The 71813-nt window shown below is 45.6% G+C and overlaps 1 protein-coding gene across 3 annotated transcripts; it reads left to right on the forward strand.

Annotated features, from left to right (window-relative positions):
* Nucleotides 1–13962: 13962 nt before the first annotated feature.
* On the forward strand, nucleotides 13963–41636 carry CSRNP1 (cysteine and serine rich nuclear protein 1). 3 transcript variants are annotated; one of them, XM_029588387.1, is made up of 5 exons: nucleotides 13963–14115; nucleotides 26306–26510; nucleotides 32102–32361; nucleotides 33406–33702; nucleotides 35552–41636. In XM_029588387.1, exons 2-5 carry the CDS (start codon nucleotides 26324–26326, stop codon nucleotides 36542–36544), a joined length of 1737 nt encoding a protein of 578 aa, XP_029444247.1. In that variant the 5' UTR covers nucleotides 13963–14115; nucleotides 26306–26323; the 3' UTR covers nucleotides 36545–41636. The 3 variants fall into 3 exon arrangements, with proteins under 3 accessions (XP_029444247.1, XP_029444248.1, XP_029444249.1); XM_029588388.1 differs by lacking the exon at nucleotides 13963–14115 and adding an exon at nucleotides 25355–25468; XM_029588389.1 differs by lacking the exon at nucleotides 13963–14115 and having other exon boundaries at nucleotides 26395–26510; nucleotides 32106–32361.
* The last annotated feature ends 30177 nt before the right edge of the window (nucleotides 41637–71813 follow it).

Raw genomic sequence — 71813 nt, forward strand, 5'->3', positions numbered from 1 at the left:
TGCTGACTTTCTGTGCACCAACGCATTTATTTCCCCTGTAGACATTTTGGCTGTTGCTTGCTGAATTCTCCCAACTTTACTTGCTTCAGGTGGGGGGGGCTGGCCAGACTACTGTTCCCAGTTCATCTATCATGACACCCAACCGGGACAGACTCTCTCCCTTTATAAACCTCTTGCCACGGTGCCACTATCCAGGTGGGCCTTACTATCAAACGAGGGGCTCCCCCGAGGGCCAGCCAGAAACCCATGCGATAAAAGGTGAGATCTGAGCAAGCTCATAACCAAATTCCTCAGTCGTTTCTTAACACCCTTACCTGGAAGCAGCCAACTCTCAGGCAGTCTACAGTATAGCGTCTCTCATTGCTTAACGCAGGGTGGCACAGCAAGAGCTGGTGTCTATAATGTACAGGGCTTTACTTGTGGGGGAAGGGCCTGGAGTAGAGTTCCACCACTTCTTTTCACACTTAGGGGGCCGATGCAATACAGTGCGCGCAGCCGAGCGCACTGTGTAACCCGCACTCCGACGCGGGTTAAATAGGCACTAATCCACCCCCTAATGCAATAGGGGGATTCACGCCTATTTAACCCGCGTCGGACGCGGAGGGAATGCAATAGCGCTCATCACGTGCAAATGCGTGCGAATGAGGCTATTACTCATTCACTCCGCATGCAAAAAAAAAAAAGCGTGCGTCTCAGACGCACATTTTGCTCTCAGATATTAACGCCTGCCTGGGGCAGGCGTTAATAGCTGAGTGCAGGTAAAAGAAGTACAGAAAAGCAGAAAGAACTGCTTTTCTGTACTTCTTTTCTTGTGAAAAAAAAAAAAAAAACCTCGGCAGTCGGCCGGTTATGAAAACCGTCGCCGAGTTTACCGGCGTCGGTCGTCATAACCAGCAGCCATGGCGGGGTCGCATTAGCAAGGAGACGCTAAGATCGCGCAAGCGACCCTAGCGCCTCCTTGCTAGCGCGACCCCCTAATTTGGGTACTGCATGGCGCCCCCCCCCTTGCGGGCGCCATGCGCACATTTGGAAAGCGGGCGCTGACTTTTCAGCGCCCGCTTTCCGTGCTTTTTATTGCATCGGCCCCTTAAGAGGCAGAGCAGCAGGGGTGTCCTGCTCCAACCCCTCCCCTCCAGGTAGCCTGCAGGGAAGAGGAGAGTGAGGTTGAGCCTGGAACCACTTTGCTTCCTAATTTAGCTCTTCCTCCCCCCCCACTGTTCCACCTTCTCCCCTCCTATCCTGCCCGGAACAGGAGAAGAGGGTGTGATCCTGAAGAAGATACTGCAGCACAAAGAACAGACACAAAAAGTGGATGAATTAGCACAACTTTGAAGCTTGTGAGCAGTTGCGCCAGTCGTCAAAGCTTCAACCCTGGCTGCCACACTACTGCTCTCAAGTTTCAAACTTGTGCTAAATGCAAATACTGTGGTGACCCTCTTCCTCTGAAATCCCACCACATGGATCTGTCTGTGGTTCTGATATGTCACTCAGGGTTATGTGAGCAGGGAGGGCCGAGGGAACAATTGATATGGGCAGTAAGGAAGGAAATAATCTATCTAAGAGCACTGTGTCGCCTATATCCATGATCCTATGGCTTCCATTTAAGGACTCACAAATCAACAGAATGCCTTACACATATGCCACACATCTTCACTGTGTCACATCACAAACATTATCGCTCTGGTTATGGGTACTGGGTTGCTTACCAATATCGTACCGAACATTACAGGATTGCTGCACAGCATTGACTGCACGACATGTTTTGATAATTCATTTAATCTTGTAACCACGTATTTCATTGTAGAGACAGACAACAGTGTCACAATCATCGGGACAGAGCCTATTCGCTGTAGGAGGAGAGAGTATGAACTGGACCGACAGCAGCAGAACCAAGGGCCTGATTTACTAAGACTTTTCTCCCATTCTGTCAGGCCCATGCAATTAGGGTTGCCAAATTTTTCCTCAGACCACAACTGGACACTTGAGTACTCTGGGGGGGGGGGGGGGGGGAGATGGGGAGAGGAATCGCAAGGAGGCATGTTTGTTCCCCCCTCATTTGCATTCATTTGCATACATTTCAGATCATCCACCTTGATCTCGTGGTATCAGGCCTATTGCAACATGCATTGATTGTGGGCTTAGTCCTCAGAAAGCCATGAATAAATTAAATTACTACTACAAAATGGTAAACTTCCCGGACAAAAACAGGATGAACTGCCAGCACTCAAACAATAACAACCTTACTCATAAAAAGGCAACACTGCAAATATTGCACCAGAACCCTAGACCTTAAAACACAAATACACTTCCTATTACGGAAAAAGAACAAACCAAGCTGCAACAGATTCCTACACAGAAGCTTCATGCTAGCATGCTAGTTACCTCATCTTAGTCACACATCCAGAGTCAGACACTTGCCAAAAATAGAATAAGGAGACCGTAGTATAAATAAAAACATATGACAAGAACTGAACTGGAAACGCAACTCTACGTGCAGTGCAATAATGGAAAAACAGAAACATCACAATTTCTCATAAAATAACTACTAAATCAAGAAATATAAAACATCAATTGTAATAGTAAAACCATATTAATAGAGTAAATAATTCAAAACATCTGATGAACAGAACCTCTAACATTTAAAAGCTCATTTAAACGTAAAAACTTTATAAAATTTCCCAACCACCAATAAAATATTTAAAAACAGCAAACTAATCAAATAATATCCAATAGTTAAGGATTTAAAAACCTCCAACTCTCTCTACCTAGGAACTTTTGAGTTTCAATTATTCTGAGATTGTCATGGATTAGTGGGGAATGGAGGGAGGCGAGGGGGATACACAAATCTTCTTCTCTCATCTACACACACTCCCTCTCTCTTAATAGATGCACTGACGCACAGGCTTGCTCTATCACAGTTGGTCACCCTAGCCCTCACAGGCTCCCTCTGTCCTTCTCTCAAACACACACCCTCAGACAGGCTCCATCTCTTTCTGGCAAACATACATTCACACAGGCTCCTTTTCTCTTTTGCGCACTCATACACCCCTGCACATAGGCTCGCTCTCTTACTCATACTCACCCCTTCACATGGGTTCCCATTCACACTCAAACACACACCCTCACAAAATCCCTCACTCACACAACCTCACTCAGGCACAAAGGCTTTAAATCACACACACACACACACACACACACACACACACTTCTGACACTGTGCCTGTCATTTGGCGCATGCACGGACACACAGGCCGTGTCGAGGTCATTAGCTGCTTACTGCTCCTTGGCTGCGGCCCACCGTCACCTTCCTCATCTTCAGCAGTGAGCGGGATGGGCTCCGTTCACGGCCCACTGGGGCTTCCTTCCACTTCGTGTCATTCTGCTCACGGAGCACACGGGGCCTCCTCTGTTTTCAGCCGCGAACAGGATGGGCTCCAATCGCGACCCACTGGAACCTCCCTCATCTTCGGCCGCGAACGGGATGAGCTTGGTTCGCGGCCCACTGAGGCTTCCTCCGTCTTCAGCGACGAATGTCTTCACCCGGTTTGTAACCGGTCACTGTATAGCAGGCTGCAAAACCGGGCTGACCTGTCCAAAACTGGGAAGGTGGTCACCCTAGATGCAATAAGCTGATTGTTAAAAACCTGTGTGCTGGTTTCCAGCGCACATTTTTAATGCTCAGGTTAATTTTTTTTTTTAACTCTTGATGCAGTAAGCTATTATGCAAACTCACTGGGAGTTAAAAAATGAGCAAAAACAGTAAAATGTGCGTTCGGCTGATGCCAAACACACATTTTAACTGAGGAAAGTGGTGGGAGGCATCCTGGTAGCACATTTGCCGGACCCCGCCCACTGGCCGCAGATGCCGCCGGCCTGGAAATGTAACCACCGGGTTTTTGCCTTGCTGCTCAGCTGAACCTTCACTCCCCCTGCTCTGCTCCCTTCGATCAGTATTTATCTGGGTATCTGGAAGAGGTGAGCTGCGATCACTTACGGGCCGATTCAGTTTTGGTGCTAATTTTACCCCTTAAAGAGTAAGGGGTAATAGCGTGTTGAAAATGCGTGGCCAACACCCCTGAAACTAATAGCGCCCGCAACATGCAAATGCATATCGATGGGCCTATTAGTTATTCCCTCGCGATACAGAAAGTAAAATGTGCAGCCAAGCCGCACATTTTACTTTCAGAAATTAACGCCTGCCCAAAAGCAGAAGTTAATTTCGGCTGGCACAGGGAAAGTGTACAGAAAAGCAGAAAAAAACTGCTTTTCTGCACACCCTCTGACTTAATTTCATAGCGATATTAAGTCGGAGGCCCCAAAATTTTAAAAAAATGTAAAATTAAAAAAAAATAAATTTTAAATCTGCCTGAGGCCCGCGGGTTGGAAGACGGATGCTCAATTTAGCCAGCGTCCGTTTTCCGAACCCGTGGCTGTCAGCGGGTTCGAGAACCGATGCCAGTAAAATTGAGCGTCGGCTGTCAAACCCGCTGACAGCCGCCCCTTCTGTCAAAAAGGAGGCGCTAGGGCGCGCTAGTGTTCCTAGCGCCTCCTTTTACCATGGGCCCTCATTTAAATACTCGATCGCGCGCCTAGGAGAGTGGCCTGGGTGCGCGTCGGGAGAGCGGGCGCTCGCCTCGGAGCGCCAGGTCTCCCGCGGTTTTTACTGTATCGGCCCGTTAGCTGGATAAGTCATTACTTATCTGCAAAGTGTATTGGTCAATTTTATAAACATTTTCAGTTTTTTAACCAATTTTAATTGCCAGCGCAGAAGCTTCGGAAACTTAACTCCATCTCTGTCCTGGAGTTCAGTTTCCAGTGCTGAGAAAATGACAGCCAGCCCAACGCACTGCTCTGCATTGGGGAGTAATACTTAATGCCCTCATTTGCATGGGATTTCCATGCGAGGGCACCAAGTATTACTTCCATTTTAGAACGCCCGTTTTGTGAACATAAAACGTCTCATGCATCGGCAGTAACAATTACGCTCACGAAATGAGCGTTGAATTGCGGGCAATGCGGTGCATTTGCCGGAAAGCACCTTTTTTTTGCATCGGCCCCGGTGCCTATGGGAAAAATGCTTGGTAAATGGCCCTAGGTTTGCTGCTCGCGTTTGCCCTGTTAGGCACAAGCTCATCTGCAGATTGAAGGGAGGGCAAGCGGCTGCCTCCATCCAGGAACAACGCTAGAGTGCGGTCTGTTTTGCGTTCTGTTATCGGTTTCCTCTTTTCATTGACCGTTGCTAGACAGAAGAGCACTGTATGTATGTATTAGGGATGTGAATCGTTTTTTGATGATTTAAAATATCGTCCGATATATTTTAAATCGTCAAAAATCGTTAGAGCCGTGATACAATAACAATTCCCCCGATTTATCGTCAAAAAATCGTAAATCGGGGGAAGGGGAGAGGGCGGGAAAACCGGCACACTAAAACAACCCTAAAACCCACCCCGACCCTTTAAAATAAATCCCCCACCCTCCCGAACCCCCCCCCCCCCAAATGCCTTAAATTACCTGGGGTCCAGAGGAAGGGTCCCGGTGTGATCTTTTACTCTCGGACCTCCGGTGCTTGTAGAAATGGCGCCGGCGCTACCTTTGGTTTTTCCATACGGAAAAACGATTCGCGGCAGGAGATCGCTCCCGGACCCCCGCTGGACCCCCAGGGACTTTTGGCCAGCTTGGGGGGGCCTCCTGACCCCCACAAGACTTGCCAAAAGTCCAGCGGGGGTCCGGAACGACCACCTGCAGTCGAATCGTGTTGTCTACGGCCGGCGCCATTTTGCACAAAATGGCGGCGCAAAATGGCGTCGTATGGCCGGCGCCATTTTCCGTACGGAAAAACGATTCGCATGCAGGAAGTCGTTCCCGGACCCCCGCTGGACTTTTGGCAAGTCTTGTGGGGGTCAGGAGGCCCCCCCAAGCTGGCCAAATGTTCCTGGGGGTCCAGCGGGGGTCCGGGAGCGATCTCCTACGCTCCTGACCTCGGGGGACAAAAAACAAAATGGCGCCGGCGCTACCTTTGACCTGTCATATGACAAGGCAAAGGTAGCGCCGGCGCCATTTCTACAAGCAGCGGAGGTCCGAGAGTAAAAGATCACACCGGGACCCTTCCTCTGGACCCCAGGTAATTTAAGGCATTTTGGGGGGGTTCGGGAGGGTGGGGGATTTATTTTAAAGGGTCGGGGTGGGTTTTAGGGTTGTTTTAGTGTGCCGGTTTTCGATTTACATGATTTTCACGATTTTCACGATATTTAAAAAACCCAAACGGCGACGATCCGATTCCCTCCCCCTCCCAGCCGAAATCGATTGTTAAGACGATCGATCACACGATTCACATCTCTAGTATGTATGCATTCTTCAATTGCCTTCCTACCCATCTGCCCCGTGATGAGGCTGAAAACAGCTTATGCTCAATGATCAAGCACATTTAAAAATCAACGCCATTAAAATACTGCTGCTTTGTTTGGTTAGTTAAACACAGTGGCGTAGCCACAGGTGGGCCTGGGTGGGCAGGTGCCCACCCAACTTAGACCCAGGCCCACCCAACTGGCACCGGAACTGCAAGGCTGTCGCGGGATCCCATCCCCGCGACAGCGAACAAGAGAACCCACGCCTCGCGCGCCATCACGGCACACATGGGGAAGCGCTGCTGCGGCCGTATGGCCAACCGGTCTTCCTGTTGAGGGGGGGGGGGGGAGCGGAAGCGCCGCGCGCAGCTTCCGCTTCCTCCCCCCAATGCAGGAAGATCAGCTGCCTCTCCTGCTGCCACCCGTTCTCCTGCTATCTTCGGGCGTCGGGCCGATCTTCCTGCTTGGGGGGGGGGGAGGGAGGAAGCGGGCATTGTGCGCTGCGCTTCTGCTTCCCCCCCCCCGACAGGAAGTTCGGCCCGACGCACGAAGATAGCAGGAGAACGGGTGGCAGCAGGAGAGGCAGCTGATCTTCCTGCTCTGGGGGAGAAAGCGGAAGCTGTGCACGTGCTTGAATGTGTATGTGTGGATGAAAACTGGAGCCTGGGTGTGTATGTGGGTGAGAATGGAAGCTTGAATATGTGGGTGAATGGGAGCTCGAATGTGTGTATGTGTGGTTGAGAATGGGAGCCTGGGTTTGTGGGTGGGTGAGAATGGGAGCTTGAATGTGTGTATATATGGGTGAGAACGAGAGCCTGGGTTTGTGTGGGTGGGTGAGAATGGAAGCTTGAATATGTGGATAAGAATGGGTGCTTGAATGTGTGTATGTGTGGGTGAGAATAGGACCTTAAATGTGTATATGTATGGATGAGAATGGGAGCTTGAATATGTGTGGGTGAGACTGGGAGCATGGGTTTGTGGGTGAGAATGTGAGTCTGGGTTTATGTGTGTGGGTGAGAATGGGTGCCTGGATGTGCGTCTGTGTGTGCATAAGAATATAAGCCTGGGGAGGGGTGAGAAAGTGAGAACTTGTATGTGTGTCTGCAGAGAATGTGAGCTTGTGGGGGGGGGGGGGGGGAGAGCATATGAGAGTGAGAGCTTGAGTGTGTGAGAGGGAGTCTGTGAGAGAAAGCGTGTATGTGTGTGTGTGTGTGTGTGTGGAAGGGAAGAAGACAGTAATAGAAGAAAGACACTGAAAAGGAATTAGGAAATGAGCTATAAGGGAAAAAATGGGAAAAAGAGACCAGGACCAACTGATTAGAAAAATACAAAGATCAGACAACAAAGGTAAAAATATATATCTATATTTTGAGATGTTAGCAATTTAAATATAAGCAACACAACCGCTCTCTCAAAATTTATGGACAGGTAGGAGCCGTGTATAAAATCGTAATAATAAGAAGGCTAAAGTACCACAAATCACCGTGAATTATGTTTGTATCATTAAGTAAACCTCATACTTAGGCGAAGATGTGAATGCTATGCTGCATAATTTGGCATTATTTATCAGTAAAAAAACAACTAGTAGACCTGCATGCCTACAGCCCATCCATGTTAACCTTGTGCCCACCCAAAAAATCAATTCTGGCTACGCCACTGGTTAAACAGCAGCCGAAATGCAAGTGCTAACTCCATTCAAGAGATTTTTATTTTAATCTTGTCTAAATATTTCATGTGCAAAACCTACTGGGTTGTGCTGGGGTGGAGGAGGAAGGGGGAGGGAGGGGGAGCAAAAGAAAGCAAACTCATGGCAAGACTACAGATAATTTGTCAGCAATCACAGCACAAGTCCTGCACTTTGCATTCTTCATTGCGAGAGAAAAATCCTGTGGCTCGTTTGCACTGATTGCAGCCAGAGCTGGCTGGGCTGGCCGCAGCAGTGGCCCGCCAGCTGGCACCTCTTCCAGTCTTCTGTTTGATTTCACTTGCTTCTACAATCTTGATACCGTAAATCACAGAGGCACCGCACGCTCACAGCAGGGATGACGAAGGCCCGGCACTGCCGTGGATCAGGCTTCTGCTCCTCAGGCCGCCAGGGGCCGGGGAATGCTGCAGGAACAGCACTCAGAGTCACACCCTCCAGGGGCTGGGAACCTCGACCATTTCACCACAGCGACACAAAAAAAAAAATGGTGGCGAGGAGGCCGATGTTCTGGGCTGTGAAAATATGTTCACTGAAAGGGGCTTTCGGTGAAAAAAAATCGCACAAAATGCTCAGAAACTAGTAAGCATGCTAAAGGATTGGTGCTTTGCGCTATTTTTTGCATGAAGTCTCGTTCTGCCCCCTGCAAAGCTGCTCCTGGTGGGGAGGGGGGGGGGGTGTCAGGTGGCGCCATTTAAATTGCTGATGCTGGTGGCGTAAGAGGGAGGGGGGGGGATCACTTCTGTCCCCGGAAGATGTATCTACGTATTTATTATATTCATATACTGTCATTCTACGACCGATCATAATGGTTTACAAGAAAAATATGATAAAAAGTATCAAAATCAATAAAAAAAAGTAAAATTACATTAAAAATAAGAGAAATAAAACTTTAGCATAATAAGTACAAAATACCAATAATACATTTCCTAAGTAAAAGATGGCCTCTTTGGAAGTAATGGGTCATGCCTCAGATGGCAAGTTGGCTTCCTTTTAGGGCCAAGGGGTGCAGAGCTTTATGGGGACAGGGTTTCTGAAAGGGCTTTTTTTGTTTTACATTTATGGCCTGTGAGGAGCTCGTGGTTTGACCGTCGGAAGTCCACATGGCCCACCAGTGAATTTTTGATACATAGGGTGGGGGGTGGGGGATATCTGGAGCTGTTGCACACTAAGCGTTGCCCCCCCCCCCCCCCCTGGTCAGCATCGTGTATTGCCAAGGCCAGGAACATGCATCGTTTCTGGCCGTTGCGACATGTGGAAAGTTTCACGTCAAAGAATAATACAGATGCAAAGGAACTTGAAGCTCGGCAGCATCCATAGCTAGGGATGTGCAGCCAAAAAGTTTTCGTTGCATTTGTGATACGTATTCGTGGGGGGTCAATTCCGTTTCATGCGGAAGTATGGAGAATTCCATAAGTTGTCGATCTGTCAATACGTTACTACGGCGAGTTAAATTCCTGTCCCAGCTAAAATTAAAATTAACTACAACCCCCCACCCTCCTGACCCCCCCAAGACTTACCAAAACTCCCTGGTGGTCCAGCGGCGAGTCCAGAAGCCATCCCTGCATTCTCACACCCACGTTTGCCGGTTTCATCATGACGCCGATAGCCTGTGTCACAGGGGCTATGTCACACATAGTGTCACATGCCTTTGCCCTCACTATGTCACACATAGTGAGGGCAAAGGCGATCGGCGCCATTTTGAGTATTGGCATCTGACGGCCGGCGTGCAGGAGGTCGCTCCCGGACCTCCGCTGGACTTTTAGCAAGTCTCGTGGGGGGGTCAGGAGGCCCCCCCAAGCTGGCCAAAAGTCCCTGTGGGTCCAACGGGGGTCCCGGAGCGACCTGCCCTCCGATGCCAGGACACAAAATGGCACCGATAGCCTTTGCCCATACTATGTCACAGGGGCTACCGGTGCCATTGGTCAGCCCCTGTCACATGGTAGGAGCACACGATGGCGCCGGTGACCATGTGACAGGGACTGACCAATGGCACCAGTAGCCCCTGTGACACAGGCTATCGGCGCCATGATGAAACCGGCAAACGTGGGTGTGAGAATGCAGGGATGGCTTCTGGACTCACCGCTTTACCACCAGGGAGTTTTGGTAAGTCTTGGGGGGGTCAGGAGGGTGGGGGGTTTACATTTTTATTTAGGAGGCCGAATAAAACAGAAATCTGTTTAATACGTGGGGAGTCGCGATGTGTTTCACCTCCCCACGTATTTAACAGATAGGACAAAATAAGTTGCGGATTTCAAATACGTGGAAAACGGATGCACACCTCTATCCATAGCTGACTTTCTCAAAATGGGCCTCTAACCCATGGAAAACAGCGCGGTTTAGTACGTCAGCCCTTTAGGGGACAAGTGTGCCAGGTTCTGACAGGAGTAGCAGTGTGTGACCTCTAACAAGGACCTTCTCTGCAAGGGCCTGGGTTACAGAAGAGAGAAAGAATAAACGTGGAGAAAAATTCCAGGCTACCTCTTATAGAGCCATAGACTTCACAGGTGAAGGTTTCTAATGAGTTGGAAGCCCAAAAGAGCAGAAGGAAAATACCCTGCATGGAGTGGCAGTTACTAGGGATGTGCATCGGGTGCCCGATCGTTTGCGCTTTCGGGTTCGTGTGGCTGCGGGAAAATCTCGTTTTTCCGCGGATCGGCATTTTTTTTTTTTTTTTAGTAAAAAAATTGTTTTTCGGCTTAGTGCGCGCTAATGGGAGTTAGCACACACTAACTCATGTTTTTGTTAGCGCGCGCTAACAAAAAGTAACAAAAAATAACACAAATAAACATTTTGTTAGCGCGCACTAAGCCGAAAAACGATTTTTCACGAAAAATCAGGGAAAATGTGATCGTTTTTCGATTTAACCGATATATAAAGAATTAAGAAATATCGTACGATATTTTAATTCGTTATAAAAACCATTCACATCCTTAGCAGTTAGTTACTACCATAAGCAAATTGCTGGGCAGACTAGATAGGACAATTTGGTCTTTATCTGCCATCATTACTATGTTACTATGAAAAATCCATGCAAGTTCTAATTTGCAAAAGACCTTCCCCTCTCACGTTACAAGGTGACATCTGCCTTTGAGAATTAGTTCTACCATCCTAAATCATCCCATAAACTTTAATAGAACCACCCTCATAAATGTCACCAACAGTCCACTGTGCTTCTGAAATGTAATTGTTCTTTTTGGAATAAAAAGCAAATTCGCAAAAGCCCACTAGAATTAGCAGGTTAAAAAGCTGTCACTCATTGGACCGGTGCTTCCATTACAAAGAGACATCCTGGATGGAAATATATAGTCTCACTATCTGATGTTGCTGAAATCTAAGCAAAGTGCCTGGATACCAGTCCTGTGTGCATAGAGGTAGTTTGGGGGGAACACATGAGGGGGGGCAGTGCCCCTCAAATGCTCGGGGCTAATGCTGAGTTGAACCTCCTTCCCCCCTACCAGTATGACCTCCCTAGCCCTTGCCCACCACCCCAAACTAAGCAGTATATTCTAATCACTCTAGAATAAAAAAAACAACTATTTGTCTGATAAGGTATAAGCTCCCTCCTTTGCATGCCACAATCTGTAGGAAATTTGTACTTATACGGGGAGTCTAGAGTTGTTGAAACGCCACCATTACGAATCATGTCACTGTAGGAACCTACTGTTCATGATTGTCAGGCTCTTTTAATTTTAGTCTCCCATCACAGTGGTTAAAGCAGAGAACACTGGAAATAATATGGGCATGCCAGTTTTCCTTTTTGATTCAGAATATTATATTGGGAAAATGTTTCCACGTTAACTCATGAATACAGTAGTGAAAATTGCTGGCATTTTGTTGTAGCCTATTTGCTGGTAGCACTGTGTATGCCTAGTAGTGCTTTAAAAGTGATAGCACTACTAGTTTTTAAGTATATATTGCCAGTGTACAAAGTTTTGCAACACAAATTTCCTCCCCTGCCCCCTCCGTACTACATATGTCAAATGACATGAATTTTCCAGAATGCTGCTACACAATATCATGGCATTGCATGATGCACTAGTGAGTGAATCAGGAATGCACAATTGCATCAGGTGCCTTATCCAAGTTTTATTTTTGGCTTTTTCATTTTTCATTAATAATACAATTGCTAGTTGTGATTTTTATCGAGGCCCCCCAACCTTTTTCTAGCACCTGCTAGCTTAAAACTATGGTGATCCACTATTTGCATTGCCTTATGTCTCTGATCAACATGTACTGGAGAAAAACTGACATGGAAACTCCTCAGACAAGCAACGTGCTTCGCATATTTGTCTTTTAATGGTTTCACTCTCAAACAAGGCAGCCAGCTCTAAATTGATCCTAGCTCATGTTTCCCAGTGAAGTCAAGTAGTTCGCATTGCAACATATTAGTCACAGTATTGTTACACAATCACATCTCCATCATGCCTGTAAAGATCAAACACAGCAAGATACTAGCTACAAAGATGGAGAAATGTCTAGATAAAGTACAGATAAGCAAGGGTTTAAGACCCCCTCCGCCCACCCTCCAAAAAAATCTTAAGAGCTAAAGTCTAATGAAGAACGGGTCCATCAAACTTTAAAAATGCATAGAATACTTCAATATGTTTATAATGTAGTTCAGAAATTAAGTACCAAAAAAACATATAAAAGTGCCATGCTGTTAATTCAGAAACAGAGATAACAAGCAAGTGTGGGAGAGAGACGTGATAAGGCCACCCATCTGTCCAAACAATTTGACTGTATCAAGTTGACTGAGTTAATTTTCAAAGGAATTATGCAACTAAAATTAGCATATACAAGTGTAATAATTTATATTTTTATACCTGCTATTTTTAAACATCAAAAGTATGCGTGCATTTAAGGTTTTGAGGGCAAATTTACCTGCACAAAAACCAGAGGCAGTCTAGGGGCATTCTGTATAAATGGCTATTTTATCAGAGATTTACATAAGTACGTTAGGCAACTTAGTCATACAATTTTACACAGATATCAGACTCATCTGCTATTGTTGAGTGGGAGGTCTGGGTGAACTGAGAGTTTAGGGTGAAGAACTAGGAGGGTCTTAATGAACTGGGGCCAGACTGGATGAACTGGTGGAGATATTAGCAAACTGATTTCAGTTGCACCCAGTTTTTTTTTTTTTTAAATATATCTACTTCCACGTATAAATCAGGATTTTAAGCAAACAAGTTCTATTTTTTTTTCGTGCTCAAAATATATGCACAGATATTTTTAAAATAGAAAAAGTACCTGCTTTCAATCCATTGCTAATAGTTGCATGTAATTAAACATGCGTGCCTATGTTTGGGAGGGTACCATATGCATATTTTATAAACTGCGCAGACCAGATACATGCAGGTTATAAAATACTATACAACCGGGCAGAGTTATTTGCAAGTTATCCTCAAAAGAGTTTTCATGCTTTGCGCAGATACAGCCCTTTTTTCACATATTTGGAAGGATGAACAAAAACACATCTAGAAAAAAAAAAAAAGAAGTGATATTGATTGTGCACGGGAGAGGAGAAAAGGATAGAATAAAGCAGTCCTACACCGGTTGCCATACGCTCAGTCCCAGATACATTCCTAATCTCCCTCCTCCTCCTCCTCCTCCTTTCCCTTCTTGCATTCGGGGTTGTAAAACCAAAACTGTCCTGTGGGGCTCTGGTGAATACGTAAACATAAATAAATAAATAAATAAATAAATACATGGCAAGCCAGCCCAACCCCCCGATCCGCCTGACGTCTGCGAAGCGTCAGAGCGAGGGGAGGCGCAGGAAGGAGGTGCGTGGACTGGAAGGGAAGCAGGAAGCGCGCGCGCGCGCGAGCGAGCGGAGGGGGCGGGGCGTGCCGGGCTGTCGCCTGCGTCAGAGGCTCCGGAGTTTTCCACTGACGGAAAAGGCAGCGGCGGCGAGCCTGCGGCTCCAGAGCCAGGGGGAGGGGGGGCGAGAGAGAGAGACTGTGCCTGCTGCTGCTGCGCTCCGGGCAAACATGCGGGGCTGAAAGCAGGCACTCGGCGGAGGCAGGGAACAGCACCGGCTCCCGGGGGAGATTCGTACAGGGCCAGGTAAGTGCTGCGGCTGGGCTGGCGGGGGGGGAGGAGGCAGACGCGGCTGCGATCCGCTGAACTTTGCCGGCGGCCGGGCTCCCGGAGCGGCTGCGCGCACCTGTGCGGGAGGAGGACGAGTGCTGCCGCTGTGAGTCGCCTCTCCCCGCCCTCTCTTTGCATCTTCCGGCGCCCCTGTGGCATCTGCGATCCTGGGATCCGCCCGTCCGTCCGTGTCCGAGAGCCGCCGAGGCCCCGAGCTGCTCGGGAGCCACTGGCGACGGCGCGTGCCAGGGGGGGCTGATCCGGACAGGAGCAGCGAGCAGATAGTGCGAGGAAATGAAAGAGGAGTAAAGGCCGAGGCTGCCGTCGCTGGCTCCACGCACAGACGGCAGCTGAATGAAGGACGTGGCTGCCGCTATTCGGCCCTGTTCCCTGCTTGCTTTTTTTTTTTTTTTTTTTTTTTTTTTAAGTTTAAGTTTCTGCAACAACTAGCTCGATGGTGCGTAACTTTTTGGGATTTTCTTGGAAGGGGGCAAAAAAACCCAACCTTTTTCCCCTTTCGCTGTTGGGGAGATCTTTTTAATGAAAACCGGATTTTGAATTGTCATTTTTTTATGGTGTCTTGTAGGTCTGGGGATAGTTCAAATCAGATTTCTTGGTTACTTTCCAAGTTTGCGATTGTTCACCGTTCACTTGTGCTATAGGCGCAGAAACTTATGCGAAAGGGGCTGATCTCGAATGGCTTTCTCTGACACTTGTCTGTAACTCCCTTCTTTAACAATGAGTGCTGTTAGCAAATTATATTCTTCGGGGTTTTTTGTCTTGCCGTGATGGGCTGCAAACTGTTCTCAAGAGGTTAATTAAGCCGGGGGGTCCCGAAGTCCGGGAGATAATGATCTCGTTTCGTGCTGGGGGCTCTCTTGTGAAGTGAGTGCGAAGCGTCCCCTCTGGGGCGCGTTAACCAGACCGGGGAGGCTCTTTAAGCAATCTGATGCCTTAGTCTTGGCCGAGAGCTGCCAGGAGGAGACAACCCCCGCCCCGGTCACTTTTTTTTTTTTATTAAACAACCTTGTTGGAGAGAAAACTAGTCTTGCATTTGTTTTCCTGCTCCCGTACAAATCTTCCCACATCTTTAGATATGTTGGGAGTTGTTTTTTGTCATTTTTTTAATTTTCATAGTGTGAGTAGTTTGCCAGTGACTCAGGGAGGCACACCTCTCTCGCCTTCATTCAAAGACGACTGAGGAAAATATTATTTGGTCTCATATCGAATAAAGAACCACCTAAGGGGGAGGGGGGGGGGCAGTCACATTCCAGTTGTTTTAGTTTTACTTTTTTATTCTTTTCCATTCGCGGATACTTTTCTCCCTGGTCTCCAAGCCTGTGGAAACATTTGTCTAACGGAGAGGCATTTCTTTTCCATGGCAATGCGCAAATAAATATGTCGGGAGGAGTTGAAGCAGGTTTTTCCTTATTTCATTTTTGTAAAGGAACTCTTGATAAAAGGAGGCGTGTGAAGTTAGAAGTTTTTGATGTATGTATATCTCCCTCCGGGCATTTGCAGAACATCCAGATCAGTTTTTTTTTATTGTTAGAGCGGCACCTGCTGGCCGAAGCCTGATCCGCCGAGGGTTTGGGCTGCCAGATCCTCGTAAGATATTGATGATGGATTGGAGCCTGGATTGCAGCCAGTGGCTGTGAGAACTGTACAAACCAGATTTTTCTCACCATTCCCCTGGATTCATTTTTGAAGCTTTTAAAAGAGAGTTTTTGTTTAATGAGATGCAATTTAAGTTTTCATTGCTCAACAAGTTGCCGTTTTTACATAATCTTGGTATAAAAAAGATGACATGAATACTGTCTTACAGTATTCCACCACTGAGCTTTTCCAAAGGCATACAGGATTTCATCAGCAATTAGGAATCTGTGTTACATTTTGAAAGTGAGTGATTTTAATCATGCTGTTCATGTCATTTTTGAAGAAACACTGTAAACATGAATGCATGGGACATGCTAAGATATATATAAAAAAAAAATATAATGCAGAACTTTTTCATTGAACAAACTAGTGTAGCAAAACTTGCTTCATTTATTTTGGCAATCATGTTTTTGTGGGTTTTTAACAATTTTTTTTTTTTTTTTTGTATTCTACAGATGGAGTGGAGGAATAGCCAAGTGCAAGGATGGCGAACGCTATTCCTTGAGTCCCACAAACAGGCCAGATTTTCAGGATATCCACAATGAATATGCATGAGAGAAATTTACATGCACTGCCTCCATTGTCTGCAAAATATCTCATGCAGATCCACAGTGAAAATGCAATGCAGAAAACCCGGCCTGTTTGTGGCACTCGAGGACTGGAGTTCACTGTCCGTGGCTTTGTGGTTAGGGGATCAGGCTTTACATTATGGAAGCCAGGGTTCAGATCCCACTGCTAGTACTTATGTCCTTGGGCAATTCACGTCGCCTTCCATTGCCTCTGGTACAAACAGGTTGCAAGCCCTCTGGGAAAAGGGAAATTTACAGTACCTGGTTGTAATCTGCTTTGAAATGCCTGAAAGGTAATATATATCAGATAAATGCAGCTGGCCAGGATGCCATGATTGTTTACAATGTCTGCTTTAGTTATGACATATAGTAGATAGCTACTGGCAAGAGGTTTTTATATAATTTGTCTGGAGATGTGTGCAATGAGAGGAGGAGGAGGTAACTTCCTGTATATCCACGCCTCCAGAGGAACATGAGGCCTGTGGCGAATTCATAGCATGCCATCAAAAACAGAATTCACCTAGTCAGAAGTGGACTTTGTGTTTTTTCCTATTTGTTTGCCAGTGGCCCTGAGCCTTAACTCCTTGGAGGCAGAGAATTCACTGTACCTCTTTCAGTGAAAGTGCTGGCTTGCCTGATGAAGCTATTCTGAGGGAGAATGGTTAGGGGCAAAAGTGAATCTCTTCCTCCGGAGTCTTTGCAGAGTTGTATCATTGCTTGTACTTCTTCTGTCTGTGGGATCCATTGTGTAGGTTGAGTATTTTACTTAAGTGTGTATATATCTATATAGTGACAGCTCCCCCAGTTATGGTGTAGAAATAGAACGCCTTCAGTATGTAGGTTGTACGTCTTTAGTTCAGTGACTTGCAGTTTGATTCTTTGAGGAAGGAGGGCAGTCCGTTTTAATCTTGAATGAGTATAGTTATGAAATTTACAAACCAGGTGGATTAAAAATTACCTTTCATTAGCAAGAAAACTTGGATTTTTCAGCTTTTTGAGAGGGCTGGTATTGCTGCTTCTGACTCTTAATATTTGCATCAGGAATAATTAACACTATAGTAGTACTGAATTACGCAGTGTGAGAGTTCCTGGAGAGTGTTTTCCAAGACTACACGTAAGACCATTGTAGATGCTGGTGCATTAATCATGCGATAGTGTAAACCAACAGAAACCATTTAATAAAAGCTTCTAATAGAGGTGAAAGTGTCACGGAGCCGGTATTGAATGCTAGAAAATAGCTTTATGGTATGCATTTGGTAAAGCTCCCAAGTATTGATTTTGAGGGCCTTGCATTATGTTGCGTTTCAGGTAGAAGTCGTGCAACTTTGACAGCAGTAAAATAAAAATCACTACCCCTTGCACCTGTACTTACATGATAGCAAATGCTCGGTTAGGTTTCTTTTTTTTTTTTTTTTTCTTATGTAGTTATTATACTAGCATTGACGTTTGTTAAATACCCACCTGCCATGTCATGCAGAAATACAAGTTTGGTAGTCGGATAATAAATCTGCTCTCTCCCTTCCCCGGTGAGTGTGTCCCCCCCCCCCCCCCCCATTTCTGTTAGCAGAATTCTGAGGTACTGATGTAGTGCAATAGGTTTCAAAAGTCAGTTTCCAGTGCTCGTAATCCTGGCCCAGTGATCCCCACAACCAGATGGTGGCTTTTCAGGATAGCTACAATGAATATATAGGAGATACGTTTGCATGCTCGGAGTTCCAATACATATGGACTTATCTCATGCATATTCATTATGGATATCCTGGAAATCCAGTTGGCTGTTTGGGGAGGGGCGGCCTCTGGCAGTTTTGAGGAGACCTGCTGTGAAACGGTTAGGTCTTCCCAATGGCAGACTCCCCATTTTCGAGTGGATTTTATATATCATATAAAATTTAGGAAAGAGTGTCTCTCTTAAATTTTAGACATTGCCTGCTGGCAGGAGGAAGTGAGCAAACATTCCTACTGCTGCATCGGAAGAAATCTCCTGCGTGGTCATGCAACGTCAAGAACTGCCTGGCTTTCTTTGGTGTTGGTCCAGTAGAATATGTCGCAGCCTGCAGAGATTTATCTGACCCATTGGTTGGGAGGTGGGTGCATGGGGCTTGCTTTGCCTTTCACATGCTTGATGCTGAGGTCACCACCTCAAGAGAGGTCTTCAGTGAATAATGCAAAAAAAGGATGGGGCCTGAAGAGAGGCATGTCGACTTCATGGTGTTACGCTGCTGATTGAAACCCTCGGAAGATGCATTCTGCCTTCTGTACGCACCGTGGCAGAAAGGTGCAGGGAGGGAATGGACCACATGGAGCGATGAATTCAGTTTGTGATGCTGCGAGTGTGATCAGGGCAGGTCTGCCCTCTTAATATGCTGTGGGGCTCATGCAGTTAGATGTGCATTAAAACGGTGCTCGTATTGAGCGTCCATTTTCCTAATGAGCGCACAGCACAGCCCTGTCTCCTGGGCGCCCGGTGCTGTATTTTAATGAGCTGCATTAAAAAGGACGCGCTAGGGAAGAATTGTGGGTCCCTAGCGCCCAGGAGACATGGCTGTGCATCCACAATTGCAATGGGCGCTCAATGCGAGTGTCCGTTTTATCCCGCTTCAGGACGATTTTGTCCAATATACATGCACGACAGAAAGGGGTGAAACTGGCCTGGGGAGCGTGTCTATTGTGCATTCACATTATGCGTCTGGAATTTTTTTTTCATCAAGGCATCACATTATACCTTTTAGTCTTAAACACCGCAAGCAGTAAGTATTTAAGAATAAAGGTAGTAACCACACAGGACAGTTATTTTATAAATTTCCCTGAACCCTTGACTCGAGAATTGATTTAATGCTAGGCTGAGCGCGCTTTATCGCATCAACCTTTGAGAGAAAGGTGATGTTTTATTGCATCAAATTGTCCACATCCCTTTTGATAACATTTTGTTAAAAATGATCCAGCTGGGCCATGTTTTTGGGTTCGTGTAACATAGTGGAAAGATTACCACCGTAGAGGTCATGGCCTACAGAATCTGAAGCTCAGCTGTAAATGTTCTCCAAGTAAATAGCTGAACTGGAGGAATCTGAGCTTGATAAATAACTTTTTTTTTTTTTACTAACTAAATAAAAGCTGAGCTTTTTCTTTTAAATCTGAAAATATTTACTGTTTCTACATGGGATTAAAGCACAGATTCCTTAGATTCCACCACACTAGGGTAATACCTGGAAAATTGTGGCATAATTCCCTACTTTTTCCCCCCGAGCTTCTATACAATTTTTTTTTCTTTGTTTTGATGCTCAGGGAGTAGGAAGAATGCACATCTGTGCTAAATAGTTGTTCTGAACCCTTCCCAAAGATAGTGGGAGTCATGGTGCCAGAGCAAATTCCTGCGGGTTTGATCCATGGTGTTCAGAAAACTGTTTTCAGTAAAATAGATGAGTAAGCTGCTCGAGCCAAGAACAGAATGTCTCTTCTGGCAGCCAGAAGCTGGACGAGATCGTTTTATTTCAGGTTGTTAAAAAGGTATTTTAAGAAAACAACCACTCCTCATCTGTGTGCATTAGTAGCTGGGGCCCTGTTTTAAATGATGTGGCAGACTTCTGTTGTGTGCTAGTTCCGTATCGTTTTGAGATCTGCGTATCAGAAAATTAAAAAAAAACTACGTTAAGACAAAGAGGTGCCATAATTGTATCCAGGTTAAACTGAAGGCAGTTTACCTGCTTGCGCACGCAGTTTAATGTTGCCCGCGGGAGCTCTAGCGGCGTTGCTCCTCCTCTGCAGGTGTTGAAGACGGGCAGGCTCGGGCTGCTTTGATGCACAGGCGTTGCAGGATGGCAGGCGCCGAACGCAGGTACCACCTTTCCCCCTGCTCGTGGCGTGTCTGCATTGTCCACGCAGCTCGAAGAGCCGGGGCACGTAATAGCCCGGGTTCCCCTCTCCAAGCCTGGGAGAGACGGCTTTTTCATGTTGGTGGGACCCATCCTCATTATTTATTTTTTTTTGTTTGCTTTTTCCCTAACCACGTGGATTTTTGGCCGTGACATAACTCTTTCTTTCATTCCGAGCCCTGAGCCCTGTGCCAGCTTGCAGTGGTGAGTAATGGTGCAGGTGCGGTGGAGGGCATTTGTTTCTCCAGGGGCACGAATGCCTGAATCTTCCACCTTGTAGATTTGTAGACTTTCACCATCGGCCGCCAGCAGAATGAACCGTGCGGTCTCCAGTTTGTTTTAAGGTTGATGGGGGGGGCTGGAGCTTGGGGGCAGCGTTTCACATCCAGACCAGGGCCATTCCAGTGCTGACCTACTGCCTTGTAGCTCATCTGTTCTGCAAACTTCTTCCAGAATACAACAAGTAGCCTCCAAAAGAGAGTTTAAAGTTGCAGATTTTATCTAAATTCTTCAGAATGACACTTGTGTATTGGCTTTCTTGCTTTTTGGTTTTTTGTCTGTGTTCCTAGTAGTCCTTGTTCTTTTTGTCCTACTTTATTATTTATTTTTTTAAAATAAAAATGATGTGTACATTTTTTTGTTTAAATTGCCCCGACTACCATTTATGGAGTAATCTCATTTTACGTGCATCCATGCGATTCCTGCCAGGATTTCTGATAAAGGCTCGACAGAACGGTGATGTGATTCGCTTTTCACTCTCGTCTGCTTGCCTTCCAGCTCCTGTGCAGAGCTTGTTCCATATTTTCCTCTTGCCTGTGATTAGGGGGTGCCTTCCGAGAATTTTGTGTCGGGAAGGAGTTTTGTTTTTCGATCTGTGTCGACCTAGGTCGGCTGAAGCTCCCCCATGCACCTTGTTTCAGGCAGCTTGAGAGTGGCAGATTCCGCTAGACGTCTACGGTTCTTCGATTGAAAAACCAGTTTTCGCTCCAAATCAAAGATCGGCTCCAGAGTTGTGCGTGCAGCATTGAAAGGCCTTCCGTCACTGCCGGGCCGAAGCAAGAGCTGTGTTTCAAGCAAGACAGTTGGTGCCCCCTGTCTGCTGCCACTGATGCAGTGTTTTTTGAAGTGCAGCAGCCTCCCTGGCAGAGCCAGAGCTAGCACGTTACCAAACTTGGCAGGAGGAGCCTGGAGCCACCTGCAGTCCGGATGGATGCGGTGGGCGGAGCGATGGGAGAAAAAAAAGGGGCCTGCGAGTCAGAGAATGGGGGTGTAGAGAGAGGCAGGAGAATCTGCTTAATATTCTTTTACTGTCCTGGCTTCTGTCCACCCAAAAAAAACTCTACCAGGAAAAATGAAGTTTTGTGGGGGTTTTTTTTCCTTCCACCAATTTTTCTCTCCTATTTTTTTTGTGCTCTTTTCATAATAGATCTGATAAATCCCTGGAAAAAGTAAAAAAAAAAAAAAAATATATATATATATATCTCTGAAAATGAAGGTCCTTTACAGATGTGTGATACACCAGCTGCGTGGTTATTGTTTTGCAAATTGGCTTCCTGCACCTGAGGTGACAATGACAGTGAAGTGTGACTGTCTCAGTGCCATTAGGGCACCAAAACACACCTGCATGCAGTTCCTGCTCCGAGACAGAATTGCTTTGGGTGGGTGTTGTGACAATTTTTGGGTGGCAATGTCCTATCTGACCTGCTCATCCTGTTTGAAAGGGAGCTAGTCAGGAAATATAGTAAATTGCTCCAATCGGAAGGCGTTCTGATTTTTTTTTGTTAGCTAACTTCTGTCTGTGCATGCCAAATTGAAACTCTAGAGCAAATGCTGGCACACTTCTGTGTTAGAGGGGCAGGCTAAAAAGTAATTGGTTACCTATGGTCTGACTTTTTTTTTGTAGAGAATGCCTTCCAGTTCAGCTGATTTATAGGCCTTAGAGGCACTAAACACATACGCACTTGTTTTTGTTTATCTGACACTGGTACATGACAACTTGGATTTGTATTTTCTATTTATCTGGCTTGCTTTGTTTATTTTTTACTTATTTTTATTTATATTCACTTTGAAGTGCCAAAAAAGCAAGATTACATTTGGTACTGTAGGTATTTCCCTGTCCTGAGAGAGTTTACAGACTTAAGGGAATGGCAAATAAAATGGAGGATGCCCTAATGCCTCTGTATCGCACCTTGAATACTGTGTGCAATTCTGGTCACTGCATCTCAAAAAAGATATAGTTGCACTAGAGAAAGTGCAGAGCAGTGCACCCAAAATGATAAAGGGCATGGGATGACTCCCCTATGAGGAAAGGCTAAAGAGGTTAGGGCTTTTCAGTTTGGAGAAGAGACAGCTGAAGGGGAATGTGATAGAGGTCTATAAAATCATGAAAGGACTTTACTCTTTCACATAATAGGACTGGGGGGCACTCTATGAGGATAGCAAGTAGCACATTTAAAACAAACCAAAGAAAATTATTTTTCACTCCATGCATAAATAAACTCTGGAATCGTTGCCAGAAGCTGTGGTTACAGCAATTAGTGTAACTGGGTTTAAAAAAGGTTTGGATAAGTTCCTAGACTTGCTAATAACAGCCAGTGGCTATTCCTTATTGATTAATAGCTTGGGATCTATTTAATGTTTGGGTACTTACCAAGACTGGCCACTGTTGGAGACAGGATACTGAGTTTGATGGACCCTTGGTCTCACCCAATATGGCATATTTTATGTTCCCGAGGCAGTGGGATTTGAGCCCTGGTTTGTAGCCTGCTGCTCTAACCTCTAGGCTACTCCTCCTTCCACTTTGTTCTTTTTGTAAAACCCCCAACGTGATCTGAATGTCAAAGGCATAACTTGATAAGAAAAGATTCCAGAGTTGTGTACCTGTGCAGCCTTGTGTCACCCTCCCCATGTCCTACTGTGAAGCAAACAAAAAAGTGACAAACCAGGTATGGGGTACTTGCATGCAGTGTGATCCAATGGAAGAGATCCGAAGCCATCACTGTCTCCTGCAGTCTGCTCTATCTGAAGGCCTAAAAACCAGCAGCTGAGCCAGCAGTGCTGTGGGAACCATTCTGTGGGTGGAGCTGCTGTTGGGGTCTGTGTCCCCATTTCTCACACATGAGGGATAAGCAAGGCCCTTAATTTTGGTATCTTTCCGATTTTTCGGAGATGCTGATGGTGACACTTAAGGTTATTTTAACCCAAGGCTCATAGCATTTAAACAGGACTTTTTAACTTTCTTTTTTTTTTTTAAGGCCCATGTATATTTTTGCTTAACCAGCCAAGTACAAAAAGTCTTGTTTTGAGCAACTGTTAAGCAAACATGTTCGGGAGGTTTGAGGGCATTATGCACGACTGTGGGATTGAAATAAAAGCCCTGCAGAGGCCGGGCCCAGCCGGCTCTGGCCAGCTCAGCTGTCACTTGAGGTCACGCATGCCGCAGTTCGCCGACCTCCCACAGGCACCCTGACTCCCACCCTGAAATCTCAGCAGCCAAAATTAGCAACATTACCACTCTTGAACTGACGGCACAGATACCGCAGTAAGGGGATGGCTTTAGCTTCTCTGTTTTAGTGCGTTTTAAATAGTTGTAAGACCTGAAATAAAAAAAAATAATTTTGTTTTTTCTCTCATTTTGAAATCAACGCAAAAAGCATTATCCATTTTCAAGGAAAAGCACCCTCCTAGTAGTCTGAGCTTTCTGTATCGTGCAGAGAGAGAGGCGTTAGTTAAGTTGTCACCGGTTCTTCAGCTTGTGGCCTCACAGCTGTAGTTGCCAGTTCATCCTGTGTCATCTGGGCGGGCTGTGCCAGCTCTGGTTTTGTCTCATCCCAGCTAAAGCCCGGTAGTTTTGATTTCTCTAAGAAAAGAATGGCAAGTTTTTAAGAGGCGGTGGGGGGATTTGATCAGGGCGGTGCTAACCCTCTTCATTGCCCCCCAGTCAACGTGCAAGAGTAAAAAAAAGCCCTGGGCCTCGAGGGGCCATGGACAAAACATGTAAGCTGGGTGCATCTTGGGCCGTGTGTATACGCAGATCTGATGCATGTTTGCGGATCTCCTGGAAACCAGAGCGCTAGCAGCGTGCACTTTCTGTTTCTGGAGCTGTCAAATGCTCCAGGGCGGGGAGGGAGATTTTGGGGCGCTCCTGAGTTTTGGACGCCCCCAGCCCGCTGCATTCTTTGACCGACTGCACGGATATTTAAAAAAAATGGGTAAGACCGAGAGACTACAAACAACCACCATGTACTGCAAAACCAGGACTGGGTGCAAAATCCCCCCACCTCCCACCAGGATCCGGGTCACTTGACAGCTCTGTCAGGGAGTGAAGTGGCAGCGTGCCGTGCTATTAAAATGTATTCAAAACTTCCTCCTCCCGAGGACATGTTTACGGGAAGGCTCCGCTTTTGAGTGCGGCAGCCCCCCTCTGTCGTGGGCTATTTCTTTTCTCTCTCCTCGCCCCTTCTCTCACCCACCCCGAACATCCTTGGGGGGGGCGGGGAGTCGGAGAAGCAGGTCACCTGGATCTGCATGGTCCAAAATAAAGATATATTTAAAGATTTTTAAACAACAAAGTGGATCGAACATTTTTTTTTAACAGGTCGCCGCCCTGGGCAGGGGAAACCGGGCACGTTCTGTTGAGACAAGATCCATAGGGTGGACAATAAAAACTCCATTTAAATGGATCGACTCTTGCTCCAATTTGTTGCCTGCCGCGTGAATTTGAGCCTCCTAAATGTTACCCCCTCCCCCCTTTCAGAGCTGACATCCTGCACCCCTTGTGTTTCGAAATGGAGAATATCTGGAGGCTCCCCCGGGATCCCTGTTTTTGTTTCAGTGCGCCCCCCCCCCCCGGGTGGCATCGTGCAGTGTCGGCCGCCTTATCCTAGCACAACAATTTACTGCCTGGTACAGTCACCGGCCTCGTCACCTCGGCGTCAGCGGCGCCCCCCCCCCGCGGGCAGGTCAGTTCTGCTAACTTACACCCACGGGAAGGGAAGTTTCCAAACTTCCAGTGGAAAAGCTTTCTGCCGTCATGAGTCGCGGCGGTAAGGTTTCTTGTAGCCTCTCTCTCTCTCTCTCACTCTCTTTCCCCCGCACACACACTACACACAGACACACGTACTGGGACTGAGTCATGCTTGATTCATTCTTCCAGTAATGCCTGCGCTGTGTCGTCTTTCTGGATAATCTGCGCCGGGCACCCACTGGGAGGAGACGCGAGCGGCTGCGCTGCTGGTAAACGGCACGTTTCGTTTCGTTTCGTTTCTTTTCCTGGAAATGGGCAGGGAGCGAGAAGCTCGGCCTCGGCGGCGGCGGCGGCGGAAATGTTCGCCCTCCAGCCGAGAGAGAGCGGCTGGGCACTTGCAGCGCCGGTGATGCAAGCGGCAGAAAATGTTGTAGACACAGGGGGCCGGGCTTCTCCAAGGCGAGGGAAGGCGTCCTTATTCCGGAGGGGGGAGGCGGGCGGGTTCTCGGCGAAAACGGGACTTGCGCTCCCGCTGGCGGCGGCGGCGGCAGCCCCACCTCGGTCTGCCGCTGTGCTCGCTTGTACCGCGCCTCAAGCACCGGCGGCTTAGGTGAGGTTAGTTGGTGGGGAGAGTTGGCCGCACGGGGCGGATTTCTTGCAGGGCTTGCGCTGCATGTAAATCGTACCCGGCCGATCCCTCTCTGTGGACCGGCTTGCTAGCTTGTTTTCTAATTAGAGAGAGGCGAGGAAAGATGCGCAAGGAAGCTTCATTGTTGAATCTTAAAGAGTTATGTCTCTGTATCACTCTCTGGTCTCTCTCTTTTGTGTGTATGTATAAGATTTATTTGAAAAAATCTATTGTAAATGTAATTTAGCTAATACAATGCTTAAAAATTAAATAATAGCCATAAAGTATATTTTCCATTTTGTGTTTTATTTAGACATGTTTGCTGCTACATGTATTGGAAGGCTGTCAAGACTATTATTAATACATAAACTTAAGAGTGTTGGTTGCATTCTGCATAGGTGATCTGTGGTCACAGGGTAATGCTCAGTCATGCCCAGTATTCATCCCCCCTCCCTTTTTTTATTCCCCCTCTTGACAGGTCTGTGAAGATCCAACCATGAGTGGGATGTTGAAAAGGAAATATGATGTACTGGAGGATGATTCCACCTACTCTAGTTCCTCCTCCTCCTCCTCCTCCTCCCCTTTCTCCTCCTTGGTGGCCTCCTCTGGCTGGGAATCTGATGAGGAAAACTCTAGAGAAGAAACCAAGCCCCGTGCTGCCTTAATATCCAGCGATTTCATCCGTAAGTATTTTAATTGTGGTGTGTCCAGCATCTCTGCCACTTGGCCCCGTGCATTATCTTCACATGCATTAAAGGATAAAAAAAAAAAAATTCTAATCTTATGGTGATCATGGGTGGCTGTTTTTAATAATTCCTAAAATCCCCACCATAACTGCTGTCCCTCGTATGTGCCTGGGATTGACTTCAAGCCTAATAGACAGAACTCTTTTTTAAACAATGCATTTATCCCACAGAAAAGTGTCTGCCTTTATTTTAAGGATGCTTTCTGGCCTCCTAATAGTAAAGAGCAAAGCTGGCATCACGTTGAGAGACTGGGTTGGGAAAACTGAGTGTTCTGATCTTACATGCCTTAGCGACTTTTGCTAAAAGAATTAACACGGGCAGCTTCAGAAGCACGGTCTCCCAAGGAAACGGAGCAAAGCAGGCAGCCAGCATGAGGAATCCAATCACCCCCCTGGCCGCTGCCAGCATATAGACAGCACCATGGGCTGTTGTAGCAGCTGCCCGCGTTGCATGCTTTAGGGAGAGGGTGAAATCAGTTCGGAGGCTATCCAGCAGCTCCAAGCGTGGTGGCACAAGAAGCCATCTTGTTTGGACTGCATGAGTTGTTCGGCAAGTTGGGCCGCCCCTAAACGTCAGAAGCTGGGCCACAAAGAAATATGTCTTATTAATGGCCGCCTTCTGGGTAGCATGAAAAAATGATGTCCCCTTAGGTTATGCACCATTAACTTGTTGTAGGTCCTTTTGACTTCAGTCAGATTTGCCGCTTTCCAGGAATCTTAAAACTTGTCCAAATGAAAGTAGTGTGTTGTTTTGACCCAAAGTGTGTAGTAGAAAGTTTATATAGGCCTATGAATAAGTGGAGAAGTTCTGAAGAACATATTTAGTCGATGTCTAGTGCCATGGCTGTGCTGTTGGGTAGACACTGGTTCAGGAAAAGATATGGCAATTGCAGTGGAATAATGGGATAGTGGCTCTATACACCAGGGTGTATTGGATACAGTCTCAAAGGTCCATATTGAGGATCATTTGTCTGGCTAAATGTAGATATAGCTGGCCAGATGGTGCTGTTTGAAATCTGGCTGAGCTCACCGCCTGGCATTTGGCTAGCTAAGTTTATCAGACAAAAGTTAACCAGATAAGAAACCTAGAGACACAAAAACATGATGGCAGAAAAAGACTGTGTGGCCCATCCGTCCAATCAATTTAGCATTATAATTCTCATCACTTCCTTAGAGATCCTCTGTATTTATCACACGCTTTCTTGAATTCATATACTGATGTTAGGATTGGGGATGTTCTGGGGCAGAGTCAGCTATTGGCTAAGGGCCAAATTCATTCAGGCTTTTTTCCTGTTTTGTGTCTATGGGGAAAAACCCCTAGTGAATCAGATACTAAGTTAAGCCAGATAACTTTTAAGACTGCATGAAAGCATCCTAAAGTTAGTTGGATATATTTAGCTCTTAGCCGGATAAGTATGAACCTCTCAGACTTACTGCTTGTGCTCACCTCAGTACTTGCATTATGCCAAAAACAGCTTCCTTTTGGAGTTCCTAGAATGTAGTGTGTGTGTGTGTGTGTATACATATACATACATACATACATACATACATACAACATATCGGGGTGCTCTTGGAAGCTGTTTTTAATGAGACCAGTGACACAAAATCTGAGGCAGTTTTCTGTATAATTGCCATACTGGGTCAGACCAAGGGACTATCAAGCCCAGTATCCTGTTTCCAACAGTGGCCAATCCAGGCTGCAAGTACCTGGCAAGTACCCAAAAACTAAGTCGATCCCATGCCAGTAATAGCAGTGGCTATTCCCTAAGACAAGTTGATTAATAGCAGGTAATAGACTTGTCCTCCAAGACTTTATTCCAGTGTTTTTTTTTAAACCCAGCTACACTGGTCTCTTGATTTGCATCTCTTGCTTGTTCAGGATCTTGCTTCTTTCCCTATGGCTTGTACTGATACTTCTATTAGCAATGCCATTCTTTTTTTTTCTTTTTCACCACAGTGTCCAGTCTTAGGTACTGAGTTCATTTTTTTTTTTTTAATCAGTTGGAATGGGAAAGTTCCAGGTGGTCATTTCATTCTCTACAATTTCTGTCGGGGTCATGATCCCAGTATTTTTTTGGTACAGTGATGTTATAGCACCTACCCAGATTTCCAGTGGATAAGCTGTGCCACATTATTGTGCCTTTCTGTAGAAATAGGTGGCAAGGCTTATCCACTGGAAACTGCGTAACGGCAGCACCTGAATGTGATCCGCTGTGAAGTGCCTGAATGGCAGAATATAAATAAATAATTTTTAAAAAGTGGAATGTGTGGCTCTGGAAGCAGTGATTCAGCCGTGAGGACAATCTCAGCTCCTCCTGCTAAATTTTCACAATGCACAGATGTAAATTTAGATGCGCACACACAGCCATAGTGGGCACGCACTTTGAGAGGTTTTAAACATTAGTTTAAATTTGGGGGGGGAGGGGGAAGCGTGTGCTGTCAGGGGATACTCGCTATTTCATAAAGGCTTTGCTTTCCATGCAGGAAGGAGCTTTGCATTCAAAAAAAGTACGTACGAACCGGTGTAAAATTGTGCACAAAAATTAACGTACATTAATGCCTCCGTTAACATGGGATGTCAGTGAGATTTACTCCCCAGTGCAGACAGATGCGAAGGTGTAACTGTTCCCTAGTGCTGGAAATTTTAACTCCTGGTCAGAGCTGGAGTGGAGTTACTCCGGCTAATGTTTGTCTCTGGAACAGAACCCAGAGTTGTACACAGATCAAGGCTTCTGTGCAGTAAAACATGTTTTTTGTGCAGAGAAATTGCTTTGCATGCAGACTTTTATTATCCGCACACATTGTTTTGTGCGCAACAATCTTGTTTTATGTGCAGAAGATGCTTTGGAGGTAACTTTTCAAATTACCTTCTTTGTGCACACTACATATGTTTTCTGTGCAGAAACATGTTTTCTGCACGTAAATTGGATTTTATGTGCACGAAGCATGTTTTCTACACACATTTTCAGGTTAGCGTGCCTTCCCCCCCACCCCCTTGAATTAGATAGTATTCATTTTTACTGTGCTGAGTAAAGAAAATGTGATCTAAATTTTAGCTAGCGTTTTTTAATTTCACATTTTATTATATCCGGTCCCAAACAAGGTTGTAACAAACCGTTCCTGCCGGCTCACCTGAGTAAACACTTGGGGAGGGTGGAATCCTTCCCTGGGCGTCTGCCAGACCTTCCCCCGTCTTGCAAACAGATGTGCATTTCAGCAGTTTTGCTTTAGAGGATAAAAGGTCACTTGAAGGCCCGACCTCCCTGGGATAGTTTTAGTCCGGACAGATGAAAGGCTGATTGAAGCTCAACCATTCATTTCACCCCAGTGCTGGATGATTTATTGTTTCTGCTTGGATGTACAGGGCGAGGGATTTTTCTGAAGACGTTTACCGGGGTAAATCGGGCAGGGTATAGGTATACGTGTTATTGCACAGCCCGGCTCCCGCACACTTTCCTTGAGCAGTTTTCAAAGGGAAGATACATGGCTACTTCCTCTTTTGAAAAGTGGTGCAAAATCCCAGGATAAAAGTTCCCACGGGCTTTCTGCCTGCCTGCTCAGTTTGAGAATTGCTCCATAATCTATCTGTATATGGGGAGAGAGGGATCCTTTTGAATTGATTATGATGTGTGTGTGTGTGAGTTGGGGGGGGAGGGGGATAATAATGTGAGTAGTAATATTTGATAAAAGAATAATTGAACTGTGAGGTTTAAATTACGGTAAGGAGCAAGAGATGTGATCTCCTTACCTGATCCTGGAATAGCCACTTAGAAATGAGCAGTGTTTTTATAGCATTTTAGGATTTTTTTTCCCCTCTAATTTCTTATCCTGCCCCCATTGTATGCTGAGATTGCTTGTTGCAAGCTGAATTGCCTTCCAAAGCTTAAGACTCTCTCTGAGAAATAAAAAAAAAAAAAAAAAAAAGAGTGGATCTGTGGTTCCTCCCAGTGGACAATATAAGGAAGTGCTAGGAAACATGATTGGGCTAGCATACATTTTCAGAACAGTGTGTTCGGGAGGCGCTCACTAAACTTAAAAGTAGAAGAGGCGATGGGGCACATCTGAGAGTACTAAGATGTATCCTGGCAGCTCCACTGGCTGATCTTTCACTTCTTTAGAGTCTGGAGTAGTTCAGGACGTTCCTTTTCATAAAAGTGGAAGTAAGGAGGAGACTGGGAACTACAGGCCAGTTAGTCTGACCTCTGTGGTGAACAAACTAATGGAATCGCTGCTAAAACAGAGGATAGTGGCAATTTTTAGAATCCATTAGATTGCAAGATCCGAGGCAGCATGGCTTTACCAAAGGTAAATCTTACCAGGCGAATTTGATCAGTTTCTTTGATTGGATGACCAGAGAGTTGGATTAAGGGAGAGCGCTAGACGTAATGTATTTGGATTTCAGCAAGGCCTTTGACATGGCTTCGCACAGAAGACTTCTAAATAAATTCTGAGCCTTTGGTATGGATCCTAGAGCGTCTTGAGTGGGAGATGACAAAGGGTAGTGGGAAATGGAGTTTTCTCTGAGGGAGGGGATTGTTACTAGCGGTGTTCCTCAGGGGTTGAGCCTTGGACTGATTCTTTTCAACACTTTTGTGAACGGCGTAATGGAAGGATTGTCCGGAAAGGTTTCTTTTTGCCAATACCAAAATCTGAAATAGGGTGGACAACCAGGAAGGAGTGGAAAACATGAGGCGGGATCTAGTGAAGCTCGAGGAATGGTCTGAGGTCTAGCAGTTAAGATTTAATGCTAAAAAAAAATGCAGAGTAATACATTTAGGATGCAAAAACCCAAGGGTGAAACTGGAGGTGAAATTCTTCAAAGCACAAAGGAAGAGCGAGATCTGGGGGTAATTGCTTCTGATCTTATAGTTGCCAAACAGGTGAACAAAGCAACGATAAAAGCCAGAATAGGGAGAGGAATAGTGAACAGAAAAAAGAAATATTCCCCTTATAGGACTCTGGTGAGACCTCACTTGGAATACTGGGGCAGATTTTAAGAGCCCTGCTCGCGTAAATCCGTCCGGATTTATGCGAGCAGGGCCTTGCGCGCCGGTGCACCTATTTTTACGCGAGCAGGGCCTTGCGCGCCGGTGCACCTATTTTACATATATTTTACATATATTGAAAAGCACCGGTCCAGAATAAGCATCAAACGAGGTGGGAGTGGGTGGGAGGGAAAGCCAGAACGTTACGCCGTTTCCAGTGGATAAGCCGTGCCACCTATTTCTACAGAAAGGCACAGTAAGGTGGCACGGCTTATCCACTGGAAATCTGGGTAGGTGCTATAACATCACTGTACCAGAAAAATACTGGGATCATGACCCCGACAGAAATTGTAGAGAATGAAATGACCACCTGGGACATTCCCATTCCAACTGATAAAAAAAAAAAAAGAAACTCAGTGCCTGAAGACTGGACACTGTGGTGAGAAAGAAAAACGATTTTAAATAGAATGGCATTGCTAAAGAAAAACGATTTTGAACCGTTGCTTATATATGCTCTCTTTTTTTTTTTTTTTTGGTTCCTCAGCCAGGTCCATCCTGAAGAAGGTGAAACGGCTCAGGAGGAATCCGGTGGGGTTTGACCGGGTCACTGTGTTCTACTTCCCCCGCTGCCAGGGCTTCACCAGCGTGCCCAGCCGCGGGGGCTGCACCCTGGGCATGGTGAGCAGGCACAGCTCCCACCGGGAGTTCACGCTGGAGGAGTACGCCAAGGAGCAGGAGCGCGCCCACAGGGAGAAGCTCAAGGAGCGGATAAAGGAGGGGAAGCTGGAGGCGCTGAAGTGGAAGGTGGGTTTTTTTTTTTCTTTTAAGACCTGCCGCTGCTGCCAAACGCACTGGCACGTGTGTGAGACTGAGATGGGGGAGGGGGTGGTTACCTCCGAAGTCCATGGGTGGTGTTGATGGCAAGTGCTTGATTTCAAAATCTGTTTGCTTGTGGTGGGGGGTTCTCCCCTTTCCCCCGTGTGTGTGTTTTTCTGTGCTTTGTAACTTGTAAAGCCTGGTGCAAAGCTATGGCTGAAGATTTTGAGGTTATCTGAAATAGAGTTGACCGAAAACAGTGTCTTAATTGCCTCAGTGTGTGGTATACCATTGGCACGCGTTTGTACACTGAAGTGTAATAATAGCTAACGGCACTTAACAGTGCGCTGTGCCGAGATGTAATTATGGACAGAGTATTGTCGAGTGCCTTTCTGCCCTTGTGCAGGGCTCAGCAGAACAGTCTTGTATTGCAGAATTACTGTACGTGACCCTAATGTTGCACAAGAGCCTCCCAACCCTGTGGGGGGGGGGGGGGGGGGTAATATCCAGTCACTGTCCAACTAACTGTGGAGGGATATTCAGCAGTGCAGCCGCACTATTGAATATAGCCGGTTATCTGAAAGATAGATAACCTTATCTAGCTAACTTTAGCTCAACTCTTTTTGGCACGACCAGAGTTAGCCGGATAACTTGGCTCCCTAATGTAACTCCTCCCTGGAACGCCTCGGGTATCCAGCTAAATTTTAGCCAGATAATGAGAGATTTAGCTGAATAAGTACCCATTCCTAGGGTGTGGTTTTACTGTGTCCGGCCATCGCTGATATTCAGTTCTGGGCAGGCAGAGATACCTGGATAAATATCTGTCCTACAGTTACGTGAGTTGGGCCGAACACCCAGATAGAGTTAAGCAGACTAACCAGCCGAATATGGACCTTTGCAGTGTAAATTTTAGGACTCTTGACATCCTTGGATCTACCAGTGGTTCTCAATAGCGTGTTAACTGAATATGCCTCCGTTTTTTTTAAGGCCGCGTGTCAGCTTCCGTTTTTTCTCCCGTTCTTTTCTGTACAGTTAACCATGAACGGTACGAGAGAGTGTGAAGAGGCCGAGCGACTCACCACCGATGACATCTCCGACGAAGATATCGACGTGAGCAGCGTTGACGTCGAGGATGGCTTCTTTCTCCAGCCCTACCCTGCCAAGAAGAGACGCGCCTTGCTGAGGGCAGTAGGCGTGAAGAAGATAGACAAGGAGGAGAAGCGGGAGCTGAACACCATCCGTCTGTCCCGAGAGGACTGCGGCTGCAGCTGCCAGGAGTTCTGCGAGCCGGAGACGTGCAGCTGCAGCCTGGCAGGCATCAAGTGCCAGGTACGTGCGGGGCACCCACCCCCCCCCCCCCCCCCCCCCCCCCCCCCCAGCCATCTGCATGGCAAAGAAACAGACAACATTGCACGGTAACGCCTCAAGCAGGGACGATGAAATGCAGCACCGTCTTCGTTTGTAGAAGATCGATTAACACTGCCCACTCTAGAAATGCCCTTAGGCTGGGGTTGTCAGCGTTGCACGTGGCTTGCACAGTAAGAACAGCGGCGGATGATCCTCGATCCTCCATCAGAAGAGTTTGTGAAAGGGCTTTATTTAATGTGCCACACTTCCGTTGGGTTTTGAGGGGGGAGGGGATTGGGGGTTGTATTTTTTTTTACCTTTAGAATCTAAAGAACTCCCATACGTTCTTTGAAGTAGAAAACTGGTGGTGAAACTTTCATTTAAAAAAAAAAGAGAAGCGAAAAAATGCATTAAAGCCTAATCCATTCAAAAGGCAGGAAACCGTTGATGGAACAATATTTGTGGTGTATATAAACGAATGCAAGAGGTCAAAACACGGTGTGTGTGTGTCCATAGGTGTGTTAAAAAAAAAAAAAAAAAAAAAAACCAAAACCACAAACCTATGGTGGCTCCTGCAGCAGGTACAGGAGACCTGGTTCCCCAGTCATGGGCCAGGTTTCCGCTGTCTGGTTCCGGTGCTGCAGAGAGAGAGCATTCACAGCACCTGGGTTGAGGGAATCTTGGTTGTTGCTCACTGGTAACCACTGGGTGACGTCAGAGTTCTGGAGGGAACCTTGGTTTTGAGGCCCCTCCCCCCACCCTAAGCCTAGAACCATTATGGCTGCTGCACGGAGTTGGGAGAAGGGCTGTAAAAATCAGTGGGGGAAAAGTCCCCCTAAGCTGTGAGCAAAATTTGTGCCCTCATTTGAACCCCTGAAGGGCAGTAGTGTCTGCCACAATGCAACCCGGGCACAAACGCCGCCTACCCCATGGCAGCTTTTGATGGTGCCTCAAACTTCAAAATGTTGTGGTTTTTTTCTTGTGGTTTGCTGGGCTGTGCTTGACCCCTACTCGGGAGTCTCTCTCAGCGCGGAAGGCCTCCTCCCCTTTCCCACCGAGGCAGCTCGCTTCAGCCTTGCCCCCCTGCTTGACGTGAAGGTCTCGCTCTTCGCATAACCTGTGGTGTTTTGTTGCTGCAAAATAATCAAATGCTGGGACCGGTGTGAAGTGTGGGGGGTTTTTTTGTTTGTTTTTTTTATATTTCCTAGAGAAGGGGGAGGTGATTTGTAAATTTTTTTTTTTCATACCCTGCCCGTAATCTGGGTGTTTGTTTACTGGTGGCATTTATTACCTCACAAGCACACCTTGAGGTAATAAGGTTATCAGAAGAGTTGGGAAAAACTGCACAGAGGGGTAATTGCGAGAAGCCTGAGGGTAACCTGCACGGTGCGCAGAGGATACCATAAGAAGCTTGCTGGGCAGACCAGCTGGACCATTTGGTCCTCTTCTGCCGTCATTACTATGTTACTATGTAATAGGTGAAGCAATATAGAGGGAAGGGGGGGACATTGTTTTTTTTTTCCCCCCAGTTTCTTGATGACTTACCTAGTAAATCCCATCTATGGGCAAAACATCTAGACTGGGTGGGATTTGGAGCTGCAGTCACAGGTTGGGATTCAGTGATTCATCTCAGTCACGAGTTGTGACCCATCCTGGTGTGTTCTTGACTTAACTCTTTTTGGGCACCTGCCATTTTTGAGCTTCATTACCTCCAAGACGTTCTTTGGTATTGTGACTTTTCTGGTTTAGTTATCGGCCACAAACCCTGTGTGATTCATCGGTAAATTTAATAGACTTAGCTTTTCATGTAGTTTTTTCCTACTCTTTTCAGATGGATCACACATCATTCCCCTGCGGCTGCACAAAGGACGGTTGTGGAAACACAGAGGGGAGGATCGAATTCAACCAAGCCCGGGTACAGACTCACCACATCCACACGATTATGAAGCTGGAGTTGGAGGAGAAGCAGCAGAGCAGCGAGAGGGAGATGGGAGTCGCTGAGCCGGAGGTGCTCTCCCAGGAGCAGCTCCAGCCCTTCGGGTGCCCGGTGGGGAAGGGGGCGTTGGAAGAGAGGGCGGCTACGCTCGCGCCGGCCTTCCAATTCAGCATGGACCTGGAGACCAGCGGGGAGAACAGCTGCAGCAGCGACATGACTGACTCCTCTGCATCCTCCGGCCAGAGCGAGGACTCTGAAGAGCAGGACGAGGCCGTCCTCTCGGACAAGTCGCAGTCCGACATCGACGACGATGGCCTGGCTAGAATCCTTCACTTCAATGACTCCGAGAACGAGGAGAGCAGCAGCGACTGCCAGGACAACCTCAGCTACTTCCATCCTGAGGACTTCTTCTGCGACAACCTGGGTAGCCAGTGCATTTCCAGCGTGGGAAGACTAGGCCTGGACAGCTACTCCAGCCACCTGTCAAACATTTCCGAGTGCCTGGATGAGAACGCAAACCAGGATGCCAGCTGCTTCCTAGACGGGCTGACTACCTACATGTCCTCCTCAACAGATCTGTATTCCAAGAGCTACACAGACCTTGGCCTTTCTGCGGACTCGCTGGATTTCTTTCAGTCCTTTTCCGACTATAACTTGGGACCCCTGTACAACTCCCTGAAGGAATATGAGAACCTGGACAACTTGGCATTACATTTTCAGTTGCCCAATCTTCCCGGCTTCTCTCCGGTGGGAGATCCGGGCTCCTGTTTTCTGGAGTCCCTGATGGGCCTGTCGGAATCTGTTCCAGAGACCCCGGCTCCTTTTACGGACAATCAACTCCTAGAAGATGCCATCAAGTCATCTCTAATAGAAACTGTGAAGGTCTAGAAAGAAGGGGGCATATTTTGGGTGGGGTGAGGGAAAGGGTGGGGGGGGGGGGGGTTGGGGAATTAACAAAAAAAAAACTTTATTAAAATTTGCTTCTTCAGCAAGGAAGCGGATACTACAAAGAAAAGGTTTTTTTGTTTTATGTTTTTTTTTATATGCAAGGTTTACACGGACATCTTATTCTCAGTCTTTTTATAGTATATGGATTAGAGGTAACTGCCGCTGCAACTGGAGGTTTTGGCGTCGGCAAAATCACTTCTGAGGATTTCTTAAAGCAACAGGGCCTCCTTCCTAGTCTTGTTGATCGCGAGGCGGATGGGAAACGTTTTTTAAATTTTTATTTTTATTAGTGAAGTGCCGAGGGAGAGGGAGGTTGCATTTTATTATTTTTTTTTTATCGCGCCCCCCTCCCCCTTTCAAAAGCAAGGTCTTCATCCATTTTTTAACAAAACCGCAGGCTGGAACTTCACTGGGAGCTACTGTGATTTAAAAAAAAAAAAAATGATGCCTTTTCGCACAAGATGGGCCTAGCTGCCGCTGTGCCAAAAAAACACTGCACAAACTACTGCTGCCACGAGTCACTACCACCACAGCCAGTCTCCCTCCTCATCTCCGACCAGGTGGTGGTCAAGGGCCACGATGATAAGAGAAAGCAGGAGCTGGGGGAGTTCACATGGGCTGTTTAACCTTTTTTTTTTTGTTGTTTTCTCTGCTTCCAGTTAACCTTCAGACCTGCCTTGGGTAGGAGGTGCTGTTGCTGCCTCTTTTAACACTTACACAAAGACGATACTAGCGCATATTGTGTGTTTGTGTGTCTTCATTAAGTGGGGGAGACTCAACCCCACCAACTCTGTTCATAGTAAGAAAGCCCGAGAAACGTATAAAAAAAAAATTGTGAAGCTTTTAACGATCTTTTTTTTTTTTTTTGAAAAAAAAAAACAAAAACTTGTATTTATTGTGGAAGCAGGGAGGGGTGGGAAAGGAAAAAAAATCTGCATAAGAGTTGGGGGCACCTTTACTCTTATGGTTTTAAGCCAGCAAAGGTTTACAGACCGATCCATACACTATTCAGTCACCTTCACCTATTTATTACAAAATCCAGAACCCAGGTACTTTCAGAAGCTTGAACTAGAATGAATTGTATTTAAATTGGGAATACCTCAGATGTATTATGTGTACAATCAGTTATTTTTTTTTCCTTTTACATAATATATCTGTTTATTTATTTTTTTATGCTCAGTACATTTAAAAGATAAAAGCACCAGGGTATCTTTCATGGACCCGAAAGTGCGCTTAAGTCCTGGGTGCACCAATCTGAAAGACAAAATCACAATTTTCAGACCAGGGGCACGTGCAGGCTTAAAATGGTAGCTTCTTTTTTTTTTTTTTTTTTAACACAACACACACATTGGTAGCTGAAATCTTTAATGTATGGACTGATAAGTAATGACCATAGTGTTTTTGCTATGGAAGTGAACCCTAAACTATATGATATGAGTGTGAAGTAGCTGTATTTAAAAAAAAAAAAAAAAAAAATTCATAAATTATTTTATAATTTATTTAATTTCTTAAGGATTTGGCCATGAGATCGTGAGCGATCTGATATGGTGCCTGAATACGCAGAGGAGCAGCAGAAGGTGTAGTACAGCAGCCTTCCCGATCCATGGGACTTTCTCATTTTAAACTAAATAAGTGGAACAGCGTAAAGCACCAGTGTCCTTGTTCCCTATCTAAACTAAGTGTTCCTTACTATTAAGTGCAAAGGTTTGAAAAGTGTGCATCCGGTGACATGCCACTGTTTTGGTGTTGCATGGACAGCTTCCCTCCATGGCTTCCCAGGGCCCTGTTTTTTTAATTGCTTGGGTCACTAGTCAAGGTAATGTTGCCCCGTCTCAGATACTGTAAAGTCAACCAGGCTGACAATGATGAAGCTGCACTTTTGAGAGGATTCCAAAACTGGGATGGCTTTTGTTGGCACCTGCTGCCAAAAGAGGAACGCAGCTTCTGCGTCTTTTTTTTTTTTCTCCTCCGTATTGTGTCTGCAGTAACTGAGTGTATTATTAAATATGCTTAAGAACATAAACTGAGCCAGAGCTTGATGTAAAAGTCATGGAGGGAAGTCAAGGATGTCTCATTTTGGTGTGATTTGACTTTTCTTTTTTTTTTTACACACAGGATAACATTATGCCAAATGGATACTTTAATTTAATAATTAAAAAAAATATATATACCAGACTATTTATACTGTTTTTATAAGTACATTAATTTAGGTAAAATAATACACATGAAGGCATTGAATTATTTCTTGCTTTTTATACTTTTTTTTTTTCTTTCGATTAATAGAAAGCAATTTGAAAAATATTTCAGTATATCATTTGGGTACACACACAAAAGCTTTTCTGTTTTGAAAACAAACCAAAACCATTTGTACAAGGTAATGTTGGTGGAATGGGAAGGTTCTATCAGTTGTCAGATTAGTGCAGGAGGCTCTTTGTGGGGAAAACTAGTTAGCTGGAGATACCAAAACTGTCACCCTTCAAACCTGGAGAACAGTATCCATTCTGCTGACATTATTCATTCTGATACCAAAAGATTTCTTATAAAAATGTGACATGAACCTATCAGAGTTCTAATTGCCAGTCTCCAAACAGCTCTGAAGTTGGTCGGCTAATTTTAGTTGGATATATTGTGTTTCTTTTTTTTTTTTTTTTTTTTTACCACTGATGTCTATAAATTGGCTGTTTTCTGATGGGCTGACCTGTTTTGTTTTTCCCCCAAGTGCTATCAGCCAGTTATAGCAGTCTGATTGGGATACAGAAATAAAATGTAGTGTGTTTGCACTTTTGTTGACTGATTACTAATGATCGGATGTGATCCTGTATTGTAGTGGTACACTCAAGTGCCTATACCAGCGCTACAGATGGATGTTAGCCTGGTTTGTGTATGTAGACCCGATCTAAACTTGGTGTAAATAAGTCTATAAAAATGTGTGTTCTGTAATGTTCATGTCTCGAATTCAAGGAGCCACAGGGGCAGAAGTCTCCATGCCAGTCTCCATACCCGTACAGTTCTTGTTGGTTCCGCATGTAGCATCTTACATACGGGAATGAAATGTATTCTGTTGGCTTCCCATGTTCAGTGGTATGCGGTCAGTGGTCCAGAAGAGGCCAAAGGGGGGGGGGGGGTCACTGTCAGGCTTACTGGCCCAGAGAAAAGAGCACCCAGCTTCCCAGTGTATGTACGCACCTGCATTTAGTTCACATCTGTAAAGGATGCAGCCATGACACTCACATGTATTTGCAAAGGCTATGCTTATTTTCCATATAGGCCTGTCTTTCTTAACGTCACCTGGTTTGAGTATGTCTGACTTCAGGCCATGCCTACCTCACATACCTTTTGTAAATGTGACATACAAGAAAACACAATCTCAAGGAGTTGTTGGATGTATGTTTTTTATTTCAACAGCCATGAAAGGGTAAATCACTGAATTGTGCCACTTAGGAAGGCAACATGACCCAGAATAGTACGGCTTGGGAATACTTTATTTTCCTGGCTAATTTTGCATATGTCGATTATACCACCATTGCAGAAAATCATTTTCCCAGAGGCTGATATTCTTGTGCTGATGACAATGCAATTAAATATTGTCTTGTCTGCTCCGTCCTTCATGTATATGAAATAGAGCAATTTTCTGTTTTTTTTTTTTATTTCAAGTTCTCTGAGGCAAGGCCGTGCCAATTTGTAAGTGCTTCTTATGCCAAGCAATGAAACTGGCATGTAACTCATTCAGTGCCACGATGTAGTTCACACCGACCGCACACGTGTTTCCACGCACATATAAGAGTTCTGTTCACCCCCGCTTCGCAGTACTCTAGCTGTTCTCTTTGGATAAACGATCGTGGCAGGAGCACACCCATTTTCCAGCCGCACAGATCTTCAAACAGTTGCCCGGCGTCCCGGTGCTCGCAGCCCAGGCTTGTCCTTGGCCCATCAGTATTCCAGGTGTTCATGAAAATGCCATTCAGCAGTCTCGAAACTGGTCAAAATTGATTGTCCAATTTCTGCTTCTCATGAGGGGTTTTTACCAGCTGGCTTTAAGGACAAGAAAAAAAAATGTATCCCCTGTGTGTGTGTGTACTGCAGGGCTATTTATATTTACTTTAACAAACAAACAAAAAAAAAAGACCAATTTTCCAGAACCCTTTCTTTGCAACAGTTCATGGTCAGTAACTGGAAACTGCTTGTAAAGTACAGATGACACCAGAGAGCAGAAATGAGATTTCTTTCATCCTGGGCATACCCTGCTAAGTGTGGGTTTTTTGTTCTTGCATCTTGCCACCTGAAAAGAAGAAAAACACCAAAATTGCCCTGGCCCTGACCTGCATACTACTGTCCTATGGGGGAGGGGGAATCTGGATTTTTAAATTTGTGTTTTATTATTATTTTTTTTTTAACTGCAGATAGTTGACTAGATTACTAGCTTCTCCTTCATCAGAAGTCTTGAGAGGGCCTGGTACCGTTTCTGTTGTTTTATTGGCACCAACAGCATGGGTTCATTTCCTTGAGAACATTCCTCTGTTTCTCTGCAGAGCTTTCTATTTAATTTAAGGTGAATAAGAGAACAGACTCCAGCAGTTATGATTTTTTTTTGCATCTAATTTATTCAGTAATTTCATATTTGTGCCAAAAGTGGGGTGGGGGAGGGGAAACAAAAGTAAAGATTTTTTTTTCCCCTTCCAGGGCACAAAACTTGTAAATATGTTTCATTATTCATGTAAAAAGTTGGCTATTAAAACAAAAAGTTAAAATTGGCTATTTATTGACCATCTGTAATTATCTAATGTATTAATTGAAATTCTTGTTTTGCCCTGGTTTATTTTAGCTTTGTTTTTTTTTTTGTGTATATAATGTGATTATTTTTGCTTAAAGGTACACATGAAAATGCTTTATTTTTACCTTCTGCATTTCCATTTCTTAAAAAAGGGGAGGGGGTGAGAAAAAGCAGTGTCTGCAGCTGTTTGTCATTTCATCAAAGCAATATGAAGAAATTTGCATTACACTTTAAATAAAAAAAAAAATGGTTTGACAAATGTATGGTTTCTGTAGCATTATATTTTCGGTATATAGTATTATAAACAATTTGGAATGTGTGCCAGCTTGCCTGCCCCTTTTACAGATGGATTGCTCCAGTTCATTGAAAAATAGTATTGATCGCCTTTAGAAAGACAAGACTGCAAGCTCTTGTATGCACAAGGAGCGCTGGGCTGGATCAGCCCGGCCTGGAAGACAGGAGCAAATTTTGGAGGATTACACTGATCACATCTGGCAGGGGCTGCACTGTGGCATCAGGCACTCGTCCAATAAGTGCATGTACAAGCGAAGCCCGCAGCCTCTGTCATTCAGAGCCTGTTGCACACACTCCTGTATCCATAACCCCTCCTGTAGTGCTCAGCTCACTTTCAGTTTAAAGCACTGTGAACTAATTTGGATGAAAGATGGTTTGGAATGTAAGTTCCAGCTGCATTCTGGCCCATGCTGCTTTAAAAAAAAAATTGTAATTAAAAAATGAAGAAAAAAAAAGGGGGCGGAGACCCTTGGGTTTTCTGGAAGGCCTCGTTTGGTTTTACGGTGGCTGCATTAATGGGAGGCAACTCTTCAGACGGGGGATGCTAACCTCAGCACAAGCTGCCTTTCCCTGGAGATAGTGAAGGTGTTTGCTCGCTGGGGGGGGGGGGTGGGGGTGCTCTTCCACCAGTGTTTCTGACCGGCCTTCTGCGTGAAAGCTGAGTTCTTGTGGTTTCAAAGGGTAGAGAGCGGTTGTGCCTTCCCTGTTTCTGAGTCTCGCCCACCAAGCGATGGATGTTCCTCAGGAGATCATAGAAACCATAGAAATGACGGCAGAAGAAGACCAAGAGGCCCATCCAGTCTGCCCAGCAAGCTTTCACGCTTATTTTCTCATGTTACTCCGACCGCTGAGTTCAGGGCCCTTATTGGTAGCTCTTTGATTCTAATTTCCTTCCAGCCCCCACCATTGATGCAGAGAGCGGTGCTGGAGCTGCATCTAAAGTGAAGTATATGGCTTAATGTTTGAGGGTAGCAACCGTGGTATCGAGCAAGTTACCCCCAATGTCTGTATACTCGTACTGCTCAGATCAATGCCTTGTTAGATGTCTGGATGTAAATCCTATTTCTTCCTTCATATCCTAAATTCTCTCTCTTGCCCCTCAGTTTCTTTTGTCATCCTCTGGGCTAGGATGGAGATCCTCCTGCTAATGCTTTTCTTAAAGACAGAGGGGGACCCGGTGCTTGAAAGCCAGCAGAGATGCTGTGTCTGGGCCCAGTCAGCTCTGTTCCTCGTGGGCCAGAAAGGGCTCTGGGTTTCAAGATAACCAAAATATTAAAGTACTCCTGCTGATAAAATGGAAATCACTGCATGTAAATTGTTTCATGAATATGCAATCCAGATAACCAGCTATTCTGATTGCAGCCCTCAGACTGGTTAGCCATTGCTTCTCTATCCACATCACCAGACGTGACTTGGTTTCTAAAAGGGGAGGGGTGATCATTTAAATCTTAATTGTAGCTACAGCATTCCAGAGTTATTGCTATTAAAAAAACAAACAGAAAAAAATTCAACTTCAGATAATTTTGGCACATGCAGTGAAAAGGTTTTGCATACAGCTTGAAGCTATAGGAGTTAATTGTGATTTTAAACACCCATACTTACGGTTTTATGAGTTGTAAAGGACTCCCCATCGTGCCAGACCCTGCATGGGACTTGGTCTGGCCATTACAATCTCTTGAAACACATCCTCTTCATTATAAACCTGTTCGTTTGACCCTCAACCCATTTATAATAAAGATTGACTCTTGTGTACTGTCATCTGAGCTAGCACAGGCATACCCACTCCTCCCCAAGATTATGAGGCAAATTGGTATAATTTTGCTTAAAGTTTCATATTCATCAATATATAAAAAAAAAAAGTCAATTCATGTAAACTATATTACAAATAAATTTTAACAAGTACAAAAATCTATTAGCAAGTAAAGACAAGTTACAAACCGTTCCAGCTGCGAAATGTCACTTTGGTTTGAAATGCAGTGCCGCCATCCTTTTTCTATTTTCTTGAGAAAATCCTTATGGTTTTTCCGCGCATGTGAGTGTATGTATATGAAGCTGCATTCAGCAGCCACAAACTTTATGCTGTTGCTTGCAATTGATGCTGTCTGTCATCCGTGAGACAGAAGCAGCTGCAGAAATCCATAATGCAGGCATCCAGGAGGACATCTCTCGCTCGCATCTGCCCTTTTACACTCCAAATAAATGTCACTGACAACATGCTTTGGGTTAACTGGGCCGCAGCTTTAATAGACCTGGAGGCCCGAGCCTCTGAATTAACATTACAACTTCAAACAGCAAACTCAACCAATCGTCCGCCACTCCTCCACATGGCTCGTCCCTCGGCCCCCGGCCCCCACCGCCTGCCAGCAAGGAGCCAGGCCAGGAGACTCCCGCCGCCTTCCAGCAAGGAGCCCGCAACTGACAACTACCCCAGTTGTCCGCCAATCTCAAATTGCCACATAATTCCATCTTATTAGATACCCCATACATAAGCTGTATCGGCTCAGGCCATCCGCACATCCGCCACTCCCCTCCAGCTGCGACGAACAAGAACAACAATTACAAGCCAACAACAGAAGGGCGGGTGGGAGGGAAAAAACGGCCGGCCAGCGCTCGGGGGGCAGTCGCGGCGAAGTGCGAGGCCGACGACGCGCTGCCCCGAGACTCCGCCTACCCCTCGGCTGTCCTCGTGCTCGCCTGCCAATCCCGGCAGGCCAACACGACAGCCGCTCATCTGCCTGCCAATCCCTGCACTGCGCTCGCAGGGGCAACTTTCCCCTGGCCGAGCCTCTCCCCTTCCTAACCTTAGCCTGACCTAACTGTCTGTCCCCCCCCCCCCCCTCACTCCCTTTCCGAGGCGCCCACCACGGGCCTGGGCCTGCTCCCAGAGCGTGCCCGGGCCCACATTATCCTGGCCAGCCGGACACGGAGTCCGGCTGGCCTCTCAAAACAGCAGTGGCTCTAAAAAAAACAAAAACAACAAAAGGTGCTGATGCTCCCATGCAGGGACTAGGGCCACCCTTGAGAGGTGACACCTCAGAGTGGCCCTTCCTCCTCCTCCTCCTCCTGCCACCAGCCACCAGCCACAGAGCCTATGAAGAGATAGCACTGCATGCAACACCTATTGGGAAAACAGAACAAGCCAGGCTGCTAAAGAGTCCTACACAGAAGCTACACTCTTAGCAGAATACCTCACCTTGCCCGCATATGCAGAACGTGGACAGATACGGAATAAGGGGCCACAACTTAAAAACAGAAATGTGCAGACAAAAACTGAACTGGAAATCCCAGACGTCAGACTCTGCACGCTGGTGAAAAAGAAACAATACGTTTCCTCCTGTACCATGCAAAATATAAAGATACCACAGGTACTGCACATTCCTATTCTCTAAGCTGACGTTTGATAGAAAAACATTTCTTTCTGTATTTTTGTTGTCTATACGTTTTGAGGTCCGTATGCAGTGCATTTGTCCAGCTAAGTCTGGTGCTTTGCCAGCCAGCCGGTAGCTGAATATGGACCTCTTTGGGCCCTGGCAGAACCCCCACTTTCAGAACCTAAAAGCACTCCAGTTTTCCCAGACTGGTACAGCTGCCAGAGCTAATCGCCACTGGTCTAATGAAGAAATCTGTTTAGCAGATCATGTACTATATCAAATGCACGTGTCCAAGAGCTAAGCAAAACCATCTTCCTCCTAGCAAGGGCTTCCTCACCCTGGTACTAGGGGATGGCAAATCAGGTGTCCACCCAGGGCCTCTCACCTCAGATGCCTCCAGAAGTTTGCAGCTGGGTGAAGATTTTGTGAGGAAGTGGTTTTACTTGCTGTTGAAGCTTTCAGGGTAACAACTTTCATTGCAGCTTCATGGGCAGGCGGGGTAAAGTGAAATTCACCCTGACCACAGGACCCAGACCTCCCACCCAAAAACAGCAGACAAAAGGTGAGTGCAGTTTCACTTCCACGACTTAATTGAAAGGTGTAAACGTGTAGGGAGAAAGTTCGGTCACGTGTGCGTCCATTTCCGACCCCTGCCCCTAAAGAGCCCCTCGTTTTCCCTGTTACCGGGTACACGTGACACTGCAGATGCGCGCATACACGCTTCTTATGTGCACTCATGCCTGTTCATGCGTGGAAACTTTATGAAACTTAAGAAAACGAAAACAGAGTTATCTTCTTTTCCTTATTCATTTTTCTACATTTCCTCTCTCCTTTGATTTCTTTGCTGCTTTCTTCTTCTCTTACCCATTCTGTTCTCTCAGACTTTCTTCCAGACGTTTTTGTGCTGCCTCTGCCCATTTACGTCTCTTTGCTGATTTCATTCCTGGATCTCATTTCTCTTGTTTTTTTCCTTCACTTTTGTTTCTCTTTATCCTGCCTCATGGGGTTTATCACTCTCTTCCTTTCTCTGCCTCCCCCTCTTCTTACATCCATGCCCCTTCCTCATGCTCACTTCCCGCTCCTCCTCACACGTACACACCTCACTCTCCTCCTCTCTCTCTCACACCGCTCACTTATTTCTCCCTCACAAATGCACCGCTCTGCCTTCCCTCATCTTTCTTTTCTACCTCTCCTTCCATCACCTCCTTCGTCCCTCCCTCCTCTCTCTCTTCCATCCTACCTCCTTCAATTCTCCCTCTTCTTCACGTCTCCCTTCTTTATCTTTGTTCTATCATTTCTGCCCTCTATCCTGTACTTTCCCCCTTCCTCTCACCTTCAACCCTTTCTACTCTCTCTTGCCCTTGCTTTCTTCTGACATCCCACTCTCTCCCACTCTTCCCACCTTTAACCCTTTTTCCCATCCCTCCCTTCATCACATTTTCCTCCAACTCTCCCTTCCTTCACTCCTCTCATTCCTCTCTCCCACCCTTCCCTCATCCCTTTTTCCCTTCAGCCTTCCTTTCCTCATCCAATGCAAAAAAAATATACAGCAGCAGTCCAGCACTAAAAACTGATTTAAAAGAAAAGAGATATGCAGCATTCACTGAGCGATTTCAGCCAAGGGAAGTCAGCAACATATGTTCTGCACCATAATCCATTCCTTCACTCTCCAGCAAGAATTCGTCCATTTTCGCTGTGCATAAGAGCTCCAGATATTAAAGAGAAGCTGGTTTATTTGAAACGCCTTGAGAGAAAAAAGAAACGGAGCTTCCAGAAAGACCCCCGAGATATTATAGGGGTGAGATTGGCTTATCAAACAGTTATCCACTGACTAGACAAAAGACAAGTTGTAAGGCACATGGCATTCTAAGAATTCGTAATTACCAAATGCATCAGGTGCATTTGCTTGTATTACATATTTTTCGGTTTGTCCCTGTGATTTTGAGCATATAAGGGTGCCCAATGAAAAGCTCGAGAATTGGTATTATGGAGCAGGATTGTCATGGAAACATCAACATTTTTTCATTTCCAGTCATTTTAAATATGAAACAGAGCAAAACAATAATATTTCATTTCATTTTGTGTGGGATTTTGTTTGTTTGTTTGTTTGTTTTAGTGCACATGCAGCATGGGTTATGTGGCTTTAGCATGTGCTCAAACTTTAGTTCATGCTAAAATAAAAAGAAATTAAAAAAAAACACCTAAATGAAATGAAACTGTTTGGACTGGAGACCCCTATTAATATAGAGCACACATGGGTGGTATCAAAAGGAAGAGCCCAACTTAATCAAGCAGCTGGAGGGGGAATTCATCAAACTTTGTTCCCTTTCCTGCTGAGCTCTCTTTCCTCTCGCTCCATTTTCCCCTTCAGGACCCCTTCAAGAAGAGTGACCACTAAACCTCGGGCGGTTTATTAAAGTGTGTTTTACTCCTCTTCAAAGAATTTCTTGAGAGGAAGTAGCGTCACTCGCTGGGATGGCTGCTTACAGGAGCATTTTTCAGCCTGGATCACCCCCGGGCACACCAAACAGGATTCTGCATCTACTGCCGACCCTGCTGCTCCTCTTCCTCCCTTAGCTCGAAAACAACTGCTTTCCTTTTGCATAGCTAAGACTCGCTGAAATGACCAAAGAGCGCCCTGCCGAGCTGCTTCCCTTCCTCATCCGCGGCGGGCCCTGCCTCCTTTCTCTCCCTCAGCAGCGGTTTCCTTTGGGTGCTGTGCGGCGACAACCCACAAACAGGCCGATTCCGTAAAGATCGCGGGAGTATGGGCGCTCCGCGTTGAGCGCCCGCGCTCTCAGTGCGCGCGATCCTATATTTGAACGAGGGGGTTGCGCTTAAAAGGAGGCGCTAGGGGTGATTACGCGCCCCTAACGCCTCCTTGGCCCAGGAGAAGTGGCTCTATCAGTGGGTTCAGGAAACCGACGCTCAGTTTTACGAGAGTTGGTTTTTCCGAAACTGCTGACAGAGATCGGTTAGGAAAACGGACGCCGGCAAAATTGAGCATCTGTTCTCTTAACTGGACCAGCCGGCACATTTTTTTTTTTTTTTTTTTACATTTTTGGTTCCTCCGACTTAATATCGCTAGGATATTGTCAGAGGGTGTACGGAAAAGCAGTATTTTCTGCTTTTCTGTACATGTTTCCAGGTTGCTCATAAATTAACGCCTGGACAGGCATTAATATATGAGCATAAAATATGGGGATTGGCCGCACATTTTACTTTTTGAATCCCGGGTGACTGACTAATAGCCTATTCAGCGTGCATTTGCATGTGATGAGCGCCATTAGTTTTCAGGGGGTTTGGCTGCGTGTTTTCGAGGCGCTAAACCCCTTACAGCATAAGGGGGTAATAGGCGCCCCTCGAAAGCACACGGCCAAACCCGAGTCAAACAGTGCGGAAGGCCGAGCGCCCTTTGCAGAATCGGCCTGCAAAAGCTGCATGGGGCCGGGAGGAAACAGACGAAGAGCTCTTTCTCCATTTCTCTTGGTTGGGTTTGAAGTTCCTACCTCCTTCCCCTTCCCCCACCCCCGGAGTTTCCTCGGAGGATCACCTCCCGCCTGAGGGCTCCTTAACCTGCAAATGATTGCAAAACACTGGCTTAGAGCCTTAGCTAGGAGCGGACTGAGGCATTCCCCCCCCCCCCCCCCCCCCCAAATATCAGTCTGAATCGGGTTTGTGAGGTTTAACTGATACTTAGTCTGTTCTTTGTTTCAGATTGTTTCCCCCTCAGTCTTTCCTGCAGTTGGATAACCACCTCACTGCCAATACTTATCTGAACAGCTTTGGAACGAAAGCCTCCTTCAAGGTGAAACCTTTAAAATCCTGCAGCAGCTGGCTAGGGGGTTCCAAACTGAACATGCTCCCAGCTGTCCAGTGGTGGAGCCAGAACCGGTTTTTTTGGGTGGGCCCAAGGTTAACAAGAGTAGGCTGTGGGCATACAGGTCTGAACCCTACTTTTTGTACTCCAATGGATTCCTAAGCAGTTTGCAATAGCCCCTATGCATCATGAGTGAAACTTTTTAGAATACTTTAATTCTTATTTCAAGCACTTACCAAATTTAAAAATTCCCTTATTAATCTGTATTATTTTATTTTATATTTATTGCAATTTATAAATACACATGAATTTCACGTAAAAAGCAAAGAACGCATGAACAATAGATCCAATCAATCATGTCATAAAACAAATATCAATGTATGCTTTCATGTATCCTATTTCCAGGATAGGAATAATCATAAGAACGGGTGCAGAGCAAAACAACCCAACATGAAAAAAAACAAACTATATTCAAATTCTGGAGTCACCTAAGCGGGGGGGGAAGGCTCCCTCCACTGCTAAACATTTTCAAGTCGATTTTAAAAGACTCACGCATGCAAATACCGAGGGTTACACGCATGGCCGAGCGCATTTTAGAAAAGGCCCGGCCACGTGCGTTACTCCCGATACGCACAGAAGTACTGGGCCTGAAGAAAGGGGCTGGGACAGTGGGACAGTGCCTGTCCCGGGGAAGCGCACGCTGGCAGTCAGCCGGCGCGAGGAATTTACTTCTGCTCCGGAGGTGCAGTAAGTATAAAAAAAAAAAAAAATTGGGGATAGCTAGGGTAGGTTTAGGGGTCAGTGAGGAGAGGGGAAGAGGGAGGAAGGATAGGGTCAGGGTTAGGGAAGTTTCCTCCCAGTCCATTCTTTTATTGGAGTGGACTGGGAGGGAACTGGGCAAAGGCCCAATTGAGTCACCATGCAATTCTTTTAAAATCTCCCATCTCCCCCCCGCCCCCAGGCGTGGAAGAGGCCATGCACCTACACATGCGCGCATGGACATTAAAATCCGGCGTGCATGTGCACGCGGGAATATGCACACGCCGACGCCCGCAAAAAAAAGGCACCTAGAACCTTGCCATACCATATCATAACAGCACTGACCCTCAGGACTCAAATAACAGCAACCTTATGAAAACAAGCAATGCAAATATTACACCAGGCCCTAGAACATTAATATACCACCTACTGGAATAACAGAACAAGCCAGACTGCTACAAATCCCTACAGAGACACCACATGGTAGCAGCAATACTGCACTTCAGTTACACACAGGCAGAACACAGACTGACCCTTACCTAATACAGAAATAAGGGACTACAATTTAGAAATAGAAACATGGAAATAAAACCAAAATAGAAAGCCTGAGAACCCAGACTCTGAACAGTGGAAGGCTAAAGATCTAAATACAAAATTATAAGAAATGCACATACCCAAAGATGGCTTATTCCAATTGCTAAAATCTTAAAATATTTTTTTCTTTTTTTGCCTTTGTTGTCTGATCTTTTTATTTTTCCAATCATTTGGTCCCAGTCTCTTTTTTCCACTTTCCCTTTGACAGACTTTTCATAATTCTTTCTTCAGGGTCACCTTTCTTTTTCTGTTTCTTCTCTCTCCCCTGTCTTCTTCCCTTCCTCTCTCTTACAAAGATACACACATACAAAGGCTCATGCTCTCTCTCAGACTCCCTTATACACACAAGCTCTCACTCTCACATGTACTACCACACACACACACACACACACACACACTCAAGCTCTCATTCTCACATATTCTACCAATCACACAAGCTCTCACTGACACACCCAGGCTTCCATTCTTTCATACACAAACACCCACACTCAGATTCCCATTCTTTCACACACAAACACAAACACCTACACTCAGACTCCCATTCTTTCACACACAAACACCCACACTCAGACTCCCATTCTTTCATACACAAGCACCCACACTCAGATTCCCATTCTTTCACACACAAACACAAACACCTACACTCAGACTCCCATTCTTTCACACACAAACACCCACACTCGATTCCCATTCTTTCACACTCAAACACCCACACTCAGATTCCCATTCTTTCACACACAAACACCCACACTCAGGCTCCCATTCTCATAAGCATGCATCGGGTCTCACCACCAAACCTCTTCTTCCGCCGCCAAGGGGATAAGCTCCTGCTGTGTCTTTACTCCAGCGGGCCTTCTTCTGTGGCAGCCTTGCTTCGGTGGGGTCTTCTTCAGCCACTGTGATGATGGAGTTGGCAGTGACCAGGCCTCATTTGATGTCGGGCAGCCCTGATTGGCTGGGTCTGATCCCAAAGTGGGTTGGTCATGGCCCATCCAGGCCCACCCATAGCTACACCACTATCTACTGAATAGTATCAGCTTCGTGATGTGCCTACTGGGTCCAGGTCATTCATCCACACATCCTCCATTTTTAGAATTACATCAGCAAGTTGTTATTTTTTTTAAAGGAGGTTTGTTTGATTCTCCTGCTTCGACTATAGTCATAAAACTTTCCTCTCCCCATCTGTCAAATCCTAAATCTATCACTTTCCACTGCAGCTGTTCCTTCTGCCTCCAAACATGCTATTGATCACACCGTCAAATACCCCTTACTGACCTCCCTACCTTCCTTGATAACTACTGTGCCATGTCCTTCCACCGCTTCAGATTCAGACTACTCAAACATGGCACTTACCTTTCTGTTCTTTCATCTGAAGCCATTCTCAATCCATCCCAATGTGGTTTTTTGCCCTCTGCATTTCCACAGAAAAATCTCTGGGCAAAGTCTCCAGTGACTTGTTAATGGCTCATCTTCTTTTTTTGTCACCATTGATCACCACCTGCTCCTTAATACTCTGTCCTCACTTGGATTTCAAGACCGCGTGTCCTGTCTTGATTATCCGTTTACCTCTCCCATCAGACTTTTAGTATGTCCTCTGCTGGATCCATATCTGCCATTATCCCACTATCAACAATCAGTGCACTTCAGTGCTCTGTCATGGGCCCTCTTCTCTTTTCCTTTCAAACCTCTCCCCTTGGTGCTCTGATCTCATCCATTGGTTTTCAGGTCCATCTTTACGCGGGCGCCATTTTGTTGTAAAGCTGTACAAAGATGCAGCCGTACAACAAAATGGGTCCGACCTGCCCTGAGACCAGTGCCATTTGAGTAGCACTGTGGTGCCGGTCTGAGGGATGGTAGCCGGCTAGCCGCCATTTTGAAGAGATGTCCGAGGGGCAGGAGCCGAGAAAGCATCTTTCACTAAATGGATCCAGATGGCAGAGGTAAATGGGGGCTGTGGCAGTCCCTGGCCTAGGCAACTGTTTCAGGGGGAGGGAAGAAGGGGCCCGGGGAGCACCCCCCCCCAATGTTGTTTTCTTTTTTTTTTTTTTAAATGTTTATTTATGTTCAACAACTGACCCATGCCAAAACAAACATTAAACAAACCGAAACCTGAAAATCCCCCGCAGAATGAAATTTTGAAATCTTCACACCCCAACTGTACATCACAAATTTCATCAGGAATCCAGTCCCAAATCTCAGCCTGCTGGTCTGACATTGCCACCTGGATATCCCCCTGTCACCTTAAATTTAACATGGCCATGACAAAACTCACTTCCCCCTTTCTCTAGTTTTGTGGATAACACCATCATCCTTCCAGTCTCCTCAGCCGGTAATCTTGGGGTCATTTTTGACTCCTCTTTCCTTCTCTACATGCAACTTAAAACACTGCTAAAATGTGTCATTTCTTTCAGGACAGCATCACCCAAACCCATTCCTTCCTTTCTGAACATACTAACAAACCTCTTATCCTCGCTTTCATAACCTTCTGCTTTAGACCGCTGCAGCCTGCTCTTCATAGGTCTCTCGCAGTGAATCATCTGCTCTTTCCACTACAATCTATTAACAATTCTACTGCATGACTTATCCTCCATCAGTGTCGCTGCACTCATATAAACCTCTTCTCGGGTCACTACATTAGTTCTTTAGCTGCTTCCACATACAGCTGAAGCTTCTCTTAATGACCCACAGTGCATTCACTCTTCTTCCTCATTACTTCTCCTCTGCTCTCTCTCTCCCTACATCCCTCCTTCATCCCCACTGCCAAAGCCCAGTGCTGCAGTTTCTACCTTTTTGCATCAAATGCTTGGGATAGACTTCCTGAGTTGGTGTGTCAAGCTCACTTTCTGGCCTTATTCAAATCCTGCCTAAATCGTCACCTTTTAGGGATATGCATTCATTTAAATCCACCCAAATATATCCAATATTTTTTAATTCATTCTGTTCAGTGCAGTCAAAGTATGCAGAAAGCCAAGCAATAATTTTTTCTTTTTTTTTCCCCACTTCAAGCCAGACAGAGTGCAGTCGGATGATGATTGGTCAGGGAAAATGCAGGACCAATCATGTTGAAGCACTGTTCCAGCTGGCCTATCCTATCTGCATGTCATGACTTCATCCTTTGTTTTAGGTGAAAGTGAAATTATAAGCATTCATATTTTTTTTTCAACCATTCCTCTGCTGAATCTCTGAAAATGAAGCAGATGTTCAGAGTTAAAGAAAAACTTTTAAAATATTAATTTAGATTTAGAGGAGAAAGCAAGGTGTGCTATTGTAGGGCTGTGCATTCATTTAAAACAACTTAGACAATATCAATGGCATTGTCTATGGTGTCAATAGGAAGTGGAGATGATGAGTGGTATACACTAGTGGTGAATAACCATATGAGGAGGTGGTATAGCGCTAAAGAGTTCACGGATCCTTGTGGTGAATTAATCAAGGAAAACTAAGTCTTGGATCAAGCGTTTTCACCTTTTATTCTTTATTTATTTTTATTTATTTAGGGGTTTCTTATATACCGAGGCACGTTTGCAAAACATCACCTCGGTTCACAATGTAACATAACTTAGCAACAGGCTTTACAATAATAACCTTAACAGGTAGGGGTTAACAAGGGCAGGAGATGATAATACGAGAAAAAAAAAAGAGAGATCTCTAGTGAGTAGAGGCTTTTACCTAGCAAGGACAGACATAGACAGTGGACCAGACACACGCGTACCCCCAGAAAACATGCCCCAAGCTCCCCCTGCAATTCTTAAACAGAGGTTTTGTCTATGGTGTTTCATGTTGTTTTCAATACAAAACAATGGAAAGAAACTTGATACTTTATGTTTTTCCTTCTATCATTTTTAGAATGAACTATTAAGAAATGTTTGACTTGTACACCTCTAGCTGTTACAGTCACTGCCATTGTGTTTTGTCTGTGGTTTGGAGAGATATAGCAGGAGTAAATGGGTTAGCGTTGTGCATACCATGACCCGTGTGAACCTCATTTATTAACTAGGACAGGCGTGGCCAACTCCAGTCCTCGAGAGCCACAAACAGGCCAGGTTTTCAGGATATCCACAATAAATATGCACAAGATAGATTTGTATGTAGATATATCTTGCTTTCTCTCCGTAAAATAGTCAGAGACAGTGGTTGTGTGACTCGAACTAAGGGGCAGATTTTAAAAAAGTATGCCTGAGCGTACTTTTGTTTGCGCGACCGGCGCAAAGAAGAGTATGCCGGATTTTAATAGATACGCGCGTAGCTGCGCATATCTTTTAAAATCCGGGGTCAGCGCGCGCAAGGCTGCGCAAAATCGGCAGCCTGCGCGTGCCGAGTCACGCAGCCTGCCTCCGTTCCCTCCGGCCTTGGAGGGAACTTTCCTTCCACCCCCCCCCCCCCCCCCCGCACCTTCCCCTCCTTTCCCCTACCTAACCCACCCCCCTAGCCCTATCTAACCCCCCTATCTTTGTTTGAAAAGTTACGCCTGCCCGAGGCAGGCGTAACTCGCGCACGCCAGTGGGCTGCTGGTGCACCATCACCCGACCTGGGGGCTGGTCCGGAGGCCTCGGCCACGCCCCCAGAATGCCCCCAGGCCAACACCACGCCCCAGGAATGCCCCTGAATGTCGTGCCGCCCCCGACACGCCCCCCTAGCAAAGCCCCCGGACGTATGCGCGTCCCGGGGCTTGCATGCGCCCCGAGCCTATTCAACATAGGCTTGGCGCCTGCAGGGGGAGCTTGGGGCATGTTTTCTGGGGGTACTCGTGTGTCTGGTCCACTGTCTATGTCTGTCCTTGCTAGGTAAAAGCCTCTACTCACTAGAGATCTCTCTTTTTTTTTTAAATAAATTCCGTCATGAAGAAGCAAACATGGCAATGGGAAAACATGAGGGAAAGGTGTTCCTCCAAATAGACCTGGGGTCAGCAGAAGTAGCAGTGGTGATAATGAGAGGCACAGGATCTGGAGACTATGCTGAGAACAAGAGAGATTTTTTTTTTTTTTTAAGAACTGGTAAACCAGCTAGAGATGAGAAGTTGGGTGATAAGCTGGAAAATCATCCCCCTGCTCCCATCTCCACTGCTGGTAATGGTGATGGGGCAGAGGAAGGCAGGCTCAGTGGAGAGTGCCAGCAGCAGCACCGCAGCAGTGAGGCTGAAGCAGGCACGGCACTCCATGTTTCATTCTGAGTCCAGTGACTGCGGCAGATTTTTGCAAAACAAGAACATAACATACCAACTTAGATAAATCAGGTGAGGAATGTGAAGAATTAGAGAAAAGGGATATTGAAAGTCTAATAGTCGAGGAGGGTTTGGAGAATGTAGTGACTAGGGCGATGATATCTGGTGCGCAGCTGCAGGTAGACAGCCATAAGCACAGAGGCAGCATCCCATGGCTAGGAGCATCCTGAAGGAGCAGCAAGTGGTCGAAAGTGTGAGAGATACCCCTGGGCCTTTCACATCCACGTTCACCCTGAACTTTCCAAGTAGCAGCACTAAAGGATCCAAAGAGGGGAGCCTTTCAGACATGACAGATCAGAAGGCACTTTAGAGTATTTTGTGTATTTATTTTTAAAATTTATGGACCGCACTATGGACACTTCTAGGCGATTTACAATTATGGAGAATCAGCATTTTGCAGAATGCATTCATTGTCCAAGGGCCAGCAGTAGAGGGAAGGTAGTGGGGCCATCTTTCGAAGAGTGATAGTGCAGTGTTACCCATCAGAATTGACTTCAGGGGGAGGCTGCTGGTATTCGTCTGGGGAGCTGCCGTCCACTCAAAGCAGCGAGAGCAGCAGGAAAGCCATAGCAAAAAGAGAAGTCCGCCTCCCAAGCTGACCTTCCGGCCCTTTCCGCCAGTGATATGAGGGGGCCAGCAGCGCCCAGCTCCATGTCAGGGACAAGCCACCACAGAGCAGGTTGGGTGGGGCAAGAGGCCGGCGGCAGCCTTCAAGGTACTAACGACATATTGCATCAATGAAATGATTGCCCTGGACGATGAGCCCCTGCAGCTGGTTGAGAACATGGGATTTAAGCAGGTACTGGGCCTCTTAGCCCCCAATTGCAAAGTGCCCTCCAGGACAACATCTAGTAGACAGGTGATTCCCCCCCACCGTGGACTCAGTGCTGTACCTGGATGAAGGAGCAGCAGGCGGCCAAGTAAAAAGGGGAGTAGCCTCCATTTCACCAGTGACATCTGGACCAGCCAGAATGCTATGAGCTCCCGCTTTCGGATGGCACACTGGTGAGAGTGTCAGGCAGCTGCTCCAGCACAGGTGGGCTGTGCTGCACACCCAAACGACGGGATCAGAACCAATCTTTGGTCCAAATCTTAGCAGCATAAGGAGAATGATGGAGGGCTAGTGGCTAGGCTAGGGACACACGACTTTGCCTTTTTTTCTTTTTTAATTAAATTACAGACAGTGGCAGGAACATGATTAGGGCAGTGGGTGATGGTGGCTGCCAGAAGATCTGACACTTTCACATTCTGACAGTATGGAAAGCCCTGGGGCTGTGGACCAGCTTTGTCCTGTGGGAACTGGTAGAGAGGTGTAGGAAATTAAAGCAGGGCATTTTAATCGGAGCGTGAAGGAGGGTGGACACAGCAGCATCAGGAGAAGCAGGAAGCAGTGGGGACGCCTCTGTGCAAGCTTATTCAGGACGTAGGCACCAGGTGGAATTCCACCTATTTGATGAGGCAGAGGTGAGTGGAGCAGCAGACATGCCTTCACGGCTCGTTGTCTGTGGATGCCAAGATTGGTGGGGCTCACCCCCAGGGGCATCAGGATTGCTTGCCCATGACGCTGCCGGTACAAGTCCTGAAGTCCTTCCAGGATGCCACAGAGGATCTGAGTTCAATAATGGCCCCCATTGGCAAGGTGATCCCCCATAAGCAATACCCTGGCGGGGAAGTTGCAGGGTTTCCGGCGGGAACAAGGACTGACACCAGAGGTGGCTTACATATTGGATTTTCAAGTCTACACATTCTTCTTTTCCAACAAAAATCTATCTGCAGAAAAAGCAGGTGCAAAGTCCACAGGTCATTTGTACCCATGAGCAGTCTCAAAGCGAAAGTATGTGTGCTCTTTTGAAAATTACCCCTATAATTTGCGAGGAGATACTATTATTGCACGCTCTTAGTAAACTCCTTCTGGTTCCCAATCCCACTATTCTAAACCTCAGTAAAGCAGGATACCCATGCACAGATTCTTATCAGAGTCCCTCCCACTATCCCGGTGTGTCACACCGACACGTCCAGCAAAAAATGGATTTAAATATTTTCCTATCAGTCAGCGTGTCACTGTGGCTCTGTGTAGGCCATGCAGCAAAACGAGTAACTCAAAGGGAATGCAAAGCACCAGACAACTTTACTGTCAGCAGACAAAAGGATGACAGTCATGATGTCAGATCCTGAGAGAAGCAGCATTAAGTCACGGATGTGTTTCCACTGGCCTGCAAAAGAATGTGCAAAATAAGAAAATAATTCTAAACGGTGCATTGAGCAGAGATGTAGCTTAATCTAAGCTTTTGCAGCCGACTGGAGGCTGCGAGAGCTTTTTTCTTCTTTAATGTTAGTGAAGAGTTTGGGGTGCCTTATGCTCCTCCTGTTTCTCCTGGTGTGTATTTCAGACAAGAATGCCTTGCTTGGATGCAGTCCAATAACTCTAATTATTTCTGGGTGGCCAGTTCCAGAGAACAAGAATTTCTGCTAAGAAAGATTTAATGTATTAGCTTCCTGGCGCCTCCTGAAAAGCAGTGACAGATCACAGTATGCGGCTTCCAGGTCTCTGCAGATTAATGATGTACAGCCATAAACAGTGGCTGTGTTGCTGGTCACATAGTCATGGGGAGATTGACATTTTTCCAGGAAAAAAAAAATGTATGGAAGAAAAAAAAAAGTGCGGGTGCTTGACATATAAAATGTTTACCTCTTGTGTCTCCAGATCAGATTCAGATAACTTTATTGGCATGACAATTTTACATGTTGCCAAAGTAATATGCACAATGATTAAAATAAAAGGGTTTGATAAAAAACAAAAAACAGTGTGAAGTGAATATTCAAAGCCATTTAGATGGATAACTTACAAAGTTATCCATCTATATGGCAAGGTTTTGAATACTGAGCCACTTATCTAGCTACATTTTAGCCAGATAAGTCATTATCTGCTTAAATATAGCCGGATAAAAACAAAAAGAGGCGTTCTGCAGTTGTTTCTGGGAGGTAATAAGTTATCTGGCTGTTTCAGCCAAATTTCAGTTCTATCCAGCTAAGGGGGTCATTTTCCGAGCGGATCGCACGCGATAAGGGACATTCCGCACGCGAAAAGTCCCTTATCACGTGCAATACCAAGATCGGGCGGGGTCGGGCCAGCATCAGCCCCGGAAGAGGAGGAGTCAGGGCGGCACCGGTGCTGACGCTGCAAAGACTCCGCCGACAGCGAAAGGTAGGCCGTGTTTTTGCTTCCAGTTTCGCGCCGAATAACTACACCTTTTATGGTGTAGTTATTTGGCGCGACGCCAAATAACTACACCCTCTGACTTAATATCATAGCGATATTTAGTCGGAGGCCCCCAAAAAAAACTTAATTAAAAAAAAAAATCTGCCCGTGGCCCGCAGGTTGGAAAACAGACACTCAACTTTGCTGGCGTCCATTTTCCGAACCCGTGGCTGTCTGACTGCGGCAGGAAGCAGGAGAAGGGCAGAGCAGCACAGTAGCAGCGGCAGTGACTGAAGGAGGAGCACACGCTCCCTCCCAGCAGGCTTCCAGTAGGGCTCTTGTACATCACGGAGGCCTCTAGTTCTCTGCAGCAGCCCCCATGGGGGGTGTGCGATTTTGTAGAAACATTTCTGTAGTAGGTCTGACACCCCCCCCCCCCCCCCTCCCACGCAGCACAGAAGACTCTGGTTCAAGTTTCCTACTCGGGGTGGGGGATCAGACCGGGAGATGATGTGTGTGAGCTCCAGGGAAAGAAGGAAGACAACCACTGCTGCAGGACCAGCATCTGCTGGCAAAGGAATGTTACTGAGTGGTCCATCCTCAGCCAGCAAGGGAACCCAATTTATAACAGGTCAGCCCTCTATGGGGGGAGGGATCTCTAAATAATTTCTAAATAATCAAAATCATATTCCTATGGAAGGACAGAGTAGTACCATCTGAATTAGGGAGCCATGACTCTGCAAAGCTCAGGTCTAGCTGTCTCTTTATTTATTTGGAAGTATTACCTGCCGTTTTGAAGAAGAAATTCATCCAAGGCAGTGTACAACAAGGAGAGTGGCAACATACAAACAGAGATTAACCGCAGTTTGCCAGAGATTAAGATGCCCTACAGTAACAGCTAGAGTTCACATCAATATTAATGCCTACTTGAGATGAACACGACTAAGCTTATAAATGCAGTAAAACCTAACTTGAAATAAATGCACGAGCATCTCAACCAAATGCTATGCTGTAGCAGAACGATCAGGCACTGAGAATGAAATGGGGCACAGGCAGTTTATTGCAGTTCATTTAGCTCAATGGCGAGCTTGGCTTTAAAGGCCCTGAAACTGGAGAAGTCGTTCATTGGGAGGAGATCTTCTGGAAGGGAGTTCCTTTTGGCTGGTGCTGCTCTGGAGAAAGATTGTTAAAGGCCAGAGTATCTGTTCTTTAGATAAACCCGGGGTTGATCCAGTAAAAGGTATTGCACCCTGCCGCTGCCCTATGAAGCGAAGAGGTTTTCTTTAACTACTTAACTACTTATAGATAATAGAAACCACCAGCCTTTCTGGATATCTTTAAGTGCTATCCTTCGTGTTTGGGACAGTTACTGAAAGTGCTATTTAAGCGTGAATCCCCAATATGGGAAGAAAATAAGATGCATTTTTTTTCATGCTCCATGCATCTTGAGTCTTTGCCCTATCCTAAAAATTCCCCACCATAGTAGAATCTGTTGCCTTTTTGTTTTTTTTTAGTTGCAGCCGATAAGTGGCATGGGGGGGTGGTGGTGCTGGAAAGGGAAGGGGGGAGGGTGAAAACGAATAAACACTGCATTGTTTATCGAAGCAGAGGAAGAAGACCCATGTTCTTTACAAAGTGCTGCTACAGCTGAAGGTGTTCATCTCAAAAGTCCATGTGTGTTAGGGCACATGAGCTTGGCAGGTCTGAGCAATAAAGAAAGAAGAACACGGAATAAGACTAAACGTGGGCAAAACAGTAATCTTCTTCAATCCTCCCTGGAAAAGGAAGCTTGATATTAAAGGGAACTGGTGCTTGAAGAGAGAATTACACCTACAGAATTCTTCACAACCCGAGCACCAAATGTTTTGGGAAGTCAGCTCAGTGTTCTTTTGGCAAATATAAAAATATATTATGCTTCAAGTTTATTTAAAAAGAGCAAAAAAAAAAAAAAAATCCCTATTTAAAAGTAATGTTTTGTTTTACCAGAGTAAAATTTCACCTGTAAGAAAAAAAAATCCTCAGTGTAAATATTATTTTGCTTTGAGTAACCAGGGTCACCATAGCAACCGGCTGTATTTGCTGATCTTGTTGCCCTGCTGGAAGGCTGGAGAAATCTCGCCTGGCTTTGCAGGCAGTGGCACACCCTGCCTTCTGCTGACAGGACTGTGAAGATAAAAAAAACCAAAACAAAACAAGGGAAATAAATGAAAAATAAGTGGGGTTTTTTGTTTTTTAAAGAAATCCAGTAACTGCTTCCATCTGGGCCTCTCTGGTCCTGCCCTTCAGTGTGTGCACCCTGCCAAAGCCCCTGTGGCAGCAAGGTTGTGATGGTGAAGGGAGAGGAACCAGGGCTGCTTTTTCTGCTGCCCTATGCAGCTCCTCCGCCGTTCATTCATTCTCTGTCCCAGGTCCACCAAAAAAACATCCATCTCTCTTCAGAGATACAAACTTTAAAACTGATACCATCCCTCCGCATCCCCCATGGCTAGGGTATTAGGTGCCCTAGCTGAACCTTATAGCTTTTCACAATGCCCCCCACCCCATTCCACACACACAGTTAAGAGTTATGCATTTATATTTTACATGAAACAATATCAAAGTACAGTATTCTATGGTAAAAATATTACTTGCATTATATTTACATGCACTGCTGTGATGCCAACCAGAAATCCCTGCAAAAAAGACACTTGAAACCCACACGGTATTAGGCCTATTGTGATGTATGTTGGGTGTGGACTTGACCCTCCGAAAGCCCTAAAACACTAATACACTTCCTATTAGGAGAATGCCTCAGCTCGGTCACACATGCAGAACATAACGTCAGACTCAGCCCAAGGAATGGGATGTTTACTAATCTCTTAACCCGTCATATATTATTTATATGTTGTTAATTCCGCTCTGTCTACTTCTTGGCTACTATAGCCCCCAAGTTCAATCCCCTTGTTATATGTAACTTTGCTTGTTTCGGCCTTCTTGTTTGGTTACACTTGTTAATCCCCTAAGTTTCATGTAAACCGGCCTGATGTGAATTCCATTCATGAAGTCCGGTATAGAAATATATTAAATAAATAGACCCTCATCAAATATAGAAGAGTGCAACCATAAAGCAGAACTACAAATATGCAGACAAAATCCCCTCCCCCCCAGTTATAATATCAGTTACAATGTAAAGCCCTGTTGGCTGAATTTGCTGTAATCTGGAAACTGATGTGATGTCTCGTGCGAATGTCGGTATAGAAAAATGTTAAATAAATAAATAAATAAAAATAAAATCTGAACTGGAAACCGCAAGAAGCCAGACATTCTATGAAGTGCAACTATGAAGAATCATCACCAATCCTCAACACCAAACAATAAAATCAAGAAATAAAATAAACACATAATCATAATACTAAAAACATTAATAATATTTCAAAAAAAGCTGATGTATAAAAGATCAAATAATTAAAAACTCATATACAAGTTTTTTTAAATGTCCCAAACACCAATAAAATATTTCAAAACAGAAGACACATCAAATAACACCTGAAAAATAAAACTGAAAAGGATTTAAAAAATTTACACTCTCCATACCTGGGAACTTTGATTTTCAGTCACCCTGAAATTGTCATGGATTAGTGGGAGAGGGATGCACAAACTTTCTCCTCTCTTTCTTATATATACACACACATACAAGCTCATACATGCATATGCTCCCTCTCAAACAAACCCACAGGCATCTCCAGCACTTCTTTGGTTAGGATCTACCAGCAGCATCAGGCCCTCATCTTCATTTCAGCTGCTGGCAGGTTGGAATCCACCTGCAACACCTATTCTCACACACACACACACACACACACACACACCTCAAACAAGCTCCCATTTACACCCACACCCCCCAGGCAAGCACCCATTCATTCACATGCACACACTGAAGGCAAACCCGCTCTTTCTTTCTTTTGCCAGCAACCTTGGAGCCTCTCTCATTCCTCTGCTGCCACTATCACTGATGTTGTGTGGCTATTGGGGAGGTGCCGATCACTGCTACTGGCACTGAAGCCCATTCTGTTGCCTCCTCTGTGCAAGGCCCCCAGTATTAAAAATCTGCAGGGTTTCCCACCTAGCCATGCTGATCTCATAAGTTGTGAGATTAGCATGGAGAATGTGCTACTCTTGCACGTTCCCAAAGATAACATATGCCAATCACTAAAAATTAAAATTATTATTATTATTATTTTTTTACCTTTGCTGTCTGATCTTAGTTTTCTAATTGGTTGTCACAGGCTTTTTTTTCAACCTTCTCTTTCTTGGTCTTTGCCAATTCCTTTTATAAGGTTTCCTTTTTTTTTTCTGTTTCTTTTCTATCCACCTGTCTTTTTTTCTTCTTCCCTCCTTCCCTAAAACACACACTCAGGTTCTCATTCTCATACGCTGTCTCTCTCTCTCTCTCTCTCAAATACACATACACTCACAGGAACAGGCTCTCACACTCACTTGCAGTCTCACACACACACACACAGAGGCTCTCACATGCTGTCTCTCTGATCATACAGGATCTCGCTCCCACACCCAGTCTCTCAACTCTCTCTCACTCACAATCTCTTGACTTGCTCTCACACATACACACACACACACACACATACATTCTACAGGGCCTCAGCCTCTCTCTCACCTCTGGGCCTCCACTTCACAGGTCGCCGCGGGGTAGGATCCGTGGTGGCCCTGTTGCTGGGCCTCCTCTTCTCGGGCCACCACGAGGTGGGATTCCACCTCGTGGTGGCCCTGACACAAACGCCACTCCTCTTCAATATGCGGCCAATGCGTCTCCTCTTTCCTGCTTGCGCAGCTCTGGCAACGCTTTTCTTCTGGGGCCGCACAGGCAGGAAAGAGCACCTGGACGTGTCTTTTTCTGCTGCCGGTGGGAACGGGTCCACTGGTGGCAACACGGGCCTCTCTCTGCTCCCGATGCCGCCCCACCGGGTGTGCTTCCCCATGCACTTGCATGGTTTGTACACCCGGTGGCACCGTGCCTGAGTGGAACAGAGCAGGGAGCTGCATGGAAGGGAAGAGCATTGGGGGCACTGGCCATGTTTGTGCTACCAGGAGCCAGCTGAGCTTAGGGGGGGAGTGTCAATAACCCAGGCAAGGTATGTGGCAAAGGACACAACCTCTGCTGGTCCAAGTGGGGAATCAACTGGCAGCTCCACTCTGGCACATAAAAAAAAAAAGAAATAATTTCCTACTTGCGACAATATTTTATTTATGTCAACATACTCTGATCTTCTATAGCAATCCCATCATTGACAGAAACCAAAAGAATAGACACCCGAAACAGATCCTTCTCAGGAGCAGTGTCTGCCCTCTGGAGCTCTCTCTGAGTAAAGCTATGGGAAATTTATTCATTTAAAAAAATGTGTAGTCCGCTAAATCCAAAATCTTAGCGGATAACAATAAACATCCATAACAAAATCAACAGTACAGAAGTACAGGACACAAACAAATTAAACATTACAAAAAACTACATAGGTAGATTCCAAACAATAGGTAAAAAAGAATAGAAACTCACAATACATCTGCAAAGAATCTACCAAACAAAGACAGTAAGACACAGCACCCAGTGCCCAGACCATGCCAGCTCCTAGCCCTAGCAGGTCATTCTCTGATCTTATTGTCAGGACTACTCCCATTTCAGAAAGTAGCTCTTCTGTCAGGCCTTTAGTGTGAAATCTGAAATGAAAGGACACGACATGACACTACCCAGCATACTGCCTCAAATGCAATTGCTGAAAAAGAATATTTTTGCTACAATAGGTATTTCCAATAAATAAAATCATGAGTATTGCCCTCTGTGTTGTTTTGCTAGTGTTGCCTCTATAAAATTTAGTCTTAAGGTGCCCCTTTGATTGTGAAGTAAAATGTGATTTTGCCGCTACTTGAAACTGTTACACGCGTGCTCCTCTGCTGTCATTCTAATGTACTGTAAACTGCTGTGGGTGAATTGTGTATTCAAAAACGGGTAATAAATTCAAATAAAATAAATAAACAAACTGCATCTTCAACTGAACCCGCTGTCCAATGTGGCAAGCATAATACAAATTTCCTAGCATGTAGTAGATAGACCAGCGGGTTATGCACCTCTGCCAGCAGATGGAGACAGAGCAAACTGACATCACAGTATATATATACCTCTGCAGTAACATCAGCCTACCAGTATTCTCTGCCTCTAGCAGATGGTGGACGTGCATTTCCCTACTGGCGATTGCTTCATATTTAGAAGAGAATTAAGGAGATTTGACTTGCCCCTCTCTCCTGCAGTGATACCTAATGATCCCTCCCCAGCTGAGAATTCCTGAGGTGATTTCCTCAGATGAGTGCCTTGGTCTGGTAACTGGTTATAGGCCAGTGTAGACTTAGCTGACTTAAGCAACTGAAAGGCAGCAGGTGCAGGAAGCTAAGCGCAGCGGTGATGGCAGATGTCCTCCCTCCACAGCCAGAGACTGTCTCTGTAGTTGGCTGGGAAGGCTGAGCTCTGGTAAGTTAAAAAAAAAAAAAGAGATTCAGTCAGAGACGGAGTGGAGGGGTTAGTGTAGGACTTCCTCTGGTCTCCGTGCTCGGTGAACCATTCCGTTCCCATGGGGGTTAGGGGAACTGGGCAGCCTGGCGGGTTGAGCAGCCTGGGTGGGCTGCGCCTCACTGTTAGGCTTTCTTTATGTGCGTTGCATGGTAGGCCATGGTGGCATTTTCATGCACTTTTTTCTGCGCATTTGGCTGCCCTTTACAGGATTGTCAGTGCGTGGGAGTGCATCCAGCTGTGCGTCCATATTGTGCGCCAGGTTTATTTTGGGCGCATGGCCTGTGTGCGTATTCTCACACATATCAGTTGTGTGCCCAGGTTTGGCATGGTGATAGTGCGCTTAGTTTTTTGGCAGTCTTGGGACGCTTAAATTTTATGCGCATAAATTTTGTGCACCTAAATTTTTTCTGCGGGAACTTGGCTGGACGCACATCTTCAGTCACCTGTTAAGCGTACTGACAGACACAAGGGCCTCCTGGTTTTGGTATGGATCCTTCTGCCTTTTCTTGGGTAGAATTTCTTCAAGGATTGCAAACCTTTCTTCAGGCGCAGTCCTCAGCCCTGTCCAATCTTGTCAGGTCAGATCCTCAGACAGTGGCCTCTCCCTGTTTCTGACAGGAATCTGGATGGCACTGATGATGGGGCAGATCCTGACTCTCTGGAGGATGGGGAAATTCCTCCAGGACTGGAACCATATAGGATAAAGCGGTTCTTTCATAGAAAAGAACTGCCGGCCCTGATTTCCCAGACATTGAAGATGCTGGGAGTCCCTGGGGCAGATTCCATATCTGAGCCAAAGAAAAATCCCATTTTGTATTCTTTTTGTTTTTTCCCAGTTATGGAGGTCATTCAAGAATTGATTGATCTTTAGTGGGACACCCCGGAGGCAAATTTTAAAGGGGGTCGGACCATGGAAGGCCTGTACCCACTGGATCCAGTAGTGAGAGAGTGTCTGTGTTTTCCGAAAGTGGATGTGCTTGTCAACGCTCTTCCGACCAGGTAAGACAAGATATAGGTGGTCTTGGCATAAGCTGTGGGGAAATGGCTAGGTTGCAGGGAGAAGTGCATGCAACACTGATTAATAAAACCTCTGCATTTCCAAACCTCCCCTGAGAAGCGTGTAGGAGCAGATAGAGGTACAATAGTCTTGACCGTCACTTCTGGTGGTGTAGCTTCTTTACCTGAGGTGGTGGGTAAATTCATCTGTGTGTGCAGCAAGTTGAATGCAGCAGTCAAACTCTCCAGCGCACTCCGTTATTCGGAGATTCGCTGGGCCAGGCCTGAAATGGCCTGCAATGTGGTGAGCTGAGCCGAATCCATGGAGTTAGCAATCTGTTATGAATGAGCGATGTTTGGGTGGATTCTTGGGTACTGTGGCAGATGACCAAGCCCACAGGGAGGAGCCCCATGAGGTGCCACAATACTGGGCTAAACGCAGATGCACAAACACAGAGTTTAGTTCTTTTATTAAACAGCTTGTAGTGTACCACTAGAGGTGGCAGTAGTGAGGTAGTCTGGAAGTAGCAGTCACAGAGATACTTCAGATGGGATAGTTTTCAGAGCGAATTTAACTCCCGCACCCGGTAAGTTTGCTTTGAAAATTGATGTATCTTATGCACATATTTGCCATGAAATGTATGCTGCAGACTGATTCAAAATTAACCCCATAATGTAGAGTCCTTCCTCCTGGGAGCCTACGATCTGTCAAAGACAGATAGACAAGACACCCAATAAATAACAAATAAGAGGTTTTAAGTTAAGGCAGCAAGCCTGTGACTGAGAAGATTTAAAATAGGTGAGAATAAATTGAGGAAGGGCGACTATTAAGAGTATCAAGAAATATAATGTTTGGGATGGGGTGGGGGGAGTCTGGAAATGTTACTAATCTGCCTTTTTCTTCTGTTGTGTGAAGTAGGCATGGGGCATCAGTACCCCTGTTCCAAGAAGCTGAGAAACGCACTCACTGTCAGTCTAGGGCGCAGGATGAGGCCAAATTAGGTTGTAGGCAGGATTAATTAAGGACTTTGGGACAGCTTTAAGACCTAAGTGGTGAATCAGCCCGAAATTAAATCTCTGCTTCAGAAGCCAGCTGTAAAAGAAAGGAAGGGAGAAAAGAGGGTGACTGAGGGGTAGAGTGGGGGGAGGGGTTTCCCGGGGGGGGGGGGGGGGGGTTCCCCAAGCACTTTCTGCAGAGGATCAGAGACTCCAGTCAACTTAAAAAAAAAACCCCCAAACTTTTAAATTCTAAAGCCTTGCCTCTTCCACACTGAGTAACTGACTCATACCTCAGCTAGATTTGTATTTCAAAGGCCTTTTCATAACTGAAACCCAGAAAGTGAGTCAAGCTAGATATGGCAACTCCATTGCAATAGAATAAATCAAAACCTCACACTCAAGCTCGCATGTTTAAATTAAGACTCTTTTTGCTGGGGTTTAAGAGCAGCTCCTATTGTGGTGGCTGCTCCATGACTTCTTTGTGCCAGTCAGGGGTGGAGAAAGGAATTATGCGTTTGGGCTTTGAGGTGAGGGCCCACCAAGTCACGTTGGGTGAGTGAGTGAAGTAACCAGCCACATTTCTACTGGAGGTCCAGTGGATCCATTCTGTCCTCAGCTCTCGAAGTCCTAGCTTGGGAGCCTGTACAGAAAGTTAAATCTCTTCCCTTTTTTTAGCTTCCAAAGTCAGAGAGAGCTCAGATCTTAATACCAAAACATTTACTGAATGATAAACAGTTTGACACCCAGTGCAAATGGCACGGTATTGAAGACAATTGCACAGACAGCAGACCTGATACAGCTGTAATGAGAAACTCTTGAGCGCTCAGTCATAGGCAGACGACGACTGTAGCTGTAGAGGAAACTGTAGCTTTCAGTAAATGGCAGAAACCAGCAGCTGGTGGGAAATAGACGAGAAAGAAGACAAGGAAGCACGGTGAAGAGAGCGAAGCTTCCAAGAGCCTGCAGAGCATTCAGGAGAGCTTCACGCTTGTCAACAGCCAGCTCCAATCTGAACTTTCATCAGGAAGTGAGGTCTCCCAGGGATACCAAGGAGGAAAAGACTAATAGGAAGAAGCGAGAGAACACAGACAGAGGGGGGAAAGGGAGGTGCAAACAGGAACACATCCAATCAGAAGCTCAGCAACATTTAAACTATAATCAATAAGGAGGGTTATCTCTATAACATGTAGAGAACCTAAACTAAGATATGACATAAATTGATGCAGATGACAGAGTAATAAAGAAACATATATACATATTCATTTAAATATACTATGAAGGCAGAACAGGATCTATCCCATGATATTGCTCATTTTGAGTGTACATGGAAAAAAATATTGTCTTGTGTCATTAGGTTGTTTCTTTTTGATTTTATACTATTTGTGTTGTGATCCTGTCAATTATGCAGCCTCTCAACCACTAGCGGTCCCCATGGAGCTGCTCCTACTCTCGCTCCGTGATCCTATGACTCAGCAGGGCTCTGCCTACTTAACACTGGCAGTGGCTATGCTCACCACCTTGTTATTGATTCTTGTTAGCTCTCTGCATTGGACTGCGCTCTGGCCTTCAGGCCTTAGTTTTGCCTTTGCTTGTCCTGTGGCCTTCTCAGGCCTTCGACTTTTGCTTTGCCCTGTTGCCTTCTCAGGCCTTCTGCCCTTGCCTTGTTCTGCATGTTTGACAAGACAGAGGTTAGGGATTCTGCTAATTAGGATGTAGATTCTGTCTAGGAATCTAGAGCAGTCCTGGCTTTCTTTGTTTTTCCAGTAGTAAATGTACTGTGTTCTGTGTTTGCAGTCTTGCTTTTTCATAGGTAAGGTTGTTGCTGTTCAAGTCCTGAGTGTTAGTGCTCTTATGGTATGGCTGGAATGCTATTTAATTTTTAAATGTCTTTTTAGCAGGTTTTCATGTTGTTTCACGAAGTGGCTGGCAGGGAAGGGATTTTGAAGTACTATTACTGAGGGGATATCAGAATTTGAATATATTGTTGTACGGTGAGCTGAAAGGGGACATTTCCTAACTCTGCGCTGTATAAACTCCAGAAGAGATCAGAACTTTCTGAGGTTGACAGTGAGATGCATGAGAGTGTTTGTATCAAAAAACTGTGTGCATATCAGTCTCAGATTTCTTATTGATGCAGGAAGCAAAAATTAACATTTTTGTGAAAAAAATAACATTTAATATTTTATAAGCAGTTATTGAAATTAAAGAAAATGTAATCTTTTCCTGCATCATTTTCAACAATAAAGTGATATCTAGGATTTTTTTTTAGTATAGCTGTTAAATGTAGTGTGCAATGTGTCATGCATGTGAGCAATATCTGTCAGGTGTGTCACGATGGAAAAAAGGTTGAGAACCACTGGACTAAGATAGAAAATTGGTAGATAGAGTTGATATCCCTGTTTCCCTAAATTCATGTGATGCTATGGTCCTGAACTCTACCCAGTTCTCTCAATAATTTGCCAGCACTCGTTCCCAATGTAGAGAATCCAGCAGATTCCTACTAAGAGGATTGTGCTATCTTACAAAGGGGAACAGAGCCATTAAAATCAACTTAACTGTGCTGCCCCATACATACAGAGTACCACACCAGATTTAGCAGAAACAAATGTAAGTTTATTATTGCATATAAAATGCAATCCTGGTACCCCTGGGAGGCACAGAGTAGTAATTCCATCTTTTCAGAGCTCCTCCTGCATGTCTCCCCGTATGTCAGTGAGTGCTGGCTTTTTATAGGTAAGACATACAATAATCCCTAATAGGAATCCATGAATGGGAGTATCACGTACCACGTGTCTTGCATTAAAACAAGATAAGTTGAATCTAAGTTGCCCTGTCCCGCCTCCCACCTACAGGCCCAATTAAGGCCTAGTTGAGACCCACGTGCCTGCCGCTTACTGTCAATCTTCTGTTAGTTCTTTGTCCTGTCAGTCTTTCATTCTCTTAAGCTCAGGGGGATCTCCAGGACTCTCTGATTTCACTGGGGCCCCTCAATTCGAGATGGTAGTCTGAGAATGTAACCTCGTCCATGTGCTCTTTGTGACCTCATGACCCTCCATCATATTGGAACAGCTCCAAATGCAGTCCATTTGTCTCCCAGAGTCTATCAAAGCTAGGGTCACTCTGAGGTTGTTTATGGCCAGAGTTTCAGTTAGGCCAGAGACAACAAAGGGTTCTGGGAAGCTGAGTGAACCAAAGCCTGAGCCAAAGTCTTCATGTTAGGCTTCCTATATATCAACAGTGTAGTATTATTGTGGGTGTTTGAGATGATGACCTCCCAGCCTATATAAACCCCTGCCACCATCTTAAATTGTGGAATCTTTAGTTGACTCTCCAAGGGGCAGCATGTTCCCCTTTTCTGCTCATTTATGGTTTCTTTTTATAGGGAAAGGCCCTGAGGTCTCTAGGATTGCGATTTGGGTTTAGTGAGCAAGTTAAGGTGTCTTTCCCTATTTCTGCCATGGTTGTTGGAAAACTTTTTTTTTGTGAGAAGGAAGTTTTTTCTCTATTCTTCCTGCCTCTTCTTTTGGTTTCCTTTTTTTTTTGTTTTATTTTATCCAACTACCCTACAGTCCAGGGGCTCAGCTTTTTGTTACATTTTGTGAAAGTGATATCTCTCACAGAAAACCATGGAGGAATGAATCCACATTTCTGAGTGGCACCACTCAGGTGCAACAACGATCATCTGAATGAGATCAGCAAGGGAAGAGAGGAACGTAAATGTACCTCCCAGGTATGAACCAAAGGGAGGAGGAGAACAAGGAATAACTGAGGTAAAGCTATAGACACTGGGACTGGAAACTAACACAACTGAATTGGGTTAAATTCCTATCCACTAGCTAGTGGGAGGAAGCTTTAAACCTACATCAATGATTGGATTAGGAAGGAACAAAATTAATGGAATTGACTTGACACATGTAATAAATTTGTTGGAAGCATAAGTTCACAAATTTATTAAAGATCTAAAGTATAAAAAGTACTTTGTAAATACCAAGTGCTGTAAAAAAAAGCTGCTTATCAACTTTTCCATTCTTAAACAGTAAAAGTTTAAGTTGGAAACTATATCAGCTTCCAGTGTGATTATTAGTGCTGTTTACAATTTGCTTGAATGATTGATTAAGACTTAAACAATATTCAGGGCCCAGAAGAGTAATCTTCCTTCTGTCAGGGAATTCTGGACACTCAGTAAAGTAACATCAGCGGAGGGCAGTAACATGTAAGACTGTGAGGTGTGGACCTTGGTGCCCCACAAGATGATACCAGCTTGAGAGTTTCACCAAGAAGAGGAGAGACATACACTGGGTTGTGCTGCATTATCCTCTCCTCTCCTCCCAGGGGCAAGCTGGAAAGCTGAGACTAGGAGCTGGGTGGAGAGCTGAGTGACTTTCTCCATGTAATCTGGGAACTCAGCCAGTAAGGTGTTACTCTTTCAGCTTCCTTCTGCAGACTGTCTAGTAACAATGTTTTACAATTCTAGAGGTCTCACCACACACACACACACACACACACACACACATCAGGAGTTCTCACAAATGACCAGCAAGGTTTTATGGACGCAGAGATCAATACACAGGGCAGGATTCCAGATTATATAGGAACAGCAGGGTATATTGCACTGGGTCAACACATGCAAGA

This window comes from Rhinatrema bivittatum, chromosome 2 (genome assembly GCF_901001135.1).
Source record: "Rhinatrema bivittatum chromosome 2, aRhiBiv1.1, whole genome shotgun sequence".
In the NCBI taxonomy this organism is placed as follows: domain Eukaryota; kingdom Metazoa; phylum Chordata; class Amphibia; order Gymnophiona; family Rhinatrematidae; genus Rhinatrema; species Rhinatrema bivittatum.

Coding starts and splice junctions, on each gene's coding strand:
- CSRNP1 (XM_029588387.1), top strand. CDS start 26,324: ATGAGTGGGATGTTGAAAAGGAAATATGATGTACTGGAGGATGATTCC. Junction 26,511..32,101: donor AATATCCAGCGATTTCATCC/GTAAGTATTTTA, acceptor TTGGTTCCTCAG/CCAGGTCCATCCTGAAGAAG. Junction 33,703..35,551: donor TGGCAGGCATCAAGTGCCAG/GTACGTGCGGGG, acceptor TACTCTTTTCAG/ATGGATCACACATCATTCCC.